The sequence below is a fragment of the Nicotiana tomentosiformis genome, chromosome 3 (genome assembly GCF_000390325.3).
Source record: "Nicotiana tomentosiformis chromosome 3, ASM39032v3, whole genome shotgun sequence".
Classification (NCBI taxonomy): Eukaryota; Viridiplantae; Streptophyta; class Magnoliopsida; order Solanales; family Solanaceae; genus Nicotiana; species Nicotiana tomentosiformis.
Window position 1 is genome coordinate 41,032,279 of NC_090814.1, and position 72,089 is coordinate 41,104,367.

The window sequence follows — 72,089 nt, forward strand, 5'->3', positions numbered from 1 at the left end:
AGTTTGTCTTTCCCCAGCATCAATACACAACCCACACTATGTCTACGGAGCCTCTATAGATAAAGAAGAGTACAATGATAATGTCGGCAACAAGGCCCCGACTATACCTCAAACAAAATACACAAAGTACAAAAGATTTATGACCCCGGAATGAAGTGGGGCTCACCAAGTCAGCTGGGAAGAAGGTGCACTGCTATCAATGATCAATATCTCCTGCTGTGGAACCACCTGCATCCATTTAAAGATGCAGCGCCCCCGGAAAAAGGGACATTAGTACCGTCGAATAGCACTAGTATGTATAACTAAACACCCTCTCAATAAAATGACAAATAATACAAATAAGATTATCATAATATCAATGAAAGACTTAATCAACATCAAACCTCAATTTAGGATCAAAACAATGTTCAAATTAATTTCCATATCTTACATTGGGAGATTTTTAGTATCGATATACCATTGTCCACAATACCATTATTCACAATACCATTATTCACAAAACCAGTACCACCATACTCTCAGCACGGAGTCCGATCACGACCCGATCGGCTAGTCCATCTCATTAGATGCATCAACCACAATTTCTCTCAATATCAATACCACCATCTTTAACACGGAGTCCGATCACGACCCGATCGGCTAGGCTATCCATTAGGGACATCAACCACAATTACCATTTCAATTACAATTTCCAGCACAATCACCACCATGTGTGCGGCATGGTGTCCGATCACGACCCGATCGGCTAGGCCGTCTTATTTGAGACATCAACCTTTTTATATCAATCATCGCATTTCATAATACTTTCACATCTTTTCATTTCATTGGCAGTAGTGGCCATAATTATAAGATCATTCTTGGCACGTTGGCCATATTCAGTATTTCATGCTCACATTATCAATTTCAAATATCATCCTCATCATCAACAACAAACACAATTCAAATCAAAGTGTGTAGTACACATGTGAGCAATTTAGAGTCTAATACATATAGAGATATTTCACAAAATTTGGCATAATAGCCTTCATTTAAACTTGACTTAAAGTCGAAACATTATTAATGCACAACCCATATTTTAACATATCCTCAATTGGTAGCATAACATGAATAGAGCATTTGTAATGCTTGTTGAACATATATCGTTCAACCCAATCTTACTCGGAATAGCCAATTTCATAATGAATCACTCGGGACTTACATAATTTACATGAATATCGTGGGATTCAATTCTAAGAGAAGAGTTTAGACAACATACCTCAATTGAGCTTCCTTACACTCTAAAACGTTCCGGAATTCTTAGCAATTTCAATCTATTTTAGAAATATAACAAATTGAATCAAAATTAGGAAGATGATCATGGGTCTAGCTCACTTGAGCATTTTATCAAACACTAGGTGTGCATAAGGTTTCAATGTCCTTTTAAAGAAGGATTTCATCATCCTACAACCCAATCTTTATCATTTTTAGCTCAACAATCTTCCTACACCCTTTGATAACACATGCATGTAAAATAAACAACTCTCATGCCCAGAAATTTATCTTGCTAGTTACCCATTTTTAGAAAATTTTGAAATTAGGGTTTAGGGTGTAGAATCTTACCTCTAGGTTACCTCTAGGATGAAGACCTAGTAAGCTTCCCTTCTTAATCTTCCAAAACTTGAGCAAGAATTGAAGAAAAATTATTGAAGAACACTTTCTCACTCTAGGGCACTCTCTCTCACTCTAAAATATCAGATTATGTCTCAAAAATGGCCCAAAGAGTGTATTTAACGAAATAGGGTCGGGTTTTAAAAATTCATTAATGGAGCTCCAGAACAAGGTATGCGATTGCATGCATAACCGATATGTGAACCGCATATCGGTCGCATATTTGGTTACAAAATAGCCAAAAGAACTGCCTGTGTATGCGGTCACTATGCGGTCTGCATAACTGTTATGCGGTCGCATAATGCACCGCATAATAGTTATGCGGTCGCATAGTTGACCGCATAGTTGCTTCCAACTGACCCAATTAACTGCCTCACTCTGCGGCCATTATCCTGTCCGCAGAGTGGTTCTGCGGTCGCATAATGGACCGCAAAAATGCACTTTTCCGCCAAATATTTTTCTTTACTTTTCGGTGCATTGTTCAACCCAAAAAGTCCGAGCCGCGGCTCGTCGCGAAGAATCTTTACAATCCTTAAACACGTAAGCCTAGTCCGGCACTATGAAATATTATTTTCTTTGCAAATTTTATCGGGCTTTACACTTAAGTACTTCGAATTTTTCCGGAGTGTTACACGGTGGTAGGCATACGGTTCCTTCCATGCACGCAAATTCTATACAGAACTTAAAATACCACCATGCCGATCAGATATTAGACAAATACCTGAACGTTGTTTGATAACGTGCTCTTTCAGGTGGTTCAAAAATAGTGTCCACGTCTCTTGGCTTTCATTGGCACAAATAACAAAAGCTAAGGGAAATATACTTCCATTAGCATCTACTGCAACCACGATCAATAGCTTAATATCATACTTTCCATAGACATGAGTGTCGTCTATGGATATTACCGGTCAGCAATGCAGAAAACCATCAATTGCTGGTTTAAATACCCAGAACACATATTTGAATATATGTTCTGGTATTCTCGGACTCCGCTCAAACTTCCATTCAATAACAGTCCCAGGGTTAAAGTATTGTAATGCAGCCATGTACCTAGGTAGAGATGTAAATGACTTATCCCAATTACCATAAATAATTTCAAACGCACGTTTGCGCCCGAGAAATGCTTTTCTTTTGGTAATGGTGCACCCATATTCCTGGTGGACGGATGTTATACACTCTTTGATCTTGTACCTTATGGATGCTTCAATATGTGGAATCAAGACAAGAAAAATCAAGTCAGCATTCAAGTTAAAATCATTCCCACTGAATGTGTCCATTTCACAATTGTGGGTGCCACTGTATTTACCCACAACCCACATATTTGTTTTCTTCTTCCTCGCACGCAGCATCCAATTACAACCCGTAAACCATCTACGGCAGACTACCTTGTATACATCTGGAGATGGCTCGCATACCATGATCTCACGATATTCTTTTATGCTATACATTAGCACCACCCTAGTTAGGCGCATTTTATCGGGAAAAAGCATGCCCTTTGACAGCACCGTTGCTCTAGATTCATCCCACATTGTTGTCCGAATTTTGTCAATATCCCTTGTGAGGGCATCCACATCTGGCATACTTGGCAAATGATCAAGGTAGGGAATCTCCCTTGAATGAAACGGCATGTGGGACTCGTACACTCTTGGTCTAACGGGGAGTGGAGCATGCTCCCTCATCAAATCAGGTCCAACATTCTCTTCCTCCTCATCATCACCCTCATCAGGGAAGGGTGTGTCATCTCCAGACTCATCGGCATTGTTGTCATAATCACTATTTTGTTCCTGACTTTGTGCATCTGCTAGATCCCGATTAAATATGTCGTCTTCGGGCAATTGAGTAAGGACAGGACCTTCAGGATGCTCGTTTTCACTGCACAACCAACAAAATAATGAGTTACTCAAATTGATAAATACTTTACATATAGCTATATCACTTCACTTACAAATCGTAATGTGTTGACATCCCATGATGGACATTATCCTATTGGTGATGACTCCCGGATGGACCACCATGATCCAACGCACCAGAACTAGGCATATTCTAACTGGGCGTTGGTACATAACTTGTAAAATTTATATTTGGCCGGTACCCCCTGTGGAATATATGAGTGTTAATACAAATTCAATACAACAAAAACTAAATATCGTAACACAAAGGAAAATTGAAGTTTACCACTCGTCTTGTGGATTATGTTAAATAGGAGAAAAATTATTTTCTCGCTCCTCATTCGCCCGTGGAGATAAGTTTAGATCAGGCCAAACTTTTTCAGCTGGAACCTGTTCGGCTAAAACTGCTCCAAAATAACCACCCGATGATTGAGGGATATCCCTGCTTTGCGCAACCTCATTATTGCGAACGTCTTCATCCTTGACGTACATTTCCAACATTTTTATCATAAGAAATTCCCGGTATTCATCCGGAGTCCTCAAAAAATCTCTCAGAGTTTCATCGTCCTCGATGTTAAACTCAGCATAACAAGCAACCCCTTGCGGAGTGACAGAATACAGATATCTTCCGGTTACTTTAAAGTTCACCGAACGTTTGCTCACACTCATTTTTTTACATAACAACGATATCAATGTATCGTACTTCATTGTTAGTGGCAACTTAACATGACACTGTGGAGATAAACTATAGGTTACTGAGTTATTCGCCACCACAACCTTCCCCCTCCCCCCAATATAATGAAACCCTTACTTTTCGCTCTTCAGACATTATGACAAAATGCAAAATAACTTAACGAAGAAATATTTCAGAAGACTTGAGAATATTTATGAATGAATTTTTAGAAAATTCTTAACCTTCTTAAATAGGGCAAAAACCAGTCTGGGGGTACAATTCTTTTACGTATAGCGCCTTAAATAAGGGCGCTATACCCATTTGAATTATTATTTTGTCAGTTAAGCCCAAAAAAATTATTGGTGGGCCCACAAAATATGTATAGCGCCTTAATAAATGGCGTTATACCTCCCGTCCACATATAACGCCCTTTTTAAAAGGCGTTATACCTTAACGGGCAAACGACCGTTAAGGTATAGCGTCCTTTAAAAGGGCGTTATATTTATTTTGGTTACCATCTTTTTTTTTCCACACATTTCGATCGTTTGAGTCCAAAAGAACCACATTTTGGTTCCGTTCTCCTCTGGTGAGCATCCACAACAAGAAATGAAGACTTTCACGCAATGCACTGGATTCCCATCTTCGAAGTCTACTCGGTTACGCCATTGAGGAAATAAATACTATTTAAATATTTACAAATACTAAACTATAGTGTTTATAAATAATGACCTTTAGTTTCTATAAATACTTTCTAGTCCACAAGTATTTGCAAATATTGAATTTCAAGTAAAATATTAAATACTTGTTTGAAGGTGCATTTCAAAAGAAATATAAATTCCTACTCACAAATATTTAAATTTCACATATTCTTTTTCACATAAAGTTCACGTTCAAAAAGGAATTCCGTTTAAATACTCTTTTTAACTTCAACTCAAATGTAATCCTCACAAAGTCACAAAATACTTATATAAACATAGTGGCATGGTCAACAGTCAACACCCATGCTAGTATACAAAAAGTCACAAATATAGGGGTCCAAGTTTCATACACCAATTATCACAAATGGAAAAGTAAAATAGAAATCTCTACTTTGTTAATAGAATGCATTTGCGTATGTTTGCTACTCATGTATTCGAGCCCATGATATGATCTTTGTTGAGGAAGCTATTTCTTGGCAAATCAAGTAAGCATGAGCTTTGCAGATAACTACAAGCATTGTTTTTACCTCTTCTGCTTGAAGATTTACTGGCCCCTTTAACTGGAGGAGATTGTTTTGCGCCTATGTCAACTTTTCGAATCAAGTGTTCAATGGTGATTTAGAATCCCTTTTTGTTTGGAATTTTCTTTCAATTTTTATTATTATTTTGATTTAGTTTTTAATTCTTTTTGGCTTAGGCTTGGTTTTCAACTACAAGAAGGTTTTAAAGTTTGCTTTGAGCTTGTATAAAAGACTCCTTAGTCCTTTCTGATTTGTTTTGGGTGAAATTGTATGGTGTCCCCAAAATGAGATATTTAAAAGGAAGAACAACCATTTTTGAGAGAGAAGAGAATAGAAATAGGTTTTCATATTTTTCTAAGAGGCTGGCAGCTAAGATTTTTTATGTAGTCATTCAACTTGAAACTATATATTTTAATTCGTTTATCGTTGGATAGAATTAAAGTTTTTTCTAAGTGTTTGATAACGTTCTGTTTTTGGATATGGATGGTAGAGATCGTGTTTCATGATTTTCAAATGCGAATCTTGTATGAACTGTAACTATTTTTTTGGATAAAAAATCTTCATTCTTCACATATTTTGTCGTTGTTCTTATTGCTAGTGCTGTTTCTTGTTTGCCACGGGTGTCGTGGCCATTTTGAAAGACTATTGTAACCTCTCCTTTTGATATAGTGGAGGTTTCGTGAACCGAATATCTCGTGTTTTTACTCTTTATTTCAAGAGGCTTTCTGCGTATAAATTTAGTGTCTTTATCTCACTTTTTGTTCTCTTAAATTACTTTTTTGACATAATAATGTTTACCCTAATTTATCGCTTAATTTAATATATTAACATAATTTGATGCATGTATCGAATTAGAATAAAAGTTTTTCATTTGCATCATTATTTTTAAAAATGACAAACTAAAGACCAAGGAGGGAAGACTCCGGGAACAAAAAATAATTCTCTTTCCAGTTCAATTTATTTGTCATTATTTTCTTATTAGTCCGTTTCAAAAAATTAAAATATTTATATATTTAAAAATAATTAATTTTAAACTCCTCAATTTACTCTTAATGAAATGCTTTTATAGTCTTAGAGACTACACTACGTAGGTACCTGTGCAGGTGAGGCGTCGATCGGGCCTAGAAACAGCGGCAGCGGTGCGAGGAGTTAACGACCGGATGTGCTGCAACCTATGGATCACCAGGCAGCTCTTTCGCTATATAGGGATCGGGGGAAGAGGGGGGAGGCATAGCACAATTATTCTTGGAGGAGGGTTGTTTGCCAGGGTGACTGATCCTGCCATAATGTACTTCTACCTATTATAGCATCGACAACCGAAGTCGAGCATACATACGCCGAACCTGAATAACCGGGAGGAAAGAAAGGGCAGTAGATGATAATGAGAAAGGGCGCCGCGTTTGGACGGGCAGAATGGATGAGCGAAAAGTGTCATGCCATGGAGTGGGGAATAGCTCCCGTCTCATGTAAGACAACTAAATACACCTCGAGGTGCTGTCGAGGAACTGAGGGACCTTCTCGAGCACATGATAGGTAATTGAGAGATAGAGCTAGCCTATTCATTATGAGAAATCAATGTTGCATGCCAAGTAGAGCTTACCTACAACACCTGACTTTCTCCGGCAAGCTTTCGCCAAAGACGCCCTAAGACAAGGTACAACTGTTGGGAAGGGGACATGATCAATAGAACCTAGTTGGATCCGGGCTGGGATAGTGCCGCCCATTCTTAACCAGTTCCGAAAGGGTTCGCTCATGCTGGAGGGAGCATCCCCACTTAGTGATCGGTCCGCTAGTTCATACAAATCCGAAGAAGTTACGGATAAGCCACATGCAGAGAACTTGCACGTGTGGTTCTGGCCGAGCTTTCCTTAGGTATCTAATAAGCCAAGACAAAAACTATAATATATTTAGTACTATAAGCTTCAATAGTCTTATAATCTCACCAAAGTTAATAATATATGCGTCTAGTTAAATCTAAGATGAACAGTGTACCACATTGCTAAAAGTACGAGGCATGCATACACAAATAATTGAAAAAAGGGCCAAAAATATCATTTTGCTATGTAAAAAAGATTATTTATACCTTCTGTTATATTTTCGGTCCATCACTACTCCTAATATCATAAAATTAGTACAAAATACTCCTCCATTGTTAGGACCCTCCACCATGGCAACACCATCATACGTGGCTTGAAATTTCGATAAGGCGAACACCACGTAGCATGCCACCTCACCACTTCAACCCATTTTAGCCCCTTACCTCATTTCTTCTTCCACCGTCACCACTTCCTTCACCAAACCATCATCCCCACTATCACTTCCTCCTTCACCACACACCTATTTTTTTATTTTCTTTTATGTTTTCCTCTCATCACCTCCGCGGACAATCATCTTAAACACAATTTATTCGCCCTCCATTTTACCACCATTAATACAATTATTTTCTTTTACCTTTATTCACCGCAAGTAAACTCTTTCTTTAACTAAAGCACCAAAAGTAAACTTTATTATCATTTTTTTAAATCTCCAATAAAGACCCAAAATCGACAAAGAAGTGGTTTTTTATAGTGTTCTAATCTCGTTATTTGAATTAATGAATTTGCACATTGGTAGGAATTATAATGTCATATTTATATTCTATATTTTTTTTCTAGCGCACCCAATTTCAAAAGCAATGGCAGCTACAATACCAAAATATTTAGCCCCCTTTTTTTGGAAATAAAAGAGAATTTCAAAAAAGAAAATGCTACTGTAATCCGTTTAAACTTATCCAATTTAACAATTTTATCTAACCCACAAAAATACAAGTCGGTGTTTGTGTATTTTAATTTTTATAGATGATAATTTGAAACTCTTGATTGCGAAGTATGTGGAATTGAAAGCATCTCCTTTAGTCGGCGAGAACAAAGAAGCCCTTATGCTTATGTTATAAGTGTTAACTGCCTGTCCATTAGTTGCTTAGATGATACAATTTTACCTTATTAAAGTTCTTAATTATGGGTGTAATGAATTAGTATTTTTGCAGCTTATAATTTATAATTTAGAATACAATAACAAAATCCGAAAAGAATTGGGTGATGGAGTAGTGACTGTGGAAAGAGAAGAAGAAATGAGGGAAGGGGCTAAAATGGGTTGCCTCACTGTCCTAATAGTAGAGAGATATTTTTGTTTTAATTTTATGAGGTCGGGCAGCGATATACAGTAAAAGGTATTTTGAACCTTTTCCCTAATTCATTTGCGCCATTTTGCATCAGAAAATATATAAACATTGGATATAATAGGTAGTGTTTTATGTTTCGCATTAAAGCCTCATCTTTGCTCTTTCTCCTGAGACCTGCAGAGCTTCTTCGTTCCGTTTCCGACCTCCGCTCAGCGTCGCCGCGTAGCTCCGCACTTCATATTACCCAACTTCCGAAGAAAACTTGCTCCAGATTCATTTCCAGGTTTGCCGTCGATTTTCAACTGCTTCAATCTTATGAGTTTGAGATTCCGTTAAAAGTTATTTATAGTGGAAAATGTTTTCGAGATAATGTTTCTCTTTAATTGTCAAAAATGATTTCCTGGTTTATGGGCAGAAGTCATTTAAGTTTATAAGTACTCTTAACTCTTACGCCCATATCACTTGCTTTAATCAACATTTAAGGTGTTTTTCATGTTTTATGGTGTTTGGTTTACCTTAAATTGTAGAAAATATTTTCTTCGCCAGAAGGAGGAAGATGACTTTTCTCCCTTATGAATGCAAGCATTTTCCTTTGAAAATATCTCAACTCTTATTCCATAGATGAACACTTAGACTTCATTGTCAACCGGTAATCTTTCTCAAATATATTCTCAAATATACGGTCGAAATAGATTTCGGCCTTCGTGCGTCCGATCGAGTTCGAACGATGATCGATCAAAGTGAGACTCCGAAGATGGAACAAACAAGCCTCGAACCCGAGGGGCCGATCCATGTCGAGTTCGACATCGTTATCGAGCTCGAATCCAAATTGAACTATGATGCAGAGTAAAGCTATCATGCTTATGATCCGGGAACCAACCAACATTGACCCCGAATCAATTCGAGAGCTCGAGTCAGAATCGAGCTCGAGCCAAGATCGAGAGCTCGAGTCAGAATCGGGCTCAAACCAAGATCGAGCTCACAGACAAAAGCCGTTGCAATCCCACTAGCGAGAATCTTGACAGAAATTGTGGAAAAGCTAATTTATCATGGGTCTCCCACTGAGTATTTTTTTATTATGCTTAGAGCAAGGTCCCTCTACTATAAAGGGCATGGTTATCATTTATGAAAAGGAAAGTTTTTTCAGACTTACATTGTAATAAAAACGCTATATTCTCCCATAGTAAAGAATTGTTCTTTCAGGCTTCTTAAATTGATTCTACTTGTTGAGTCCTAAGATTCATTTTCTTTACAACCTTATCTATTTCGCATTCTTTACAGTCCATATTTATATTTCTATTATCTTTACAATTTGTATTAAGTTGCGCCACATATCCTTGGAACTACGTATAAATTCAACTCTATCCATTTTTCGGGTAAACAGTTTGGCGCCCACCGTGGGGCCAAGGATAACGGTGGTTATTTGATACGAATCTGAAAAAACATGCCATTGTGTTTTGCGCTTGTCTCCAAACATATCTTGGATTTCGGATTAGCTACGACTAACCATCAATCAAATGGCTTCACCAATCGACAACGGGGCCAGTCTTCAAGACGAAAACAACAACTTGACACCCGGTATTGAAAGACCACTTGTAAACGCCGTTGGAGCTCGAATCGGAGCGCCAATATATATCAATTCGCATATAGCCATTGAGGCGAACCTACATGTTGAACCCGAGAATAGCATCCATGGTGGCACTCGGTCTGCGGCTCGAGATACCCACAACGTCGAGGAAAACGGCGTTAGCTTGCTTGTGATTTTTGAAATGTTGCAAGCCCAACAGGCAGCAATAGCTCAGTTGCAGAGCCAAACCCAGCTACAAAGCAGGCCGGAGCCCAATCCACCTCGAGTAATCACCCACAGAACGGAGCCAGCCATAGTGAAGTCAAATGAGCAAGAATCGGGGACTACTCCCGAAATTGCTAAATTGCTCGAGGAACTCACAAAGCGAGTCGAAGCCAACGATAAAAAAGTAGAAACTTATAACTCTAAGGTCGATCAGATCCCGGGAGTTCCACCAATGATAAAAGGTTGGATTCGAAAAAATTCGTGCAAAAACCTTTTCCCTCGAGCGCAGCCCCAAAACCAATCCCCAAAAAATTCCGTATGCCCGAAATTCTCAAATATAATGGAACGACCGATCCCAACGTGCACGTTACTTCTTACACATGCGCCATCAAGGGCAATGATTTAGAAGACGATGAAATCGAATCTGTGTTGTTAAAAAAGTTCGGAGAAACCCTCTCGAAAGGGGCAATGATTTGGTATCACAACCTACCACCAATTTCCATCGACTCGTTCGCCATGTTAGCAGATTCTTTTGTTAAAGCACATGCCGGCGCCATAAAAGTCGCAACAAGGAAATCAGACCTATTCAAGGTAAGGCAAAAGGATAACGAGATGCTGAGAGAGTTCGTATCTCGTTTTCAAATGGAACGAATGGACTTACCACCAGTCACAGACGATTGGGCTGTTCAGGCTTTCACTCAAGGTTTGAACGAACGAAGTTCGACGGCTTCACGGCGATTAAAGCATAACCTGATTGAATACCCAGCCATCACGTGGGCCGACGTGCACAATCGGTACCAATCAAAAATTAGGGTCGAAGATGATCAATTGGGGTCTGAACCTGCTGTTCGAAGGGATACTAATCGAGAACGAGGTCCGATCGGGGATCGATACCAACCGTACAACGGAAGCCACAGAGTCAGTGAATCGAGACATAACCTCAGGCAAAATAACAAAAGAAATGATCGAGGTCAAGGGTCCTGGGGGCCGATGAACAGAAGTAGGTTCGATAGGCTTGCCGGATCTAAGGAAGCACCTCGGTTATCGGAGTATAACTTTAGCATTGATGCATCCGCCATCGTATCGGCTATCGGACGCATCAAAGACACCAAATGGGCCATCGAACTCAGTGGGTACGACATCGAATATCAACCCCGTACGGCCATCAAGTCTCAAATTTTAGCAGATTTCGTGGCCGATTTCACGCCGACCCTCGTACCCGAAGTCAAAAAAGAACTCCTTTTGAAATCGGGTACGTCATCGAGGGTATGGACTCTTTTTACGGACGGGGCTTCGAACGTGAAGGGGTCCGGGCTAGGCATAGTTTTAAAGCCACCCATGGGTAACACTATTAGGCAATCTATTAAAACTACCAGGTTGACTAACAACGAGGCCGAGTATGAGGCCATGATTGCAGGTCTCGAGCTAGCTAAAAACTTGGGAGCAGAAGTTATTGAAGCCAAATGTGACTCTTTGTTGGTAGTAAGTCAAGTAAACAGAACCTTCGAAGTTCGAGAAGATAGAATGCAAAGATATTTGGACAAACTACATGTCACTTTGCACCATTTCAATCAATGGACTTTACAGCATGTTCCACGAGAGCAAAACAGTGAGACTGATGCACTTGCGAATTTGGGATCATCGGTCGAGCAAGGTGACTTGAGCTCGGGGACTGTTGTTCAACTCTCGAGATCCGTGATCGAAGAAGGTCACGTCGAGATAAATTCTACGAGCTTAACCTGAGATTGGAGAAATAAGTATATTGAATACTTAAAGAACGGAAAGCTCCCATCGGACCCTAAAGATTCAAGGGCCCTACGGACTAAAGCTGCTCGATTCACGTTGGCTTCAGATGGAACGCTATACCGAAGGACATTCGATGGACCATTGGCGGTATGTTTGGGTTCAGGAGATACCGATTACATCTTACGTGAGGTGCACGAGGGCACTTGTGGGAATCACTCCGGTGCCGATCTTTTAGTCCGAAAAATAATCAGGGCAGGGTATTATTAGATCGATATGGGCAAAGATGCGAAGGAATTTGTTCGAAAATGTGACAAATGTCAAAGGTTTGCACCAATGATCCATCAACCCGGAGAACAACTTCACTCAGTCCTATCCCCATGGCCATTCATGAAATGGGGAATGGATATCGTCGGCCCTCTGCCATCGACCCCAGGTAAAGTTAAATTCATTTTATTTATGACTGACTATTTCACTAAATGGGTTGAAGCACAGGCGTTCGAGAAAGTAAGAGAGAGAAGTTATAGACTTTATCTGGGATCATATCGTATGCCGATTCGGGATACCCGCCGAAATAGTATGTGACAATGGGAAACAATTTGTGGGCAGCAAAGTGACGAAATTCTTCGAAGACCACAAAATAAGAAGGATATTATCAACACCGTATCACCCCAGTGGGAACGGACATGCCGAATCAATGAACAAAACTATCATTCAAAACCTAAAAAAGAGGCTGAACGACGCTAAAGGAAAGTGGAGAAAATCCTACCCGAAGTCCTTTGGGCATATCGAACGACGTCAAAATCCAGTACGGGGGCAACCCCGTTCTCCTTAGTATATGGGTCCGAAGCATTGATACCAGTCGAAGTCGGCGAACCCAGTACCAGATTTCGATACACGACAGAAGAATCAAATAACAAGGCTATGAACACTAGCCTCGAATTATCGGACGAAAAACGAGAAGCTGCTCTCGTCCAATTGGCCGCCCAAAAGCAACGAATCGAAAGATATTATAATCGAAGAACCAAGCTCCGCCATTTCAAGCCCGGGGACTTGGTGCTGAGGAAAGTTACCCTCAATACCCGAAATCCGAACGAAGGAAAACTAGGACCGGACTAGGAAGGACCATATCAGGTTCTCGAGAACGTCGGAAAGGGTTCATACAAGCTCGGCATTATAAACGGCAAACAATTATCAAGCAATTGGAATGTGTCACATCTAAAACGATACTACTGCTAAGGTACGACCCTTCCATATTCATTTACATTTCAAAACTGACCCCTGCAGAAGTCCGATCAGGAGCTAAGATGGATCCATCGATACGAAGCCATAGATCTGAAAGCACGCGTTGCACTCTTTTTCCCTTAGACCGGTTTTATCCCAAATGGGTTTTTCGGCAAGGTTTTTAACAAGGCAACCAATGATCGTGCTGCACTTACAACAGTATCCGAGGCCTCTTTACAATCGACCTCGAATACTGGGGGGGCATTAGCCCTCAAATGTATCAAGTTCTGATACAAGAAAGTTATTTTGCAACAACGGGTTTCCAATAGGAAAAGTTGTAAGAGCCAAATGGTCTAAACGAACTATGCTCATGTAGTTGGCCCGAACCCAGGTGCGAAACATGAACACATGGATAGTGACTTGCAAAGAAAGTTATCTTTACCGACATCTTATATCCAAGAAAAATTCCTCTATTTGGAGATTTATTACGCAAACAGAATCAAGATAAATTCGACCATTACGCCTACGGGCTACATTACATCGAGTTCGAATCATTCACTCGACTACTAAGCCTACGAGCTACTTTTATTTCGAGTTCGAGCAAGCACTCACTCGACCATTACGCCTACGGGCTACATTACTTCGAGTTCGAATCATTCACTCGACGACTACGCCTACGGGCTACATTACTTCGAGTTCGAATCATTCACTCGACGACTAAGCCTACGGGCTACTTTTATTTCGAGTTCGAGCAAGCACTCACTCGACTATTACGCCTACGAGCTACATTACTTCGAGTTCGAATCACTCACTCGACCATTACGCCTACGGGCTATATTACATCGAGTTCGAATCATTCACTCGACTACTACGCCTACGGGCTACTTTTATTTCGAGTTCGAGCAAGCACTCACTTGACCATTACGCCTACGGGCTACATTACTTCGAGTTCGAATCACTCACTCGACCATTACGCCTACGGGCTGCATTACATCGAGTTCGAATCATTCACTCGACTACTACGCCTACAGGCTACCTTTATTTCTAGTTCGAGCAAGTACTCACTCGACCGTTACGCCTACGGGCTACATTACATCGAGCTCGAATCATTGACTCAACTAATAAGCTTAAGGGCTACATCACTTCAAGTTCTCGCTCGATTATAGAGGCTACGAAGTCCAAATTTGATTAAGTTGTTTAAATCCTTATGAAAACATTCATAAGGCTTGAATAAAGTCTTCACAAAATAGAAGCAAGTCGGCAAAATTGTCTATATACAAATTAGTCTACATGATTGATTACAACGTAAAAATTAAGGACTAAGCTTCCTGGTCATCCTGAGGAGCGGCCTCTTCTCTATCGGGCTCCCCCCCGTCCTCGGATCCGCTCTCACTCCCATCATCATCATCATTGTCATCATCATCGCCATCGGAAACCAGGGCTTCAATATCGGCTTCAAGTTCTTTGGCCCTTTTTATTTCTTCAGCGAGATCGAAACCACGAGCATGGATCTCCTCGAGGGTTTCCCTCCGAGATCGGCACTTAGCAAGTTCGGCGACCCAATGTGCTCGAGTATTGGCGGTCTCGGCTGCCTCTCTTGCTTGGACCTGGGCAGCTTCAGCATCGGCCCGATAGACGGCCACGAGTGCATCCGCATCGGCCTTTGCCTTTTCGGCATCAGATTCGGCCTTGGCAAGTACAGAGGCCAACCGAGCCTCGAGCTCCTTTATTCTTCTTGCTTGAACCAGGCCTTTTTCCTTCATTCTCTGAAGTTGGGTTTCGGCCGATGATAACTGGGCTCGAGTAGTTTCTTTCTCTGCAGCAAAGCGGTCCATACCTTCTTTCCACTGCAAAGACTCCGCTTTTATCACGTCGACCTCCTCACGAAGCTTCCCGATCATCTCGATTTTTTGCTGCAGCTGTGAGATCGAAAAGTTAGCCATCGTTCCGGTATCAAGCCCATAGGCTTTCAAAAGTATCATTACCTGCTCAGACAAATCGGTCTGATCTCGATAAGCCTTGGCCAACTCATCTCGGAGGTCTTTTATTTCCTCTTCTCTCTGCCCTAAGAGAAGTATTAGGGAGTTCCTCTCATCAGTAACCCGTTGAAGGTCGGTCTCGTATCGACGCAGCTCGTTTTGGGACCGAGAACATGCTTCTCGATGAACTGCCGCTGCCTACAAAGAAACAAGAAACGAAGTTAACAAAAAGTAAACATAAAGGTAGTACCGACAAAATAATTTTAAAGCTTACCTGATTCAAAGCCTACCACACCCCTTGAAAAAGATCCTATTCATCACCAGTACCGGCAACGTCCTCGATACCGGTAAACAGGTCACGAAAGGGATCCTTTCCATCGTGAGGCCTGTCTAAATCGAGGGCCCCCAGAGCTTGGGCTTCCCGAATCACCCCTGCGGAAAAAACGGGAAAGGTAGGCGAATCTTCGATTGCTGCTGCCCCAAATGAATCGCCCGGAGCATTCTCTTCGGTTCGAAGGGATTCGAGGGCCCCTTCAGTCATATCCCCCATCCGTTGGCTCCGATGAGATGCGTCTTCGATCTCCGATAATTCGGGGACTCCACCCGAATCTTTCTCCGGTATATCCTCAGTTCGAGGCGGAGCCTCATGAAGCATCATCGATCCAGCTGCCGATGGGGCATCGGTGGTTCTCTTCGTTCGGGCCGCCAGCGTGGACCCATCGTTTTCTTCTTCTTCATCATCTTCATCCCTTAGACGCAGAACTGATTCCACGGTCAAAGTAATGACATTCTTGTTCGGCTTACGAGCTGTCCTCTTCTTCGGTTTTGGATCTTCGGGAACGGAGGCTCTTTTTCTTTTATTTCCCTTCACCGGCTTTGGGACAGAGGCCAAGATTTCTTCCTCGTTGGACAAGGGTCTCAAAACCGCGTCTTTACCCAAACCTGCATATGGAAAATCTTAATATTTGGAAACCACCTCGTTCGAATTATCATAGAGTACGAGGAAGGGGCTTACCATGATTTTTGGCCTCCCACCGACCCTTTGACAAATCACGCCATGAGCGCTCGACGTATGTGGAGGTCGAAACAAGAGCTCGTACCCAGTTCTTGAGATCAGGAACTGCTCCGGGCATCCAGGGAACCGCTACATCACAAAAGGAGGAGTGTCGATGAGAGAAGAAATGAAAGAACAAAGTAGAAGTAACGGCAGGATCACACTTACGTTTCATATTCCACTCCTCGGGAAATGGCATCTTTTCAACCGGAATCAGGTCCGAAGTCCTCACTCGAACGAACCTGCCCATCCAACCCCGATCCCTGTCCTCGTCAATACTCGAGAACAGAGCCTTGGTAGCCCGACGCTGAAGTTTTATTAACCTTCCTCGAAAAAGTCGAGGACGGTACAATCGGATAAGATGGTCGAGGGTGAACGGCATCCCCTCGATTTTGCTCACAAAATATCGGATTAGGATAACGATCCGCCAAAAAGAAGGATGGACCTGGCCTAGGGTTATCTGGTATTGACGACAGAAGTCAATAATAACGTAATCGAGGAGACCTAAAGTGAAAGGGTAAGTATACACATTCAAAAACCCTTTCATGTAAGAAGTGATATCTTCGTCAGGAGTAGGAATTATTATTTCTTTTTCACCCCAACTGCAATCCTTCTTTAGCTGTTTGAGGTGCTTCTCGGTTATCGAACACATGTACCTCGATACCGGCTCACACCGGCCAGGGACCGATGAGCCTCCTTAAAATCAGAAGTAAGAACACACTCCCCGGGAACGCACTCCTCAGGCCGTGGTTCTGCCGGTGTCTCATCGACGGCACACTGAAGATGAAGCCTTCTCTTTTTGAGGAATGGTTTGTGATGTTTTCGCCATTTTCGAATTCAAAGGTGAGGAATAGAAGAAAGTGACAAAGATTTGGTAGAATTTAAGAGGGGCTTTTGGGAAATCACAGATTTGCGGGTAAATCAGAAAATACGAAAAAGGACTTTGGGAAATTTGGAAGATTGAAGACGTAAAAGTGGTAAATGGTAAGAGGAAGGGTTATTTATAGGCTTAAGCGATGACGGTTCAGTATCAACGGTGCCCGACCACCGTCTGACATGCATTAAATGCCTTGAAAGACTAAACCGACGGGACAACTATCACATGCGTCATGATCGAGCCCGATAGGGACGTCAGGTTATAATCCGATCGAGCCGTTAAAAAAATCATATCGTTTTTCACCACATTCTTCCTGAAAAACGAGGGGACTATCTGTATACGGTCGAAATAGATTTCGGCCTTCGTACGTTCGAACGATGATCGATCGAAGTGAGACTCCGAAGATGGAACAAACAAGCCTCGAACCCGAGGGGCCGATCCATGTCGAGTTCGACATCGTTATCGAGCTCGAATCCAAATCAAACTATGATGCATAGTAAAGCTATCATGCTTATGATCCAGAAACCAACCAACATTGACCCCGAATCAATTCGAGAGCTCGAGTCAGAATCGAGCTCGAGCCAAGATCGAGAGTTCGAGTCAGAATCGAGCTCAAACCAAGATCGAGGGCTCGAGGCAAGATCGAGCTCACAGACAAAAGCCGTTGCAATCCCACTAGCGAGAATCTTGGCAGAAATTGTGGAAAAACTGATTTATCATGGGTCTCCCACAGAGTATTTTTTTATTATGCTTAGAGCAAGGTCCCTCTACTATAAAGGGCATGGTTATCATTTATGAAAAAGGAAGTTTTTTCAGGCTTACATTGTAATAAAAACACTATATTCTCCCATAGTAAAGAATCGTTCTTTCAGGCTTCTTAAATTGATTCTACTTGTTGAGTCCTAAGATTCATTTTCTTTACAACCTTATCTATTTCGCATTCTTTGTAGTCCATATTTATATTTCTATTTATCCTTACAATTTGTATTAAGTTGCGCCACATATCCTTGGAACTACGTATAAATTCAACTCTATCCATTTTTCGGGTAAACAGTTTATAAGTACTCTTAACTCTTACACCCATATCACTTGCTTTAATCAACATTTAAGGTGTTTTTCATGTTTTATGGTGTTTGGTTTACCTTAAATTGTAGAAAATATTTTCTTCGCCAGAAGGAGGAAGATGACTTTCCTCCCTTATGAATGCAAGCATTTTCCTTTGAAAATATCGCAGCTCTTATTCCATAGATGAACACTTAGACTTCATTGTCAACTGGTAATAATTCTCAAATATATTGTCAAAACACTATCTTAATGCTTTATCTTGCACCTTGTATATGTTGACCCCAAACTTTCATACCAAATGCACCCTCTCTGTATTGGCCTTTTCTTTGTTTACCAATTGTTTTCATTTACTGGGCTCTATAGTAATATTGAATTTTGTGGATATTTCAGTGTTCTGTTCATTTGAAATTAAGTCTACAATAATTTCATAGCTCATATTTCTTCATGTACTTGCAGTATATTGAATGGCAATCGTACCGTGTGGAAGCACGTGGAGAGGTCAACCTCAGTTTCTAACAAAATTATCGGTTGCTAGTAAATTTTCAACATCTCCATTTTGGTGAGCCTGCTGTGGCGACTGAACTTCATCTGTATATGTATCTTCATTTTATGCTCCAAAGTTTAGTAATATAATCTTTTCGACATCTCAAACTCTGCATAGGTTGTGAAGTCATTCATTTGCAGTGTGTTTGGTAGTGTTCACATCATGGATTTAGACGCTTGCTGGATATTTTCTCTCATCCTTGGCATACCTATGTTAGTGTTAAAAACAGAAAAGATAAAAAGAAGAAAAATCAGACTTCCATGTAAGTTCTGAACACTTTGACTAGCCATTGAACCATGTTGGCCTCCAACAACATAATTAAATATGAAACTAGAACATCTTTTCTCCACAAAAAGATGCAATCTTTAATAACAGGTTGTGTTAAAAATGAAAGCTGGTCCTCCCCTCCCCCGGTGGGGGTTAAAAAGTTATTACTTAGTTGGTCTTTCATGCTCTTTTTGGAACATTATTGATGTCCATCGCTTACAGGGGTCATCTGGTTTGCAACTAATTAACTCAGGATAATACTATTATAATGCCATTGAATTTTGGTGATAGGATTGTGAATATTACAATAAATAGGACAGTGAGTGCAATTTCATATGCTTGTATCCTAACATTACGTTAAGACAAGGTTCAGCATTACAGTTGGGATTAAAATTTTCAAGTGTAATCTGTATGATATCAGGTAGTAATAATTTACAACTAATATTATTGCAGCCTAAATGAAAATATGAGGAGGCTGAATGTTCCGATAAGATTTACTTGCAGAGATAGGCTGGACGTAATTAGCAAGCAGTATGCAACCCCCTTTTGTGGGGATTGTTTTGTCCTATAAGGGGTAGGTGCAATATGTGAAAATGTAGTCTGGAGGTTTTAATATGCCAAATAAGATATTATAGTACCTGTTAAATAGTTCATGTATATATTGTTATATTTAGTGTCCCACATTGGAAAATATGTAGTATGTACTATGTAAGTATAAAGGCTCAGTGTAAGACACATCTTAAGTATAAGTATAGTTGAGACGCATCTTAAAATATTTTTCTGTGCTATTTCTCACATGCTTTCAGAGTATTGATGAGAGAAGATGACTGCAAAAATACCATCGTCTTCTGGAAATAAAATTGCAGTCACCATTTAATTTTTCGGTGACCTATGTGGTTGTCTGCGTCAATACCAGTTTCTATCTGTGTTTTGCGAAAATCAATACTACCACGAGGTTCGGGAAGCTCCGGCGAGCAAAGCCCAGTTAGCCCCTTCGGCTCCTGACCCTTCTCACGCCCTTATGTGCCGGCAACAATAGTCTCTCCGGCAGTGCGTCAAATCAACGCGCCAAGCGTATGACGAATTTTTCAGCGACTTCAACCTCTGATCCTTGGTTCTTGAGATACGCCTAGTGATTCCAACCTAAACCTACCCATTTTCAAGCAGTTTCGACAATCAGACTTACTGATCTGGTCATATTTTCACTTCAGCAACTTATCTCCGATTTCGGCAGCTTCTTTGGTCTTTCCGTTTGCTGTGGTATCACCTGAACAATATACAGTCTTGAGATTTATTTTTAAGTCATTTTGTCGTGCAACAGCAGTTCATACAACTCCCCAGCCACTTTTTAGCAGCCTTGTGAATATTTGCTTAGAACTCCCTTCATCCAATCATGTCTTTCGGATTTGGTGCTTTTAGTTCCAAATGTATGAGAGTTGGAATTCAAGTGTTATGATTACTTCTAAACCCTTAATGGGAAGTTCAAACTATCTAACTTGGACTTCCTTGATTTGGGTTGGTGCATTGATCAAGTTGTTCAAGATCACTTAACCAAAAAGGATAGTGAGGGAGATGAAAATACCTAAGCACAGTGGGAGAAGGTTGATGTTAAATTTGTAGCATGTTGATGCTCAATTGTGTAGTCTCCTGTGGCGCTCTATTGATTCAGTTGATGCCCTTGTTTCATCCATTCCAGAAATGTGATTTAGTTTTGGAAAAGACTCGCTCTTTATGCACTGATAACATCTTTTTTTATTTATAACCGTGGCGTCTGCCTAGCTTGCGCACACCTAAACACTAATCATATCTCCTTTTTATGATGTGATATCTTGGATCACAAACTTAAGAAGCAGGAGTTAGATATATCTACTTGGGATAAGTATAGGTAGTCATGGAAGAATTTGAGAAGTTGATGCCACTTCTGCTAGTATTGAAAAACAACAAGAGCAATGATAGAAGATTTTTCTAGTTCTTACACTCGCAGTGAATAAACTTGACATTTTCTTTCATGTGAGTATTGTAAGTCAGTTTATGGACTCTCCCTCTAGTCATTTGGATATAAATTCTTTGGTATATAAAATCATCTCCAGGCAAAGGACTACTGCAAAGGACTACCGCTCGAGGATTGAGGCCATGAGCAGATCGTTGGATGCACAGATGATGATTGGGCAGGATCACCTTAAGATAGACGCTCAAGTCTAGATATTGTGTTTTAGTAGGCGGTAATTTGATGTCTTTGAAGAGCAAGATATAGAATGTGATTGCTCTATCTAGTGCAGAAGTAGAATACCAAGCAATGGTTATGGCAACTTGTGAGCTAGTTTGGATCAAAAGTTACTTAAAGAATTGAAATTTGAAAAATTCAGTCAGATGGAACATGTGTGATAATCAAACTGCCCTTAATGTTGCATCAAATTCGATGTTCCGTGAGATGACTAAATACATTAAGTATAGGTGGCAAGTGGGCCGGGCCGGGCACTAAACGGGCCTAACGGGCCGCGGTTCCGGGCTGGTTCCGGTCCTTAAATAAACGGGCTAAATGGGCTTTTTGTAGGAACCGGCCCGGGACCGTGCCAACGAACTCATGGTCCCGGGCTAAATGGGCCCAACGGCTAAGCAGTAATTTTTTTTTAAAAATTAAATAGAAATTAGAGACAAAAAGATGTTAAAAAAATATCTAAGGCAATGCCTTGTAAATTTATTATAGAATTGTGACCTAATTTTTTAATTCAAATTTAAAGACAAAAATATTGTAAAAAGATATTCAAAACAATGCCTTGTAATTTTATTGTAGCAATAAAAAATATGGCAATATCTTTCTTAGTCTTCCTCCCCCCTATGGAATGAGCACAACAAGGTGCTAATACCACCATTGAGAAGAAAAAGGAACTAATCAGATGTGCCAAAATACAAGTTACATAATACATACTATTTTTTGTTCATACAAGTTACATGCTATCTCTTACAAACTTCATAAATCCTTCAAGGTTCGGAGGAAGTTCCGTTGGTGGTGGCGGAAAAGTAACTTGGTCATCGCCGCTTCCATTGTCGGGCGAAGCAACATCCTCAGCAAGTTCAACTAGCATTTCTTCGTAAGCTTCGTCTACCTCTGGTTATGATTCAGCAAGTCCAAAATTTCTTCTTTCCAAACGGATCCAATCTCTGAATAGTACTGATTTTTCCAAACTCTCCCTCATAGACGCTCTATAATCATCGATTTGAAGTCTTGCTTGACTGAAAGCGCTCTCCGATGCCACAGTTGAAGCTTGAATAGTTAAAATGTCTCGGGCCATCCTTTAAAGAACCGGAAAGTGTTTTTCTTTGTCCTTCCACCATTGCAAAATATTAAAGGTGCCGTCGGGATTCACTTCCTCAAGTTGCTGCGACAAATAAACTTCAAGCTCATTTAGTTGTGAAAAATCATTATTACTAGAACCAAAAGAACCCCTAAACCCCGCCCAAACACTAAGTCCTCTTACTCCCGCAGTTCTTTTAGAAGATTGAGAATCAAAAGAAGAAGTTGGAACTTTTGGTCTAACATGATTTAATGCAACTTGATAAGCATTATAAATAGTTTCCGCATTTGTTCTAATTGAGGCTATTGCTTCCGGAAGTTTAGGCAACTCATCATTTTCAACTGCTAAACCATTATAAACAGTTTCATACCAAAATTGAGGACCTCCTAATTTCATACAAGGATTTAACAAAGCAGCAACACCATAAATAGGGGGAATAGGGAAAAAATATTTTTTAAAACTTTTTTCTCATAGAATCAATAGCAAGTTGATAAATTTCCCCACCCTGTGAAAAATGAGCAAACAAATTTGCAAGTTCTGCAATATAAACTAAACAGTTAGAAATAGTAGGATAATATTGCCCAGAAAATTCTTTTGTAGCAATATGAAATTTTTCTAAAATATCAACAAGCATTTTAACATTAGCCCAATCCCATTCGTAAGGTAATCGTCATCATCACTTACATGTGCATTAAACGTTGAGTTTATAGGGTTTCCATATTCATTTGCAACAACCAAACTTTCATACATGTAATCCCATCTAGTTGGACAGGGTTTAAGAACATTTCTTTCTCTTAGGCCACAATCATCGCATTTTTTAAAATATTCTCTAAGTCTACTTCTACGGTTTGAATGAAAAAGCCAGTTAAGAGCCATTTTAACTTTTTCAATTTGAATATTTAAAATTCTCATACCATCACCCACAATTAAATGGTAAATATGACAAATACATCTAACATGAAAAATGTTACTAAATGCAGGATTTAGCGTAGTGGTAAGCAAGTCTATAACATTTGTGTTATTAGTAGCATTATCCATTGAAACCGACATTATTTTATCACTAATGCAAAAATATCTACAAATATCCGTAACTGTGCTAGCAATAAACTGCCCTGTGTGACATGAAACAATTATTCTATAAGCAATTATGCGCTTTTGCATTATCCAATCCTCATCAATCCAATGACATGTAACAGTAAGGTAATCACAGTCGTTGTTACTCCTACCAATATCAGTTGTAATAGCAACACGACAATTTATATGAGTAAATAAATAGCGCAAATATTGTTCATATTCATGCTTATATTTATAAATGTCGCTCTTTACGGTTGTGCGAGGAAAACCTTTATAAGTAGGATTAAAAAAATTTCTAATATAATGCACAAACACAGGGTCATAAGGAAAACTATAGGGTAAGCACATAACAGTTACCATTTTTGCCAATTCTTCCCGATCTTTTTTTGGATCATAATATAAAATACCACCGGTAACAGTGTTAATTCCCGAATTGACGAACAACTTGTTGAAGATTGATTATCGTTGAAGACTTGAAGACTTTAATTCACCAACTTCACAATTTTTTCACAAATTATAACAACCTCAATATTTTTTTGACTATTTTTTGGAATAAAGTAATAGTAGCAACCTCACAATTTTTTCACTATTTGTTTTGATAAAGTAAACAATTGTAGCAAGTATAGAATAAAATTAGAGAGAGATTTTGATAGATTGATATTGATTTTGTAAGAAAATGAAAGAATGAGGTGGTATTTATAGTAGAAAATAGGGAAAAAGTGTAATAATAAAAAGTTTGGGGTTAAAACTAAGTTGGGGGGTTAAATGGCTATTTTTTAAAACCCCAACAGTTCTTTTTTTCAAAAGTCAAACGACTCTTTTTTTAACAAAAAAATATCCGTTGGGCCCGTTTGGCCCGCCAAGGTACCGGTCCAATTCCGGTCTCTTGGCGGGCCAAACGGGCCCGGTCCTAACAGTTCCTAGCTAAGAACCGGCCCACGAGACCGGCACGAGCCCACCTCTAGCGGGCCTAACGGTCCCAGCCAGTTTTAGCCCGCGGGCCGGGGCCGGTCCCGGCCCGGCCCACTTGCCACCCTTAAGAATATGTGCGGTATGGTGTCCGATCACGACCCGATCGGCTAGGTTGTCTTATTTGAGACATCAACCTTCTTATATCAATCATCACATTTCATAATACTTTTACATCTTTTCATTTCATTGGCACTAGTGCCCATAATTATAAATCATTCTTGGCACGTTGGCCATGTTCAGTATTTCATGCTCACCTTATCAATTTTAAACATCATTATCATCATCAACAACAAATACAATTCAAATCAAGGTGTGTAGTACACATGTGAGCAATTTAGAGTCTAAGGCACATAGAGATATTTCACAAAATTTGGCATAATAGCTTTCATTTAAACTTGACTTAAAGTCGAAACATTATTAATGCACATCCCATATTTTAACACATCCTCAATTGGTAACATAACATGAATAAAGCATTTGGGATGCTTGTTGAACATATATCTTTCAACCCAATCTTACTCGGAATAGCCAGTTTCATAATGAATCACTCGGGACTTACATAATTTACATGAATATCGCGGGATTCAATTCTAAGAGAAGAGTTTAGCCAACATACCTCAATTGAGCTTCCTTAAACTCTAAAATGTTCCGAAATTCTTAGCAACTTCAATCTATTTTAGAAATATAAGAAATTGAATCAAAATTAGGAAGATATTCGATCGGGTTGACTATCACTTCGTCGAGAAAAGATATTCTTAAAAGATATTGTTACAAAGTTTGTGAATCAAATAATCAACTTGCAAATATTTTCACCAAGTCTCTCAAATGGTTATCATATTAGTTACATCTCTAACAAGCTCCGTACATATGATCAATAGTTCAGACGCATATTAATAATATTTTCCTGTGCTATTTCTCACATGCTGAGTTCCCACATCTGTGTTGGGATGGGAAATTGGTCTTTTTGTATGGTCTTGGGCAATTCTCATCTCATGAGCTAGCCTTAGGGTTGAGTTAGACACAATGTCTATTTCTTTATCATGGTATCAGAGCGAGTCCCCAATTCATTGTTTACCCAATGTTGGGCTCCCATCTTGCATTGTTCATGCTCCAAATGTCCAGGCCTGATCATGGAGGGGATGTTGAGTTCCAACATCAGTGTGAGGATGGGAAATTGGTCTCTCTTTATGATTTTGGGCAATCCTTACCTCATGAGCTAGCTTTTGAGGTTGAGTTAGGTCCTGGTCCATTTCTTTGTCATCTACAATTTGGGTACAAAAAACAAAGGAAACGGGTATCCAATTCAATCCAAAGAATAATACACAAAATAAACAGTACTATGTTGATTTCTTGCACATTCATTGGACAGAGATGCACATAGAGTTGCTCTCAGATTATGACATGAAGCATCATGTGTTGAAGAAGTGATTTCTTTATATGCATATAAGTATGTACTTTGGTATGTGGTCTTTAAATTGTTTGTGTATAACTTGCTAGTATAGGTTTGTGACATGAGGGGATAGTTGAACATTTGAAGTGCTACTTCTTGTTTAATGTTGGGTTGTTTATTCATTTCTTAATATCTTATGCTTTTTCTCTTAAAGAAGTCTCCAATACTGACATGTTTTCTGCTCCGAGGGATAGCTCTTGTATTACCTACGCAGCATACCCATGGCATGCACACACTTACAAACCCTTTTATTGTTGATGCAGTTCCTCAAGCAAGACAAGGGCATTGGTGTCACCAAATTCCACACTTTTTTGTCAAGAATCCCTGCGTGGACTTTACAGCCCAGTGTCGCACAAGAATCGATGCCACCGGAGAGGGGCTCGTTTCATTGTTAGGGCAGATAGAGTAAGATAATATGTGATTCTATTCTGTAATGGACTTTACTGTCATAATAGGCCCAAAATTTACTTATGTTTGTCATTTTAAATGCATATGGATAGTGAAACATTTACATGTTTTGCAGGATTACTATGATGTCCTAGGTGTGTCTAGAAATGCAAGCAAATCAGAGATAAAAAGTGGTGGGTAAAGCCTTCTGTTCTTATTTATATTTTATGCTTTTGATTTCCCAGTCTAGATTCATTCTAGGTGAAATGCACAAAGACCCATCTTTGCCATTCTCTTTATTTGTTGAGAGTGTAAGCTCATGAATAACAACAACAAAAACAACATACCCAGTTTGATCCCACAAGTGGGGTCTGGGGAGGGTGGGGTGTACGTAGACCTTACCTCTATCTTGTGCAAGGTAGAGAGACTGTTTTGGATAGACCCTTTGCTCAAGAGAAGTATTTTCAAAATATGTTTGAAAAATTAAAGATTTAAAAAAGTTAAGATGAAAATACTGAAAAATATTAAAAAAATTAAGATAACGAAGGTAAAAGAAACAATAGTAGTAATAAAATTGAAGAATAAGATAACAATAGAATAATAATAATAATAATAATAATAATAATAATAATAATAATAATAATGATGATGATGACAATGATAAGGAGAATAGGGAGCAAATAAGGTGCTCTAAACTAGAACCATGCTTTCCTCCGGAAAAGAGAGAAATCACTATACTGCCTACTAACTTTTTACCCTAATCTTCGACCTCCATGCTCTCCTATCTAGGGTCATGTCCTCGGTGGGCTGAAGATTTATCATGTCATGTCTAATCACTTTTCCCTAATTTTTCCTCGGTCTACCTTTACCTCTCCTTAGACCTATTACTGCCAACTTCACGCACCTCTTCACTGGCGCATTTGTGCTCTTCCTCTTTGTCGAGTTGTGTCCCACATTGGTGGGTAATTGGTGTCTTCGTCTCCTTATATGGTCTTGGGCAATCCTCACCTCATAAGCTAGCTTTTGGGTTTGAGTTAGGTCCAAGGTCCATTCTTTCAACCTTGACGAACGCAAAACACATACTTAAATATGCTCGCTAGTCGAATATAGTATAATATAATATCGTATTCACAGGGATTGGAGTTAAACAGTATTTTCGTAGTTTATAGCTTGATTGCTATCCAAGATGATCAACAATTGAGATTTATGTGATTAAAACTAAAATTAACTAAGAGTCTAAACTATTGGCTAATGACAATTGCAACAAGAGTAAGCAAAGAAGATATCAATGGATACTTGTCTGGGATTTAACTCTAGTTAATTCACATCTAAGGTTCAAGTGAGTCTCTCGAATTCACTCTATTATTAGTTCGAATGTTCAGTAGAAACTCTTCTCTCGATTAAGTCTCAACCTCACAATATGAACTAAGTTAAGCTCGGTGAAGATATGCAAGAATTCGTAGTGGATTGGTTTGTAAGAGAACCTCTTTCGATTATTCCCCTAACTAGGTCTAAACAATAATTCAACTAGCCTCTTTCGATTACTAAGAAGAACCAATGAATTCAACCAACAAGATAATGCAAAAACATCACAAGTTACGCCTCTTTCGATTACATAAACATGTGAATATATATGCAACAATTAAAATACCCAAAACAATTCAATACATAAAAACTCGAGTTAATATCCACAAACCATTCTCAAAACACCAAATCCATCAATCCCTAAAGAGAACTACTCCATAGATATAGAGTAATTCATCACAAATAAAGTTAAGTTAAAGGAAAACATAAAACAGTTCAAGCCCTTGTCTTGATTGAGGATTGAAGGATGAAATCCTTGTGCTCTTGCTTCTCCCATTTCTCCTTAGCCTCCTTAGGTTTAAAGTATGTCAAAAGTTCTCAAAATACCGTTTTTCCATGTATATATATCAAGTAGGTTTGGGCCCAAACGAACACACCTTCTCCTACGCGTAATAGGACTTTTCTCGGACAGGACGTGCGCGGCCGCGCACCTGGGGACCTGCTCGCGCATTTGGCCGTGCATTTTGCGTGGTCCACTGCCTCACATGCGCGCCCAGTGCGCGCTCGCGCACCTGGGTGACGCCCGACTCGATTCTTCGTTTCTCTCTTTGAATGCGCTAGTGTCCGTTGATCCCCGAACTCGATCCCAACTTAATCCTTGGGCTTTTACTCAAACTTCAACGCTCCAAAATGGCGTGAATTCATCCCATAACATCCACATAGCTCGGGATCACTCCTATAAGGCATAAAATACACAATTAGTGCATAACACTAGCGATTAACTCTCAAACACAATTAAAGTGTAGTAAATTAGAGTGCGATAAGCAACTAAAACACGCAATTATAGCCTACCATCAAACCTCGCTTCCTGCATTTTGTCCTCCATGGAGGCAACTCCCACCTTGTCCTGTATATCTTCGTTCCTAATCTTATCATGCCTAATATACCCATACATCCAACTAAGCATCCTCATTTCTGCTACTTTCATCGTCTGAACGTGTGAGTTCTTAATTGGCCAACACTCTGCTCATGAGTAGTGGTGCATAATTTACTGAATTTGAAGCTGATGATGAACATTAGATACTTGTTATATAAATGTGTAATGTGATTATCTTGTTTCCTTTAAAGGTACTTTTATCTTCTTGAATGGATTTCAAAACCTTCCCTCTCGAAGCTATCTCTGTTTTTTTTGGGTAAAATATTTGTTAAAATTTTAAATTTTCACCATGAAATAATTACAAAAGACTTTGACCTTATTGAGCTTTAAGTGATGGTTACTTTGGATGACATGTAAGTGGAGAATTTGGAGTATTAACCGAATAGGAACTTGAGTAGTCTCCTTTTTTCTTTGCTTGATAGGTAGGGGAACTTGAGTAGTCTCTGATGCAAAAACTATGAGAACGATGGGGAGTTTTAACACAAAACACAAAGAGTTCAGAGGATATTGGAGTTGGATGGATCTTTTGCAGTTATGGTAAAACATGTCTATAAAAAAAAATCTATTTTCCACTTAATTTTCCATACTACTTTTAATGTGCGAAATTTACAAAGACGGTAAACAAAGATGAAGGATTAGTTGAGAAACAGGATGAAGGCACTGGTTTTGATCCCCGGAATAACTGATGGGTGAATCAGAAGTGGTTCACAATTGTACAGGGATATTGATTGACGACGGAGTGTAAGAAGGACGGACAAGCCTTGTTGAACTTTCTCTCTGGACATAGTTAAACATTAATGATTCTTTCCTTTGTGGAAAAATTTTCAGAGAGCTGTTCTCTGTTTGACGAATTTGTAACATGAGAAAACTCAAATCCATCTTTATGATTTCCCACAACTGCTTCAATGAGCGCAATTGAACAGGGGTGTTGGCGTCAAGCAGAAGGACAAGCAGAAGAACCTGCTTTGCTGAACTTTCTCTATGAACATTAGACAAAATACTAATGATTCTGTTGGTGTTCTTTTTTTTTTTTTTTTAAAAAATTTAAAAAATTACATTTTTCAGAAAGCTGTCAGTATGGTGAATGTGTGACACAAAAGAAAAAAAACAAATGCAAGTTTATTTTCCATAACTGCTCCCAGTTTTGGCACATTCTGGGGGAAGGTTTGCTTTTTGACCTTTTCTGAAAGAGTGAGTAAATTTTAATGTACAGAAAAAGAAAAAGAAAAACATAAATTTTTTAGCATTAGTGATGGTAGCCCTATCCTCTATACTTAATAAATGTTTCTTAATTTGTTCGTCAATATTAATATTTTTCTTTCCCCATTGGTTTGGCTTGGCTCGGTAGTAGTTCTACCACCTCTGAACAGGCCATTTCCTATTTACTTTGCTTCACCATGAGCAACTTCAATTCCTTTTATTGTTTCCTTTGCATGAAGATAGACAAGAGCAATTATGTTAATATCCTTGGATGTGGCCTATGTACTACTGAAGATTGGCTATCACTTAAAACCTCACTAATTATAAATCACAATTCATTCTGTGTTAAAAAAATTGGAAGTGTTGAAAATTTGTGTTGTGTTGCTGATTATTTAATTTTTCTTGTTTAGCTTATCGAAAACTTGCAAGGAGTTGCCATCCTGATGTGAACAAGTAAGTATTTCTCGAACTCTAAGATACTTTGCCGTTTATTTTGGTCTTGTTGCTGGAAGATGCTATTGAATACTATGTATCTAGTTTAGTTGTTCTCTAGCTTCTTATTGAGAAAGAAAGAAAAAGCTTAGTTGTCTTTAGTTCAGTAATACTTTGAGCGATTATGTTACTTCTCAAGACCGGATGATTAAGTACTTCAGATTTTAGTTTTACCTGTTGTTACTTGTGTAGAATCTATACTGTTTGTATTATTTTCAAGTTAAAAAAAGGGTAGAAAAAAGATGAGAAAATGGAAGTTAATGTTTGGATACTAGAGGGAGCTGTATCAGGAATTACTGGGGTATAAGATGAACTGTTACATGGGTTTATAGAACGCATATCACCTGATCTTATATCAATTTATATTTTATTTGATATGTGACTAATGTAAAGGATCCTAGCAAATGAAAACTTCCAACCTTTACTTGCTGAATTTTATCAGAAACATTCAGGATAGATGGGGACACAGGAAAATTCAAAAGTCATAATCAGATGAATATTTTCTATGAAACTGTGAATGGGAGGATTTTGATAGCTGTTTAAGTGTCAATAATTGAATCTTATAAGCTTAAGTTATATCTTGTTATATAAGTGTTCATTAGTTTTATTAGTATATGAGATTCTCATGAACACCCTTGCTTTCCTCTTTTGCAGAGAACCTGGAGCTGAACAGAAATTCAAAGAGATTAGTAATGCCTATGAGGTAGATTTTTTTCTTTTTTCCTTTTTTTAATACTGTCCTTTCTCCCTACTTGATGAAATTGAAAGCACCATTTAGTTTTCATATAACAAGACATACTCGAAGTACTTATGCTGGTTGAATGTTCTGCAATAGGTTTTGTCGGATTATGAGAAACGTTCCATCTATGATAGGTATGGGGAGGCTGGACTTGAAGGTTCTGGCATGGGCATGGGGGTAAGTTTCAGACAAGCTGTTGCGTATGCTATGCATAGATTTCTGACTACTTGTTGCTCATTGATAGGATTTTAGCAATCCCTTTGATTTGTTTGAATCATTATTCGATGGCCTGGGTGGCATGGGGGGCATGGGTGTGGGAGGAAGAGGTTCACGGAACAGCGCAACTGAAGGCGAAGATCAGGTCTATAATTTGGTTTTGAATTTCAAAGAAGCTGTACTTGGGGTTGAGAAAGAGATTGAAATTGGTAGGCTTGAAAGCTGTGGTACCTGTGATGGATCAGGTGCAAAACCAGGGACTAAACCATCAACTTGTAATACTTGTGGTGGGCAAGGGCAGGTTGTCTCCTCAGCAAGGACTCCACTGGGTGTCTTCCAGCAGGTGATGACATGTTCTGCTTGCGGTGGGACTGGAGAGATATCTACTCCTTGCAACACATGTAGTGGGGATGGACGTGTGAGGAAATCGAAACGTATAAGCTTAAAAATCCCCCCTGGTGTAGATTCAGGTAGCCGGCTAAGGGTTCGGTCTGAAGGTAATGCAGGAAGGAGAGGTGGACACCCAGGCGATCTTTTTGTTACACTAGAAGTTCTCCCAGATCCTGTATTAAAGCGAGATGACACCAATATTCTCTACACTTGCAAAGTTTCTTATATTGATGCAATTTTGGGGACAACAATGAAGGTGCCCACGGTAGACGGAATGGTTGATCTAAAGATTCCATCTGGTACCCAGCCAGGCACAACACTGGTAATGGCGAAAAAAGGTGTGCCTCTTCTAAACAAACCTAACATGAGGGGCGACCAGCTAGTGAGAGTGCAAGTTGAGATTCCGAAACGGGTGAGTGGTGAGGAGAGGAAGCTCATTGAAGAACTAGCCAACTTTAAAAAGGCTAAGGCTACCAGCAGTAGGAAATAGCTGAAGGAGCTGCATCTTCCTCACTTTTGAATAATCTTATATACGGGGGTGTTTGGGTTTTGGGATATTCCTTTGTTTGCTCCAAAAAATAACAGACCACAATTTTAAGATTGATCCCTCATCAATCTATATGTAGCATAGTCGTGTATTAGGGAACACTTGAGGGTTGATTTATTAACATGTACTATAGCTAGGGGTGACAAACGGGCAGGTCGGGCGGATAAAAAATGGGTAATGCAAAAACGGATAAATTATCTGGCCTAACTCATATTTAATAGGGATAAAAAACGGGTTAATCGGCGGATAATTTGGATATCCATATTATCCATGACTTCTAGAATATGATCACTTTTGGGAGAATTAAGTCTCCCAAACTTGAGGAACTTCCAATTAGAAGCTTTATAAATGTAAAAGTTAAACACACTAGTTATTCATTGTCTAAGTGAAAAATATGGTTCTTATTCATATTTAACCCGTTTTTGAAAGTTCATTGTCCAACACATTTTTAATGAATAATATAGGTGGATAACTATTTTCTTTTAACCATTTTGCCAATACTATAGCTACACTCAAAATGCTGGAAAAGAGAGACTAGAGAGATGATAATGCGATATTATTTTCTAAATTTTGTCCATTAATTCTTTATCCTTGTTCGATAGCTCTGCTAGCGATGGCCAGCAGAATCAGCAGCACTGGCTATATAGACACTTTCTATTGTCGAGTTTCATCCACATTATGTATTCACAAAGTTGGAAGCGTCGAGAGTTCTAAACATAACATACTTCTTCGTATAACAGGATGCTGTGATAAACCTAGTATGATTTCTCGACCATACTACTATTGGATCTTGTCTTACGATACTAATTACCCCGCAACTCGCTGCAAGAAGTGCAAAAGAATAGACAACAGTTCTTATAGCATGAACATTAAAAACAATGCTAACAACTTCAACCTATAAGGATACATGCACTTTCAAGAAAAGCAAGATGAAATACCACATTATTACGGTATTACATTACACATGAAAATTGATTGCCAGAAAACGAAGAGAAAGAAGAAAAATGAGTTGGAAATAAACAAGGGGCACTTGCTGGCATAGCAGGACCACTGAAAGTCTAGTTGCACGGACATTGCCTGTCAAGCGATTTCAGCAAATGAGTCAGGAAAAAGTAGGAGGCATGTCACACTAAAAACAATGTGATCGGCACGTCACCTAATCCGAGCGAACCAAATCATATGGTGCATTCCGATCATATGCATGAAAACCAATTAACTACGGAAGCCATTTGAAATCATATACATTTTCGAATCAGATCATGAAATGATTTTCATATTCAAAACCATAAAGAAAACATTTCAAAAGAATGATAAAATCAAATTAAATAATTATCCTTTCATGTATAACGTGCAACCATATTATTACAATTCAACACTACTATCTATGGAGCCTCTATACAAAAGAATAGAAAAACTATTTGGGATAATTTTCAACTCAAAGAAAGTAAGACGCAACATGAAAACTACCACATAATAGAAGTAGTGCCTCGCCATATACCTCGACAGTTGAGTACACCGTCACAATACTAAATAAGTATTATAAACTTTCTCTAACTCAAGTACCTAGGAATAGGGGTGGCAAAAGTGGCCCAAACCCATTTGACCCGCCCAACCCGCCTAGGTCTTAATAGGTTGGGCATGTGCTACTTTAATGATGGGCTAAGTTTGGGCATAGCCCAACTAAACCCATTTATTTTTGGTAGTCCAAATCAACCCATAATTTCAGTCCAAACTGACCCATGAATAGCAATTGCCCTTTAAAGCTTCTAAAGGTATGTTTGGTATGAAGGAAAATATTTTCTATGCTACGCTCCTTAACCCCCCACCCAAATCTCCATGTTTCCTGTATCCTCCCCCCTCCCCTCCCCCAAATACTCAACGTTTTCAGGACTTAATTTTCTCCAAGAATTCAATTAATTTTTTTTAAAATTCACACAAACCAAAGGAACTAATGTGTTGCTTTACTTTTTCATTCAAGAACGTTGAAATTTGAACTTCATAACTGGAAAAAAAAAATACTCTTTTTCTTGTTGAAACAAAACAAAAATATTTTTTCTACAACATGAAAAGAAAGTACTCTTTGTTGAAATAAAAGAAAATACTTTTTCTACATCGTAAAAAGAAAATACTCATTTTGTTGAAATAATAAAAAAAATACTCTATCTACAGTACCGAAATAAAGTATTTTAAATAATATTTCTATTTAGGGTGGGGTGGGGGTTCTGGGTAAGGTGGGGTTGGGGTGGTGGGAGGAGGTTGGGGTTGACTGTGAAGTTCTAACTTTATTAAATTTTATTATTCTTATCTTTATTAGTATTATAAGATAAAGAACTATCAAATAAAGTTCTAAATCGAAAATGGAGCAAAGAAATCTTTAGGCATGGATTGACATTTATTCCAAAACATAAGACAAGAAGCAACAGGAAAAAAGAAAAAAAATGTTGTCATCATAAACCATTCCAGAATGATAATTACGAAAAATGAAAATAAAAGTTATTGTTATATATGTGAGAATATTTTATATATGCTTGTTTAAAAGTTGAGAATATTGTAAAAATTTGGGTCAATTTGGACGGGTTGGGTTATAACCCATTGTTTAACCCATCTTGACCCAACCCATCTTAACCCAATTGAATTTTGAACAGGGTTGGGAAATGATCCATTTAATGAATCAGCCCATCTTGACAAGCCCAAACAGGGCATTTTCCACCCCTACCTGAGATAATGCTTTACAAAAATAAATGCAACAAATATTTGATATAAAGAGGTAAACAATTATATCAATCATACCCTTAATCATTTTAAATAAAAAGTTTAGTGAAATCTAACCGCCGATAAAACCTTTTAAAATAATTATATCAATCCATAATCTTAAAAATCATACGAAATAATTTCAATTGTATCAAGTCATTAAAATTATTTTTGGCTCGTTAGGCCAAACTTAAAATTATCTTCTTTTACCTTTCATCGGGAGTACTATATCGACACCGACATAATAAATAATCACTAGGTGATCAATCTAGCAAAAAGTATTTGACCCTACCTGTCCGGATGGCTTTCCGTAGTGATGTCCGAGTCAATTTAACCTACCTTAAGTAACAATTATTTACCCTCACAATGGGAAAATTTATCCCACAAAACTCGGCATAGCCGTGGAATGTGTTGCTACACCGACACGTGTAGTTATTTGATAATAAACTTAACATTCAAACCAATCTCAGTGGTCTCCAATAGTAACTCCAATAAATATTTGATATTCCAAAAATAGATTCACAGCCTAGTATCCTTAAAATATCTATTTTTATCAAATCATGATATTCATGTTCAAACCAAATATTTGAACAAAAATCAAATGAATAACTTTTTTTTTTATGTTAAAGCCTTTAGCAATTTAACATTAATATTGAAAAGATAAAACGAGTGCGATTTTTTTTTATATCAAGTTTCAAAAAGATATACTTATCACGAAAACATATCTTTAACATCCAAATATTTTATACTCTTATCAATACATAAGTTTTAATAAAACTTTTAAGATTTGCGTTAATTGTCATTTTACCGACAAGTTTTTAAACCAAGATTATTTGAAAATAGCGTGACACTTTATATGCAACAATATTCTAGTACACGGAGACATTCATATCCACTTGTCCCCAAAAACACGAATGCACATTTATAAATAACTCATGTCTTAACCCAGATCATGCGTTTTAGAGAAAATTCTTCAACAAGTGGATATCTAATTTAGATATCCCAAACACATCAAAACATTGACCAGATATATTTATCAATATCCATCAAAGGTTCATAAGCTGACTACAAGCCTTCAACAAGCTCAACTCACCCATACAATACACGTTTACCTAGAGATCTCTCAGAACAAAGAATTTAAGGTTAGTACTCAAAATGACCTATCAAGTCATCACATTCTCCACCTTTAAAAGAAACAGTTATCCTCGAACGGACATAGAAAAATACCTGGACTGGTGAAAAGGTGGGGTTATCTACTCCGTATATCAGACCCGGACTTCCACGTAGCCTCCTCAATCGGCTGACCTCTCCACTAGGGGTGGGCATAAAATCCGAAAAATCGAATTCCGAACCAAACCGAATTAATTTGGTATTTCGGTTTCGGTTTTTTCGGTATTGCAGTTTATTTCGGTACAAAAATTTTGGTATTTCGGTAATTCGGTTCGGTATACGATATTGGGTTTTTGATATTTCGGTATTTCGGTAATACCGAAATAGTTTAGTTCAAGCCCAACTTTGTTTTTAATTTTTAGCCCAATAACCTTAAGCCCACACCACAAATTCAAAAGAGGAATCGACATGGGTGAGCACTTTTTAAAAATTATTTAAGAAAATAATAATATTCTTTATTTATTACATAAATGAAAGATTTTTTTTACACTAATGGCATATTATAAAGATTAAGCAAATAATTAATGACTAGACAAGATGCATAAATCATGGGACATTCTCTACCATCTTAAAGAACTTTTGACATACTTCCTTGATCCGCCAATATCCAACATTGAAATGCATCCTATGGTGTTTCATGCGTTCCATTATTCTGTAGGATTTTGATGGTTTATGTTAGATATATTATACGTATATATTTATCACTATATGGAACATACCTGTTTATATATGTACATTATGTCATTTATATATGTTGTATATAATAGTACTATATTATACAAAGTGAAACTCATACAACTATATAACATAGTCCAAACATATAGTAATATTTATACGATAAATATACCACAAACTGAATTATAACATATAATACACTCCAGAATTTTTATATCAATATTTTGGCGGAATTCTGAATATATAATATTTATACCGATATTATTCTGTAAATATTTATTTCTAAGTATGTATGTATCTTATACCATTTATATAATTAAATATGCAATATAATATCATTATTCCATAAATATAAAATGAAATTATTTCATTATTATACCTTTTATAATATTAAATATTGCTAATTAAATATGTAATATACCAAAAACTACGTTTGGTGGAAGTCATTCATGCGAGAAATTAGGAATAGATTGTGGAGAATTGGTTGATCCATGGCAGAAGAAATAAACAAGATATTTCAGTTGTTTGCTTCCTATTAGTTAATGGAGTGAGGGAGATAGTGAAAATTTGGTTTAAACCGAACCGTACCGAACCAAAATAAGAAATACCGAACCGTACCAAAATATTTTGGTACGGTATTTGGTATACACAATTGATAAATCGAATACCGAAATACCGAACCGAAATTCTTAAATACCGAACCGAAATACCGAATGCCCACCCCTACTCTCCACTGCACCTTCTCAGAAGGAAAACTCTTGGACCTTCTCCTGCAAATCTGGGCTGGACTGATCAGATCCATGATGGATTTGCGATTCGCAGAACAGTTATGCGGTCTCACATTGTACCACAAAATCTCCCTCCAAAAATTATCATGCTAATTATACGACGGACATGCGGTCCGCGAAACGGTTACGCGGTTGCATATTGGACCGTGAAATGACCCTCAAAATTAAGTTGCCCCTGACTCATTCCGCGATAATTCTGCGGTCAACGGAACGTATCCGCGGTCACATAATGGACCGCAAAATCACCATTTTTCTACAAAATTTTCTACCAACTCCACGATGCCTTGCAAGTCCAAAAGTCCATAAATCTCAAATTCATGGCGACCTTTTACGGGGGCCTCACATCGGGTTACTCGGGACCCCAACCAAACATGCGTACAAGTCCAAAAATATCATACGAACCTACAAGAATCGACAAAACACAGATCTGAGGTTGTTTATCAAAAAACATTGACCGTGGTCAACTCAAACCTCATTTTAAGTCAAAAATCACTTTTTCTTCAAAAATTTACGTAAAAACTTTTCGAAAAATGACACAGATCACACATGCATGTCATAAATCATCAAATGGGCTACCAGGTTTCAGAACATAGAATTTAGAGCTAGTACTCAAAGTGACCTATCGGGTCGTCATATACTCCACCTTTAAAAGAAGCGTTCATCCTCGAACAGACATAGAAAAGTACCTGAACTGGTAAAAAGGTAGGGGTATCTACTCCGCATATCAAAATCGGACTCCCACGTAGCCTCCTCAATCGGCTGACCTCTCCACTGCACCTTCTCAGAGGGAAGACTCTTAGACCTTCTCCTATAAATTTGGGTTGGCCTGATCATATCCGCGATGGATCTGCGATTCGTAGACCAGCTATACGATCGCACATTGCACCGCGAAATCCCCCTCAAACAATTGTCATGATGATTATGTGACGGACATGCGGTCCGCAAAACGGCTGTGCGATCGTACAGTGGACCGCGAAATGACCCTCAAAATTAAGTTGAAGCTTTGAGAGGTCTGGGATCATAGAATTTAAGGCTAGTGCTCGAAAATACCTATCGCGTCGTCACATTCTCCACCATTAAAAGAAATGTCATACTCGAATAGGCATAGAAAAATACCTGGACTGGTAAAACGATGGGGGTATCTACTCTGCATATCGGACTCGGACTCCCATGTAGCCTCCTCTATCGGCTGACCTCTCCATTGCACCTTCGCCGAAAGAAAACTCTTGGACATTCTCCTGCAAATATGGGCTGGCCTGATCAGATTCACGACAGATCTGCGGTTCGCAGAACAGTTATGCGGCCGCACATTGCACCGCGAAATATCCCTCCAAAAGTTCTCATGTTGATTATGCGACGGATATGCGGTCCGTGAAATGATTATGCGGTCGCACATTGGACCATGAAATGAACCTCAAAATTAAGTTGCTCCTCACTCATTCCGCGATTATTCTACGATCACTGGAACAAATCTGTTGTCGCATAATGGACCGCAGAATCGCCATTTCTCTGCAAAATTTTCTACCAACTCCACGATGCATTGCAAGTCCAAAAGTCCATAAACCTCAATTTTTTTGCGAACTTTTATGGGGCCTCACATCGGGTCAACCTAGACCCCAACCAAATATGCGTACAAGTCCAAAAATATCACACGAACCTATCGGAATCGTTAAAACACTGATCTGAAGTCGTTTACCAAAAATATTGACCGTGGTCAACTTAAATCTCATTTTAAGTCAAAATAACTTTTTCTTCAAATTTTTACATAAAAGCTTTCCGAAAAATGACACGGATAACGCACGCAAGTCATAAATCATCAAATGAAACTATGAGAGGTCTCAGAATATAGAATTTAAGGCTAGTACTCAAAACGACCTATTACGTCATCACATTCTTCACCTTTAAACGAAATGTTCATCCTCGAACGGACATAGAAAAGTACCTGGATTGATAAAAAGTTGGGGGACTCGGACTCCCACGTAGCCTCCTCAATCGGCTGACCTCTCCAATGCACCTTCTCAGAAGGAAAACACTTGGACCTTCTCCTGCAAATCTGGGCTGCCCTGATTAGATCCACGGCGGATCTGCGGTTCGCAGAACAGTTATGCAATAGCACATTGCACCACGAAATCTCCCTCCAAAATTCTCATGCTGATTATGCGAGGGACATGCGGTCCGCGAAACAGTTATGCGGTCGCACATGGACCGCAAAATGACGCTCAAATTTATGTAGCTCCTGACTCATTCCACGATGATACTGCGGTCAGCGTAATGGATCCGCAATCGCATAATGTACCGCATAATCTCTATTTTTCTGGTAATATTTCTACAAACTCCACGATGTATTCCAAGCCCAAAAGTCCATAAACCTCAAATTCTTGGCGAACCTTTACGGGGCCTCACATTGGGTCACCCGGGACCCCAGCCAAACATGCGTACAAGTCCGAACCTACCGAAATTGTCAAAATACCAATATGAGGTCATTTAAAAAAAATATTGACTGTGGTCAACCCAGACCTCATTTTAAGTCAAAATTACTTTTTCTTCAAAATTTTACGTAAAAGCTTTCTGTAATACGACGTGGACCACACATGCAAGTTATAAATCGTCAAATGAAGCTATAAAAGGTCTCCGAATATAGATTTAAGGCTAGTATTCAAAACGACCTATCATGTTGTCACATTCTCCACTATTAAAAGAAACGATCATCCTCGAATGAACATAAAAAAGAACCTTGACTGGTAAAAGGTGGGGGTATCTATTTCGCATACCAGAATCGGACTCCCGCGTAGCCTCTTCAATTGGCTGACCTCTCCACTGCACCTTATCAGAAGGAATACTCTTGGACCTTCTCCTACAAATCTAGGCTGGCCTGATCAGATCTGCGACAGATCTGCGGTTCGAAGAAAAGTTATGCGATTGCACATTGACCGCAAAATATCTCCCTCCAAAAATTCCCATGCTGATTATGCGATGGACTTGCGATCCGCGAAACGATTATGCGGTCGCACATTAGACCGTGAAATGACCCTTAAAATTATGTTGCTCCTGACTCATTCCACGATGATTTTGCGGTCAGTGGAATGGATCCGCGATCGCATAATGGACCGTAGAATCGTCATTTTTCTGCAAACGTTTCTACCAACTCCACGATACATTGCAAGTCCAAAAGTCCATAAACCTCAAATTCTTGGCGAACCTTTACGGGGCCTCACATCGGGTCACCCCGGACACCAACCAAACATGCGTATATGTCCAAAAGAGTCATACGAACCTACCAAAATTGTTAAAATACTGATCTAAGGCCGTTTACCATAAAAATTGACCATGGTTAACTCAAACCTCATTTTAAGTCACAAATCACTTTTTCTTCAAAATTTTACATAAAAGCTTTCGAAAAAATGACACAGACCACGCACGCAAGTTATAAATCACCAAATGGATCTATGAGAGGTCTCAGAACATAGCATTTAAGGCTAGTACTCAAAATGATCTATCGTGTTGTCACATTCTCCACCTTTAAAATTAATGTTCATCCTCGAACGGACATAGAAAAGTACCTGAATTAGTAAAAAGGTGGTGGTATCTACTCCTCATATCGAACTCGGATTCCCACGTATACTCCTCAATCGGCTGACCTCTCCATTGCACATTCTCAGAAGGAAAACATTTGGACCTTCTCGTGCAAATCTGGGCTGGCCTGAACAGATCTGCGACGGATCTGCGGTTTGTAGAATAGTTATGCGGTCGCTCATTGCACCGCAAAATCTCCCTCCAAAAATTATCATGTTGATTATGTGACGGACTTGCGGTCCGTGAAATGGCTATGCGGTCGTATATTGGACCGTGAAATGACTCTCAAAATTAAGTTGCTTCTAACTCATTCCGTGATGATTCTGCGGTCAGCGGAAGGGATCCGCCGTCTTATAATGGACCGCAAAATCGTCATTTTCTATAAATTTTCTACCAACTCCACGATGCATTGCAAGTCCAAAAGTCCATAAACCTCAAATTCTTGGCAAACTTTTACGAAGCCTCAAATCGGGTCACCAGGGACCCTACCAAACATGCGTACAAGTCCAAAAATATCATACAAACCTACCAGAATCGTCAAAATACCGATCTGAGGTTGTTTACCGAACAAATTGACCATGATCAACTCAAACCTTATTTTAAGTCAAAAATCACTTTTTATTCAAAATTTTACGTAAAATCTTTCCAAAAAAGGACGCGGACCATGCACGCAAGTCATAAATTATCAAATGGAGCTATGAGAGGTCTCGAAACATAGAATTTAAGGCTAGTACTCAAAACGGCCTATTAGATCGTCACATTCTCCACCTCTAAAAGAAACGTTCATCCTCGAACGAACATAGAAAAGTACCTGGACTGGTAAAAAGGTGGGGGTATCTACTCTGCATATTTGACTCGGACTCCCATCTATCCTTCTCAATCGTCTGACCTCAACACTTCACCTTCGCAGAAGGAAAACTCTTAGACCTTCTCCTGCAAATCTGGGCTGGCCTGATCAAATTCGCGATAGATCTGCGGTTCGCAGAACAGTTATGTGGTCGCACATTGCACCGTGAAATTTCCCTCCAAATATTCTCATGCTGATTATGCGACGGACTTGTGGTCCGCAAAACGGTTATGAGGTCGCACATTGGACTACAAAATGACCCACAAATTTAAGTTGCTCGTAACCTATTCTACGATGATTCTCCGGTTAGTGGAAAGGATTCGTGGTCGCATAACGGACCGCAAAATCGCCATTTTTCTGAATTTTCTACCTACCCACGATGCATTGCAAGTCCAAAAGTCCATAAATCTCAAATTCTTGGGCGAGATTTTACAGGGCCTTACATCGGGTCACCCGGGACCCCAACCAAACATGCATAAAAGTCCAAAAATATCATACGAACCTACCAGAATCATCAAAACACCGATCTGAGATCGTTTACCAAAATATTGACCGTGGTCAACTCAAACCTCATTTTAAGTTAAAAATCATTTTTTCTTAAAATTTTACATAAAAGCTTTTCGAAAAACGACACGCACCACATACGCAAGTCATAAATCATTAAATGGAGCTATGAGAGGTCTCGAAACATAGAATTTATGTCTAGTACTTAAAATGACCTATCGGGTCGTCACATTCTCCACCTATAAAAGAAACGTTCATCCTCGAACGAACATAGAAAAGTACCTGGACTGGTAAAAAGATGGGGGTATCTACTCCGCATATCAGACTCGGACTCGGATGAAGCCTCCTCAATCGACCGACCTCTCCACTGCACCTTCTTAGAAGGAAAACTCTTGGACCTTTTCCTTCAAATTTGGACTGCCCTGATTAGATCTGGCACAGATCTGCGGTTCGTAGAACAGTTTTGCGGTCGCACATTGCAACGCGAAATCTCCCTCCAAAAATTCTCATGCTAATTATGCGACAGATATGCGGTCCGCGAAATGGTTATGCGGTCGCACATTGGACCGCAAAATAACCTCAAAATTAAGTTGCTCCTAACTCATTTTGCAATGATTCTATGGTCAGGGAAACGAATCCGCGGTCGTATAATGGACCGCAAAATCGCCATTTTTCTATAAACACTTCTGCCAACTCCACGATGCATTACAAGTCCAAAAGTCCATAAAACCTCAAATTCTTGGCGAATATTTAGTGGGCCTCACATCGGATCACCCAAGACCCCAATGAAACATGCTTAAAAATCTAAAAACAACATACGAACCTACCAAAATTGTCAAAATACCGATCTGAGGTCTTTTACCAAAAAAGATTGAAGGTGGTCAACTCAAACCTCATTTTAAGTCAAAAATCATTTTTTTCTTCAAAATTTTACGTAAAAGCTTTCCGAAGAATGACATGGTCCACGCACGCATGTCAGTAATCATAAAATGTAGAAATGAGAGGTTTTAGAGCATAATATTTAAGGCTAGCACTCAAAATGACCTATCAGGTGGTCACATTCTCCACCTTTAAAAGAAACGTTCATCCTCGAACGAACATAGGAAAGTATCTGGATAGGTAAAAATGTGGGGGTATCTACTCCGCATATCAGACTCGGACTCCCATGTAGCCTCCTCAATCGACTGACCTCTCCACTGCACCTTCTCAGAAGGAAAACTCTTGGACCTTCTCCTGCAAATCTGGGTTGGCTTGAGCAGATCCGCAACGGATCTGCGGCTCGTAAAACAATTATGCGGTCGCACATTGCACTGCAAAATTTCCCTATAAAAATTCTCATGATGGTTATGCGACAGACATGCGGTCTGCGAAATAGTTTTGCGGTCACACATTGGACCGCAAAATGACCCTCTAAATTAAGTTGCTCCGAACTTATTCCGCGATGATTCTGCGATCAGCGGAACAGATCTGCGGTCGTATAATGGACTACATAATCACCATTTTTCTACAAACGTTTCTACCAACTCCACGATGCATTGCAAGTCCAAAAGTCCATAAACCTCAAATTCTTAGCGAACCTTTACAGGGCCTCACATCGGGTCACCCGGGACCCCAACAAAACATGCATAAAAGTAAAAAAATATCATACGAACCTACCAAAATCGTCAAAACACCGATTTGAGATCGTTAACCAAAACATTGACCGTGGTCAACTCAAACCTCATTTTAAGTTAAAATCACTTATTCTTCAAAATTTTACGTAAAAGCTTTCTGAAAAATGGCATGGACCACGCACACAAGTCATAAATCATCAAATGGAGCTATGAGAGGTCTTAGAATATAGAATTTAAGGCTAGTACTCAAAATGACCTATCGGGTCGTCACATTTTCCACCTATAAAAAAAGCGTTCATCCTCGAACGAACATAGAAAAGTATATGGACTGGTAAAAAGATGGGGGGTATCTACTCCGCATATCGGACTCGGACTCGTACGAGACCTCCTCAATCGGCTGACCTTTCCACTACACCTTCTTAGAAAGAAAGCTCTTAGACCTTCTCCTTCAAATTTGGGCTGCCCTGATTAGATCTGCGGTTCGCAAAACAGTTATGCGGTCGCACATTGCACTGCAAAATCTCTCTTTAAAAATTCTCACGCTGGTTATGCGACAGACACGGGTCTGCAAAATGGTTATGCGATCGTACATTGGACCGCGAAATAATCCTCAAAATGAAGTTTCTCCTAACTCATTCCGCTATGATTCTGCGGTCAACGAAATGGATCCGCGGTCGCATAATGGACCGCATAATCACCATTTTTCTGCAACATTTTCTGCCAACTCTATGATGCATTGCAAGTCTAAAAGTCCATAAAACCTCAAATTCTTGGTGAACTTTTATGGGGCCTCACATCGGGTCACTCGGGACCCTATCAAACATGCTTACAAGTCCAAAAATATCATACGGACCTACCAAAATTGTCAAAACACCGATATGAGATCTTTTACCAAAATATAGACCATGGTCAACTCAAACCTCATTTCAAGTTAAAAATAACTTATTCTTCAAAATTTTATGTAAAAGCTTTCCTAAAAATGATACGGACCACGCACACAAGTCATAAATCATCAAATGGAGCTATGAGAGGTCTCAAAATATAGAATTTAAGGCTAGTACTCAAAACGACCTATCGTGTTGTCATATTATCCACTATTTAAAGAAAAGTTCTTCCTTGAACGAACATAGAAAAGTACCTCGACTGGTAAAAGGTGTGGGTATCTACTCCGCATATCGGAATTAGACTCCTACATAGCCTCTTTAATCGGCTGACCTCTCCACTATACCTTCTCAGAAGGAAAACTCTTGGACATTCTCCTGAAAATTTGGGTTGGTCTGATCAGATCCGCAATGGATCTGCGGTTCGTAAAATAGTTATGCGGTTCACATTGCACCGCGAAATCTCCCTCAAAAGAATCTCATGCTGGTTATGCGACAGACATGCAGTCTGTGAAACGGTTATGCGGTCGTTCATTGGACCGCGAAATGACCCTCAAAATTAAGTTGCTCCTAACTCATTCCGCGATGATTCTGCGGTCAGCGGAACGGATCCCCGGTCACATAATGGACCGTAGAATCGCCATTTTTCTGCAAAAGTTTCTACCAACTCGACGATGCATTGTAAGTCCAAAAGTCCATAAACCTCAAATTCTTGGCGAACTTTTATAAGGCCTCACATCGGGTCACCAGGGACCCTAACCAAACATGAGTAAAAGTCTAAAAATATCATGCCAACCTACCGGAATCGTCAAAACACCGGTTTGAGATCGTTTACCAAAACATTGATCGTGGTCAACTCAAACCTCATTTTAAGTTATAAATTATTTTTTCTTCAACATTTTACGTAAAAGCTTTCCGAAAAACGACACGGACCACGCACGCAAGTCATAAATCATCAAATGGAGCTATGAGAGGTCTCATAACATAGAATTTAAGGTTAGTATTAAAAATGACCTATCGGGCTGTCACATTCTCCACTATTAAAAGAAACGTTCATCCTCGAAAACATAGAAAAGTACCTGGTCTTGTAAAAGGTGGGTGTATCTACTCTGCATATCAGAATCGGACTTCCACGTAGCCTCTTTATCCGGCTGACCTCTCAACTGCACCTTCTCAGAAAAATCTTGGACCTTCTCCTGCAAATCTAGGCTGGCCTGATCAGATCCACAATGGATCTGCGGTCCGCAGAACAGTTATGCGATTGCACATTGCACAACGAAATCTCCCTCTAAAAATTCTCATGCTGATTATGCGACAGACATGCGGTCCACGAAATGGTTATGCGGTCGCACATTGGACCGCGAAATGACCCTCAAAATTAAGTTGCTCCTGACTCATTCCACGATGATTTTGCAGTCAGCAAAACGGATCCGCGATCGCATAATGGACTGTAGAATCGTCATTTTTCTGCAAAACTTTCTACCAACTCCACGATGCATTGCATGTTCAAAAGTCCATAAACCTCAAATTCTTGGCGAACCTTTACGGGGCCTCACATCGGGTCACCCTGGACCCCATCCAAACATGCTTATAAGTCCAAAAATGCCATACGAACCTACCAAAATTGTCAAAATACCGATCTGAGGTTGTTTATCATAAAAATTGACCATGGTCAACTCAAACCTCATTTTAAGTAAAAAATCACTTTTTATTCAAAATGTTACGTAAAAGCTTTCCAAAAAAGGACGCGGACCATACACGCAAGTCATAAAATCATCAAATGGAGCTATGAGAGATCTCGAAACATAGAATTTAAGGCTAATACTCAAAACGACCTATCAGATCGTCACATTCTCCACCTCTAAAAGAAACGTTCATCCTCGAACGAACATAGAAAAGTACCTGGACTGGTAAAAAGGTGGGGGTATCTACTCCACATATCAGACTTGGATTCCGATGTAGACTCCTTAATCGGCTGACCTCTCCATTGCACCTTCTCATAAGAAAAACTCTTGGACCTTTTCCTGTAAATCTGGGCTGTCCTGGTCAGATTTACGATGGATCTGTGGTTCGCAGAACAGTTATGCAGTCGCGCATTGCACCGCGAAATCTCCCTACAAAAATTCTCATGTTAATTATGTGATGGGCATGCAGTCCGTGAAATGGCTACGGTCGTACATTGGACCGCGAAGTGACTCTCAAAATAAAGTTGCTCCTTACTCATTCCGCGATGATTCTGCAGTCAGCAGAAGGGATCCGTCGTCGTATAGTGGACCGCATAATCGCCATTTTTCTGCAAGTTTTTCTACCAACTCCATAGTGCATTGCAAGTCCTAAAGACCATAATCCTCAAATTCATGGCAAACATTTACGGGGCCTTGCATTGGGTCACCCGGGACCCCAACCAAACATGCGTACAAGTCCAAAAATATCATACGAACATACCGAAATCGTCAAAATACCGATCTGAGATTTTTTACCAAAAACATTGACCGTGATCAACTCAAACCTCATTTTAAATCAAAAATCACTTTTTCTTCAAAATTGTACGTAAATTTTTCCAAAAAAGGACGCGGACCACGCACACAAGTCATAAATTATCAAATGGAGCTTTGAGATGTCTCGAAATAAGGCTAATACTCAAAACGACCTATCGGACAGTCACATTCTCTACCTCTAAAAGAAACATTCATCCTTGAACGTATATAGAAAAGTACCTGGACTGGTAAAAAGGTGGGGGTATCTACTCTACATATCTGACTCGGAATCCTATGTAGCCTCCTCAATTGGCTGACCTCTCCACTACACCTTCTCAGAAGGAAAACTCTTGGACCTTCTACTGCAAATTTGGATTGGCCTGATCAGATTCGCGACTGATCTGCGGTTCGCAGAACAATTATGCGGTCGCACATTGCACCGCGAAATTTCCCTCCAAACATTCTCATGCTAATTATGTGACGAACTTGCGATCCGCGAAATGGTTATGCGGTCGCACATTGGACTGCGAAATGACCCTCAAATTTACGTTTCTCCGGACTCATTCTGCGAAGATTCTGCGGTCAGTGGATCGGATACGCGGTCACATAATGGACCACAGAATCGCCATTTTTTTTACAAAATTATCCACCAAATCCACGATGCATTGCAAGTCCAAAAGTCCATAAATTTCAAATTCTTGGCGAAATTTTACAATGCCTTACATCGGGTCACCCAGGACCCCAACAAAACATGCGTAAAAGTCCTAAAACATCATACGAACCTATCGGAATCGTCAAAAGACCGATCTAAGGTCGTTTACCAAAATAATTACCCGTGGTCAACTCAAACCTCATTTTAAGTTAAAAATCACTTTTTCTTAAAATTTTACATAAAAGCTTTCCGAAAAATGACACAATCCACACACGTAAGTCATAAATCAACAAATGGAGCTATGAGAGGTCTCAGAACATAGAATTTAAGGCTAGTACTCAAAACGATCTATCGGGTTGTCACATTCTCTGCCTATAAAAGAAACTATCATCTTCGAACGAACATAGAAAAGTACCTGGAGTGGTAAAAGATGGGGATATTTACTCTGCATATCAGACTCAGACTCATACGAAGCCTCCTGGATTGGTTGACCTCTCCACTGCACCTTCTCAGAAGGAAAACTCTTGGACCTTCTCCTTCAAATTTGGGCTGCCCTGATTAGATCTGCCACAGATCTGCGGTTCGCAGAACAGTTATGCGATCGCAGATTGCAACGCGAAATATCCCTCCAAATATTCTCACGCTGACTATGCGATGGATATGCGGTCCGCGAAACGGTTATGCGGTCGCACATTGGACCGCAAAATGACCTCAAATTTAATTGCTCCTAAGTCATTCTGCAATGATACTGCGGTCAGTGAAATGGATCTGCGGTCGCATAATGGACCATAGAATCACCATTTTACTGCAAAATTTTCTACCAACGCCACGATGCATTGCAAGTCCAAAAGTCCATAAAACCTCAAATTCTTGGCGAACTTTTATGGGGCCTCACATCGGGTCACCCGGGACCCCAACCAAACATACAAGTCCAAAAATATCATACGAATTTACTAAAATCGTCAAAACATCGATCTGAGGTCTTTTAACAAAAACATTGACCGTGGTCAACTCGACCCTCATTTTAAGTCAAAAATCTATTTTTCTTCAAAATTTTACATAAAGCTTTCCGAATAACGACATGGACCACGCACACAAGTCATTAAACATCAAATGGAGCTATGAGAGGTTTATGAACAAAATATTTAAGGCTAGCACTCTAAATGACCTATCGGGTTTTCACATTCTCCACCTTTAAAAGAAATGTTCATCCTCGAACGAACATAGAAAAGTACTTGGACTGGTAAAAAGTTGAGGGTATCTACTACGCATATCGGACTCAGACTCCCACGTAGCCTCCTCAATCGGCTGACCTCTCCACTGTACTTCTCAGAAGGAAAACTCTTGGACCTTCTCCTGCAAATCTGGGTTGGCCTAATCAGATCCGCAATGGATCTAGGGTTCGCAAAACAGTTATGCGGTCGCACATTGCACCGCAAAATCTCCCTCTAAAAAGTCTCATGTTGGTTATGCGACGGACATGCAGTCTGCGAAACCGTTATGTGGTCTCACATTGGACCGCGAAATGACACTCAAAATTAAGTTGGTTCTAACTTATTCTGTGATGATTATACGGTAAGCAGAACGGATCCGCGGTCGCATAATGGATCGCAAAATCACCATTTTTTTGCAAACTTTTCTACCAACTCCTTGATGCATTGCAAGTCCAAAAGTCTATAAACCTCAAATTCTTGGCGAACATTTATAGGGCCTCACATCGGGTCACCCGGGACCCCAACCAAACATGCGTAAAAGTCAAAAAATATTATACGAACCTACCAGAATTGTCAAAACACCGATATGAGATCGTTTACCAAAACATTGATCGTGGTCAACTCAAACCTCGTTTTAAGTTAAAAATCACTTTTTCTTCAAAATGTTACGTAAAATCTTTCCGAAAAATGACACCGACCACGCACGCAAGTCATAAATCATCAAATGGAGTTATGAGAGGTCTCAGAACATAGAATTTAAGGCTAGTACTCAAAATGACCTATTGGGTCGTCACATTCTCCATCTTTAAACAAAACATTCATCCTTGAACGGACATAGAAAAGTACCTGGACTGGTAAAAAGATAGGGGTATCTACTTCGCATATTGGACTCGGACTCCCACGTAGCCTCCTAATTTGGCTGACCTCTCCACCACACATTTTCTGAAGGAAAACTCTTGGATCTCAAATTTTGAACCCGCCGGTCTAGAATAGTCACCATCAAGTCCTCATTGGTCAAATTCTCATCAAGCTGCACCGTGTAGAAGTCTAAAACATGTGACATTTTTTCATGGTACTTCCGAAGCATGGAAACGTTAAATACCGGATGTACCCTTGCTAGGCGAGGAGGCAATGCAAATAAGAAACCTCCCAAACTCTCTCCAAGATCTCAAACAGTCCAATAAAACCTCGGACTCAACTTTCCTTTCTTACCAAACTGCATCACGCCCTTAATAGGCGACACTCAGAGATGATCCTTCTCACCCGCCTGTAGGCCACATCTCGAATCTTCCGATCGACATAACTCTTTTTCCTAGACTGAGCTGTACGAAGCCGCTCCTGAATCACCTTAACCTTTTTCAAAGCATCAAAGACAAAATTAGTGCCTAACAATCTAGTCTCACCGGGATCAAACTAACCAATCAGCGACGACATCGCCTCCCATATAGGGCCTCGTACGGAACTATCCGGATGCTCGACTGATAGCTATCGTTGTAGGCGAACTCCGCCATAGGTAATAATTGGTCCCACTGGCCCCCAAAATCCATAGAGAATGCCTGCAACATGTGTTCTGATATCTAAATAGTGCACTCGAACTGTCTGCCCGTCTGAGGATGAAATGCAGTACTCATCTCGACCAGCATGCCCAACTCATGCTGCACGACTCTCAAAACATGTAATATGAACTATGCGCCTCAGTCAGAAATGATGGAAATGGGCACGCCGTGCATGCGGATAATATCCAGATGTCAATATGAGCCAATCGCTCTGAAGAATAGGAAGTCATCATCGGAATGAAGTGCGTGGAATTAGTCAACCGGTCCATAGTAACCCAGACTGCATAATATTTACTCAAGGTTCGTGGTAAGCCTACCACAAAATCCATAGTGATGCACTCCCACTTCCATTTCCGGTATCTCCAATATCTGAGTCAACCCACCCAATTTTTTATGCTCGTACTTCACTTGTTAACAATTCAAACACCGAGAGACATAAGTAACAATATCTTTCTTCATTCTCCGCCACCAATAGTGATGTGTCAAGTCACGGTACATCTTCGTGACACCTAGGTGAATGGAATAGCGTGAACTGTGAGCCTCCTTAGCACCACCCTACTACACCGTGTCCTTCAACACCAACAAATGAGGATCATCAAACTGGTGAGCCTTGATGCACTCCAACAATGATGACTGTGCCACAACACAAGCAAGAATACGGCTAGGCTCCGAAATATTCAATCTCGTAAACCGATTGGCCAAATCCTGAACATCCATGGCTAGTGGCCTCTCTACTGCCGGTAAATATGCCAAACTGTCCATTCTCTCAACCTTCCTACTCAATGCATCGACCACTATATTGGCCTTCCCCAAATGATATAATATGGTGATATCATAGTCTTTCAACAAGTCTAACCATCTTTGTTGCCACAAATTATGTTCCTTCTGCTTGAACAGGTGCTGGAGATCTGACGGTCGGTATAGACCTCACATGGAACACCGTAAAGATATTACCTACAAATCTTCAGTGCGTGAACAGTGGATGCCAACTCTAAATCATGCATAGGGTGATTCTTCTCATGAACCTTCAACTGACGAGATGCATAGGCAATCACCCTACCATCATGCATCAATATTGCGCCAAGCCTAATACGCGATGCATCATATTACACAGTGTAAGACCCCAAACGTGTAGGCAATACTAATATTGGGGCTGTAGTCAATGCAGTCTTGAGCCTCTGAAAGCTCACCTCACACTTGTCGGACCATCTGAAAAGAGCACCCTTATGGGTCAACTTGGTCAATGGGGTTAAGATAGATGAAAACCCCTCCACGAACCGACGATAATAACTTGCAAAACCCACGAAGCTCCGAATCTCTGTAATTGATGTAGGTCTAGGCCAATTCTGAACTACCTCAATCTTTTTAGGATCTACCTTAATGCCCTCGGAAGATACAACATGACCCAAAAAGACAATTGAGTCCAACCAGAACTCACATTTTGAAAACTTGGCCTATAACTGACGATCCTTTAGAGTTTGAAGTATAATTCGGAGATGCTGCTCATGCTCCTCTCGACTGCGGGAGTAAACCAAAATATCATCAATGAAGAATAATGAAAGAATCCAGATAAGGCTCGAACACCTAGTTAATCAAATCCATAAAGGCTACTGGGGCATTAGTCAAGCCAAATGACGTCACCGAGAACTCGTAGTGACCATACCGAGTCCGTAAAGCTATCATAGGGACATACGATTCCCTAATCTTCACCTGATGGTAGACCGATCTCAAATTAATCTTCAAAAACACTTTGGCACCCTAAAGCTGGTCAAATAAATCATCAATCCTCAGCAACAAATACTTGTTCTTGATAGTGACCTTGTTCAGTTACTGATAATCTATGCACATCCTCATCGATCCATCCTTCTTCTTCACAAACAACACCGGCGCACCTTAAGGCAAGACACTTGGTCTAATGAATTCCTTTTCATGCAAACCATGCAACTACTCCTTCAAATCTTTCAACTCAACTGAGGCCATATGGTATGGTGCAATAGAAATGGGCTGAGTGCCCAGAACCAAGTCAATGCAAAAGTCAATATCTCTGTCGGGTGGCAGGCTCGACAAGTCTATAGGAAACACCTTTGGGAACTCTTCACCACCGGAACTGAATCCATGGAAGGCACCTCGACACTAGAATCATGGATGTTAGCCAGATACGCCAAACACCCCTTCTACGCCATACATTGAGCCTTCACATAAAAATCTACCATATTAAGTAATAGAAGGTCAACCCTAGTCTCATAACTCCTGATGGTGACCAGACACGAACGATAGACCTAGTCCACCATAATAGAATCCCCAACGGGCGTAGACACACAAATGAGAGCACTCAATGAATCACGAGACTTATCCAAATATGAAGAAAAATAGGATGACACATACGAATAAGTGGAACCCGTATCAAATAAAATTGATGCATCTCTATGGACAACCGGAACAATACCTGTGATGACCGCATTGGATGACTCTGACTCAAGTCTAGCTGGAAATGCATAAAAACGGAGCTTAGACCCACCACTCTGACCTCCACCTCTCGGATGGCCTCTCACTGGTTGGCCCACACCTCCAGCTGCCTGACCTCTACCTCTGCTTGCCTGACCCTCGCCTCTAGCTAGATGAGCTAGTTGTGGAGTAACCAGTGCTACAATTATGGCACGAGTACTCGGCTATAGCTTACTGCTCTGCAGTCTGGGACAGTACCTCCTAACGTGACCCATACCTCCACACTCAAAGCACTCTCTCTACTGACGTGGCTGCTGAATTTGGGACTAACCCTGGCGGTTCGGATAAACACTGTGATAGATTTGAATTAGTGGTACCCTGATGGGAGCTGAAGGTGCACTGTAGGCAAGTTGCTCAGGATGAGACCCATAAGAACCACGACTACCTGAAGCACCATGTGATACGTGAAGCACTAACTGAACCGGCTTGATAGGATGGCCTTTACCAAATAAACCCCTGCCTCCAGACAAGGCACCATTGAAACCACCTAAATTACTAGGCCTCTTCTTAGATGTCGCCTCTCTACCCTGACCACGAATCCTCTCGATTCGCCTAACGATCTTCTCAACTTGAGTGAAAGAAATATCATTCTCAGTCTCCCTGGCCATCTACAGTCTGATGCCGTAAGTAAGGCCATCTAAAAATCTCCTCTCCCTCCCTCTCTCAGTAGGGATCATGATAACTACATGGCAAGACAAATCCACGAATCTGGTCTCATACTGGGTAACAGTCATACTACCCTACTGGAGGCGCTCAAACTGACTGTGGAAGTCCTCTCTCTAAGTGAAGGGGATGAACTTCTCCAAGAATAGCCATGAGAATTAATCCTAAGTGAGAGTAGGTGAACCTACTAGTCTGCCCCGAACACACTCCTTCCACCACCTGTTGGCGGAGCCATGCATCTGAAACATTATGAAGTCGACTCCATTGGTCTCCACTATACACATGTTGCTCAATAACTCATGAAAACGGTCCAAGAAATCCTGGGGGTCCTCCGAAGGTGTACCACTAAAGTGAATAGGAAATAAACTGGTGAATTTGTCCAACCTCTTCGGCCCTCGGATAACATTGCAGGTCCGTCCCCAGACTGTGTAGCAATAACAGGCTAAACTGCTCCAACTGGCAGAATTGTCGGTGTCTGATATCCGTGAGTTATCTACTCTGGAGTGTGAGTAGTGAGAGTCTGGGCTCCTCCCCTAGCATGAGACACAACTGGTGCTATAGGAAACACACCAGCCCAGGCCATGCTCTCCATAAGACCAACTAAACGGACTAGGGCATCCTGAAGCAGTGGGTAGCAATGAACCCCTAGGACCTGAGCTGGTCCAAGTAGCGCAGTTTGAATAGACACTACTACAAAAATTATTTTTAGTGGACACTATTTAGCGGCAATAAATTAATTGTCGGTAATTCATTTCCTACGCCAAATTATTTCCGGCAAATGAGCATTAGCCAGAACAAAACTCATCTTTACTGGCAATTGAATATAATGGCCTGTAATAGGCAATAGTAGTAGATATTCAATTTATTCTTCCCTCCAAAGCTTTTCATTTTTTCGCCTAAACATTTGGTCATTGTTTACCCGAAAAATCGGATAACGTTAAATTTAGATATGGTTTTAAGGGTATGAAAATTCCTTTGATACAAAATGACAATACAGGTATTTTTGCTATAAAATGGGAATGATAGACGGGAAGACTGAAATGAGTTAGAAAAACAAGCACAATAAAATCTTAATGTATCTTGGAGGCCCCTTGTCTATTGTAGTCTATCTCCCTTTTTATAGTAGAGGGTCACTGCTTTATCTATAACAACATAATAAAATAATACATATAGTGGAGGACCCATGATGGTTTGTCTCTTCCTTGATTCTCGCCAAGATTCTCTCCCTCAGTGCGGTTGTAACGGCTCTTGTCTGCGAGCTTGGCACTGGCTCAAGCTCGGTGTTAGATCGAACCCCCAGTCTTGGTTCGATCTCGGTTCTGCCTTGGGGCATCGATATTTGGGGCCTGTGTCAATCGGTGTTGCCCCATAGTCTGATTCGAACATGGGCCCGATAATGATATCGAGTTTTTCCGTTGATTGGTCTTATAGCTCGAAGCTCGACGTCCCTACTTCGGAATTCGTCCGAGCTTGTCATGTGGATACCCTTCGATTGAAACATCATTGTCTCGACCGGTCTTTATGATTGAGAATCGGTTTTGACCGTACACAGATAGTCCCTTCGTTTCTCAGAAAGGATGTGGCGAGGAACAATATGATTTCCCTGAGGCTCGATCAAATTTATGATGACGTTTCTATCGAACCCGATCTTGATGTATGTGATAGCTGTCCCATCGACTCGATTTTACCAAAGCATTTAATGTGTGTCAGACGGTGGTCGGCCACCGCTGATACCGAACCGTCATGCCTTAGTCTATAAATAGTCTTTCCATACAACCTTTACCACTTTTGCGCCTTCTCTTCTTCCAAACTTTCTTATTTATCCTCTCTATTTCGCTGCTACGGGGCCGCCCATACCAGAATTTTAGTGCTGTATGTTTCTTCACCTTCCTTTGCACTCTTTCCTTTCATATCAATGGTGAAAACTTCCAAAACCGTACCTCAGAAGGAGAAAGCTTCTTCCTCACGGCCGTCTGATGATAAGGCACCGGTGGAGCCGTCAGTTCATGACTATATTCCTGGCCCGTGCACTTTGAAGACCTATTTTAAGATGGAGAATCCTTCCTCCGTTCCGGGTCGATGTGAACACGTATCGATGTATACGTGCTCTATAACGGAGGATCACCTCGAGGCCGTCATAAAAGACTGCAACTGGGGTTCTGAGGTCGTGTTGCAAATTCCATCTTTCGATGAGAGTGTTACCACTTACGTGGAGGGGTTTTTAAGTGTTTATACTTACCCCTTCACACTGGGACCCGTCGACCCGGTGATTATTGATTTCTGCAAAAGGTATCAAGTCACCCTTGGCCAAATTCATCCCTCTCTATGGCGTATAGTGATCTTATTGCGCTTCTTCTCTATCAAAGCCTGGGGTTGGACTTTTCTCTGAACCACCTCATACGACTGTATCGGCCTCAGATCTTTTGAGGACTAATCAGACTTCATTGTCGGGCATCGAAGGATTTGATGTTGAGCATTGATGAAGACAAGGATCGGGGTTGGATGGGTCGTTATATTCGAGTGAGGACCCGTGATCTCATTCCGGAGGAGAAGATGCCGTTCCTTGAAGAATGGAATTTTGACCGTAAGTGATTTTTGTTCACTTTTCATGTCCTTTTCCGATTTTTTCTGATGTCCTTCCCTGATGTTCAGCTGCCCCTTGGATGCCACAAGCGGTGCCTGACCTCGAGGACTGGGTTCGGAAGTTAGCCTCGACCTCCTCTTACGCCGAGCGCGCTTGGCGTGATTTGGCAAAAGGCAGATGGGAGGCCAAGAACCATGGTGAGGTTTGCTTCTTGTTTCCTTCGAAGTATTCTTTGCATTCTATTCGTTACCGATTTCTTTTTGTGCATGCGTAACCAGGGATGCCGCTTTGAGGCCTTCGAGCGGTGAAGAAGGAAACAAGTCCCAAGTCCCTAAACAGGGGGAAGATAAGAAGCGAAGAGCTTCCTCTCGGTCAGAGGACCCCAAGCCCAAAACTCAAAGGGTGAGGAGAAAAGTAATTGCCCTTTCGATTGACTCGGTCCAACAACTGAGAGAAGAAGAAGAAGAAAATAGCTCCTCCGCTTTGGTAGTCCGAAAATAGCTCCCGAGCCGATGGCGGCTATGACTGCCGGGGTTGTTTTCGAAGACCTGAGTCTCGACCAGAGTACTCCGAGTGATTTGCTCGGGGCTATGACAATGGGTCATTCGCCTTCTCTTCCATCTTTTTCTGAGGAGGTGTTGAAGGAAGCTCGAGAGTTAAAGACTCCCGATATCGGCGCGGGCTCTGATGCAGGGGATCCTTTTAGGGATTGTTTTACTGGAGTCGACGATGGTTCTGATATCGGTGACGCTTCTCTTTTATTAGAGGAGGCTCAGTGTTTCATTACTCGGGTAATGATTCTTCCATACTTGACTCGTGTTTCTTACTATACAGGCCATTAGTAGGTTTTGAGTCGATCTTAGCTAGTGTGAGGCCGAGCTCCGGAAGGTCTCAGGTGAGAGAGATGCCCTGCGGCTTCTTTGCAGCCAAAAGGATGAGGCTATAAAGGACCTCCAAGCAGATTTGGCTAAGGTCCGTGAAGAAGGGGTCGAGCTCGATAAGCAGGTGAGCCTCGTTCTATTAAAGTATGGGTCTGAATCAACCATGGAAGTTAACCCTTCGTTGTCTCAGTTGCAGCAAAAGATCGAAAAGATCGGGTTACTTCGAGAAGAAGTCGATCAAATCCGAGCTGAATGCAATCGGTGGAAGGAGACCCTCGACCGCCTGGCAGCAGAAAAAGAAACCATCTTAACAAAATTATTATCGGCCGACGTTCAACTTTGAAGTGTCAAGCAAAAGGGGTCGATTCAATCTAAGAAGATCAAGGAGCTTGAAACACGACTTGCTGAGGCTAAGGCGGAGGTTGAGTCGTCAAAAGTCTTGGCAGATAAGTCCATTGTTGTATATCGGGCTGATGCTGAGGCTGCTCATATGGAGGCCCGGGAAGCAGCGAAGACCGCCGATACTCGAGTTCATTGGGTTGCCGAACTTGCTAAGTGTAGGTCTCGGAGGGAGACCCTCGAGGAGATACACGCTCGAGGTTTCGACCTTACCGAAGAGGTAAAAAAGGCAAAAGAGCTCAAAGCGGAAGCTGAAGCCATGGCTTCTGATGATGATGATGATGGTAGCAAAAGCGTATCCGAGGAAGGGGAAGAGCTCGACCAGGAAGCTTAGTTTCTAATTCTTCATGTTTGTAAATTAATCACGTAGGCAATTTTTGTATATATATGTATAACGAGGTCGACTTTTTTTTGTTTTGTGAAAACTTTTAATCAAATGTTGACCTTGTAGTCTCTCTGATCGATCAAATTTGTAGCCCCTGGGTTTGCTTGTTGAGTCGATGATTCAAACTTTGAAGGAACATAATCCGTAGGTGTAATGTAATGATCGAGTTAATGTAAACTCAGAGTAAAAGTAGCTTATTAGCCGTCGAGGGAATATTTTGAACTTGAAATATTGCAGCCCGTAGGCATAATGGTCGAGTGAGTGCTTGCTCGAACTCGGAATAACAGGAGCCCATAGGCTTAATAGTCGAGTGAATATTTCGAACTTGAGATAATGTGGCCCGTAGGCTTAATAGTTGAGTGAATGTTTCGAACTCGAGATAATGTGGCCCGTAGGCGCAATGGTGAAGTGAATGTTTCGAACTCGAGATAAAGGTTGCCCGTAGGCTTAATAGTCGAATGAATGTTCCAAACTTGAAATATCGTAGCCCGTAGGCGTAATATGGTCGAGTGAGTGCTTGCTCGAACTCGGAATAACAGTAGCCCATAGGCTTAATAGTCGAGTGAATGTTTCGAACTCGAGATAATGTGGCCCGTAGGCTTAATAATCGAATGCTTATTTCGAACTCGGAATGAAAGTAGCCCGTAGGCTTAATGGTCGAGTGAGTGCTTGCTCGAACTCGGAATAACAGTAGCCCATAGGCTTAATATTCGAGTGATTATTTCGAACTTGGAATGTAAGTAGCCCGTAGGCTTAACGATCGAGTGAGTGCTTCCTCGAACTCGGAATAACAATAGCCCGTAGGCTTAATATTCGAGTGATTATTTCGAACTCGGAATGTAAGTAGCCCGTAGGCTTAGTGGTCGAGTGAGTGCTTGCTCGAACTCGGAATAACAGTAGCCCGTAGGCTTAATATTCGAGTGATTATTTCGAACTCGGAATGTAAGTAGCCCGTAGGCTTAACGGTTGAGTGAGTGCTTGATCGAACTCGGAATAATAGTAGCCCGTAGGCTTAATATTTGAGTGATAATTTCGAACTCGGAATGTAAGTAGCCCGTAGGCTTAATGGTCGAGTGAGTGCTTGCTCGAACTCGGAATAACAGTAGCCCGTAGGCTTAATATTCGAGTGATTATTTTGAACTCGGAATGTAAGTAGCCCATAGGCTTAATAGTTGAGTGAATCTTAATTCTGGTTGCACAATAAATCTTAAGTCATTGCACATGTGTTTATGTTTGGGCCAATCCATATGAGCATGGTTCATTTTGACCATTTGGCTCTTACAATTTTTCCTGTTGGAACCCTATTGTTGTGAGATGACTTTCTTGCATCTGAACTCGATGTATTTGAGGGCCCTGATGCCCCCCCGGTATTCGAGGTCGGTTGGAAAGAGGCCTCGAATATTGTTAAAAGTTCAGCACGATCGATGGTTGCCTCATTAAAAACCTAGCCGAAAAACCTATTTGGGAGAAAGTCGGTCTAAGGGAAAAAGAGTGCAACGCGTGCTTTTAAGAGAAAGATCTTCTTCAGCTCTTGTTCGACTTCTGCATGGGTCAGTTAGATGAATATGGAAAGGTCGTACCTTAGCAGTAGTACCGTTTTAGATGTGATACATTCCAACTTCTTGATAGTTGTTTGACATTTATGATGCCGAGCATGTATGATCCTTTTCCAACATTCTCGAGCACCTGGTATGGTCCTTCCCAATTTGGTCCTAATTTTCTTTCGTTTGGATTCCGAGTATTGATGGTGACTTTTCTTAACACTAAGTCCCCGGGCTTGAAATGGTGAAGTTTAGTTCTTCGATTATAATACCTTTCGATTCGTTGCTTTTGGGCGGCCAATCGGATGAGGGCAGCTTCTCGTCCTTCGTCCGATAATTCAAGGCTGGTGTTCATAGCCTCGTTATTTGATTCTTCCGTCATGAATCGAAATCTGGGACTAGGTTCACCGACTTCGACTGGTATCAATGCTTCGGAACCATATACTAAGGAGAATGGGGTCGCCCCCGTACTAGATTTTGACGTTGTTCGGTATGCCCAAAGGACTTCGGGCAGGATTTCTCTCCATTTTCCCTTCGCGTCGTTCAATCTCTTATTCAGGTTTTGAAGAATAGTCTTGTTCGTAGATTCGGCCTGACCGTTCCCACTGAGGTGGTATGGTGTTGATAATATCCTTCTTATTTTGTGATCTTCGAAGAATTTTGTGATTTTGCTGCCAACGAATTGCTTTCCATTGTCGCATACTATTTCGGCGGGTATCCCGAATCGGCATATGATATGATCCCAAATAAAGTCTATAACTTCTTTCTCTTTTATTTTTTTGAACGCCTGCGCTTCAACCCATTTAGAAAAATAGTCAGTCATAAATAAAATAAATTTGGCTTTACCTGGGGTCGATGGCAGAGGGCCGACGATGTCCATTTCCTATTTCATGAATGGCCATGGGGATAGAACCGAGTGAAGTTGCTCTCCGGGTTGATGGATCATTGGTGCAAACCTTTGACATTTATCACATTTACGAACAAATTCTTTCGCATCTTTGCCCATATCGATCCAATAATACCCCGCTCTGATCACTTTTCGAACTAATGTGTCGGTACCGGAGTGATTGTCACAAGTGCCCTCGTGTACTTCCCGGAGGATGTAATTGGTATCTCCCGGACCCATGCATACCGACATTGGTCCATCGAATGTTCTTCAATATAGTGTTCCATCCGCAGCCAACATAAATCGAGCAACTTTAGTCCGTATGGCCCTGGAATCTTTAGGGTCTGAAGGGAGCTTTCCGTTTCTTAAGTATTCAATATACTTGTTTCTCCAATCCCAGGTTAAGCTAGTAGAATTTATTTCGGCACGCCCATCTTCGATTACCGATCTTGAAAGTTGAACGATAGTACCCGAGCTCAAATCATCTATCTCGACCGATGATCCCAAATTTGCAAGAGCATCGGCCTTATTATTCCGTTCTCGTGGAACATGCCGTAGGGTCCATTGTTTGAAATGGTGTAAAGTGATAAGCAGTTTGTCCAAATACCTTTGCATCCTACCTTCTCGGACTTCGAAGGTTTTGTTTACTTGACTCACCACCAGCAAAGAGTCACAATGCGCCTCAATGACTTCTGCTCCCAAGTTTCTAGCTAGTTCGAGACCTGCAATCATGGCTTCATACTCGGCCTCGTTGTTAGTTAATCTGATAGTTTTAATAGCTTGCCTAATAATGTTACCCGTGGGGGTTTCAAAACTATGCCTAACCCGGACCCCTTTATATTCGAAGCACCATCCGTAAAAAAGATCCATACCCCGGATGATATACCTGATTTCAAAAGGAGTTCCTTTTCGACTTCGGGTATGAGGGTTGGCGTGAAGTCGGCCACAAAGTCTGCAAAAATTTGAGACTTGATGGCCGTACGGGGTTGATATTCGATATCGTACCCACTGAGTTCGATGGCCCTTTGGCCAATCGGCCTGATAGTTCGGGCCTATGTAAAATATTACGGAGTGGGCAGGTGGTTAATACGCTTATGGGGTGACATTGAAAGTACGGCCTTAACTTTCTAGATGCGCTTACCAGCACAAGTGTCAATTTTTCTAAGTGCAGATACCTAGTTTCCGCTTCTCCTAAGGTCCGACTTACGTAATAAAAGGAAAATTGCGTATCTTGCTCTTCTCGAACTAGGACACTGCATACGACGACTTCTGATACCGCCAAGTACAAGTATAGTTTTTCGTCAGTTTTTGGAGTGTGAAGCAGTGGTGGGCTCGATAGATATCGTCTCAATTCCTGTAACACTTGTTGGCATTTCGGTGTCCAGGCGAAGTCGTTCTTCTTTTTGAGTAGGGAGAAAATTTGTGACTTAGATCTGATGATCTTGAAATGAACCGGCCTAAGGCTGCAATTCTTTCCGTTAACCTTTGTACAACTTTCACGCTATCTACGATGGTGATGTCTTCGATGGCCTTGATTTTGTTGGGGTTGATCTCAATTCCCCGAATTGACACCATAAAGCCGAGGAACTTGCTCGAACCAACCCCAAAAGCACATTTTTTGGGGTTGAGCTTAATCTTGTATTTCCTTAGAATCTCGAACGTTTCCTGCAAATGGGCCAATTGGTCCTCTGCGCGCAAGGACTTAACTAGCATGTCATCAATATAGACTTCCATTGTTTTACCTATTTGTTCTTCGAATATTCTGTTTACTAGGCGTTGATAAGTAGCTCCTGCATTTTTTAGCCCGAAGGGCATTACGTTATAACAATATGTTCCATATCGGGTCACAAATGAAGTCTTTTCCCGGTCGTCCGAGTTTATCTGAATCTGATTATAACCGGAATAGGCGTCGAGAAAGGTGAGGATCTCGTGGCCGGCCGTGGCATCAACCATGCGATCGATGTTGGGCAGTGGAAAGGAATCTTTGGGGCATGCTTTGTTCAAATCCTTATAGTCCACACACATTCTAAGTTTGTTCCCTTTTTTAGGTACTACAACCACATTGGCTAACCATTCGGGGTATTTTACCTCCCGAATGGACCCTATCTTGAGAAGTTTGGTTACCTAGTCCTTTATGAATGTGTGCTTTTCCTCGGACTGGGGCCTTCTTTTTTTCTTCACCGGTCTAAACCTAGGGTTCAAGTTTAGCTGGTGCGCCGTTATGTCCGGCGGGATTCCTGCTATATCTAGATGGGACCAGGCCAAACAGTCGATGTTATTGATAAGAAATTGAATGAGTTTCTTCCTGAGTTCGGAGCTCAAACCCGTTCCCAGGTATACCTTTCGTTCGGGCCAGTGTTCGATCAGTATGATTTGCTCCAGTTCCTCAATTGTTGATTTGGTGGCATCGAAATCATCGGGGGTTACGAAGGATCGAGGGATCCATCGATCATCATCACCTTCTTCAATGTTCTTCTTACCTGGCCGAGTCGAAGCCGATGTCTGTGATTGCTATTTGGCGCTCTGCTCTCCGATTGTGTCTCCTTCTGAACCTGATCCTGATCCTTTTATCGGCGAAGATGAGGATATTGATTTTGCATCTTCGATGGAGAACATTTCCTTTGCGGCCGGTTATTCTCCGTACACTGTTTTGACACCTCCCGATGTTGGGATTTTGAGGAACTGGTGTAGGGTCGAAGGAACGACTCTCATGTTGTGGATCCACGACCTTCTGAAAAGGGCGTTATATCTCATATCACCTTCGATCACATGAAACTTTGTTTCCTGGATGGTTCCGGCCACGTTTATCGGTAGGGTAATCTCGCCTTTGGTGGTTTCATATGCCATATTGATTCCGTTTAGAACCAGAGTTTCGGGTACGACCTGATCTTGCAGGCCGAGCTATTCTACGACCCTCGATCTGATGATATTGGCCGAGCTACCTGGATCAATTAACACACGCATAATCTTAGTTTTATTCATGAGTACGGATAGTACCAGTGCATTGTTATGGGGTTGGATGATTCCCTATGTATCTTCATCACTGAAGGACAAAGTCCCTATGGGTGTATAATCTTAAGTTCGAGATCGCTTTTCCCTCACAATCGATATTTTAGTGCATTTAAGCATCGGTCCCTGTCCCCGATTTGACACCATGAAGCCGCGGAACTTGCCCGAACCGACCCCGAAAGCACATTTTTCGGGGTTGAGCTTCATGTTGTATTTCCTCAGAATCTCGAACGTTTCCAACAAATGGGCCAAATGGTCCTCTGCGCGAAGGGACTTAACTAGCATGTCATCAATATAGACTTCCATTATTTTACCTATTTGTTCTTCGAACATTTTGTTTACTAGGCATTGATAAGTAGCTCCTGCATTTTTTAGCCCGAAGGGCATTACGTTATAACAATATGTTCCATATCGGGTCACAAATGAAGACTTTTCTCGGTCGTCCGGGTTCATCTGAATTTGATTATACGCAGAATAGGTGTCGAGAAAGGTGAGGATCTCGTGGCCGGCCGTGGCATCGATCATGCGATCGATGTTGGGCAGTGGAAAGGAATCTATGGGGCATGCTTTGTTCAAATCCTTATAGTCCACACACATTCTAAGTTTGTTCCCTTTTTTAGGTACTACAACCACATTGGCTAACCATTCGGGGTATTTTACCTCCCGAATGGACCCTATCTTGAGACGTTTGGTTACCTCGTCCTTTATGAATGCGTGCTTTTCCTCGGACTGGGGCCTTCTTTTTGCTTCACCGGTCTGAACCTAGGGTTCAAGCTTAGCTGGTGCGCCGTTATGTCCGGCGAGATCCCTGTTATAACTAGATGGGACCAGGCAAAACAGTCGATGTTATTGATAAGAAATTGAATGAGTTTCTTCCTGAGTTCGGGGCTCAAACCCGTTCCCAGGTATACCATTCGTTCGAGCCAGTGTTCGATCAGTATGATTTGCTCCAATTCCTAAATTGTTGATTTGGTGGCATCGAAATCATCGGGGGTTACGAAGGATCGAGGGATCCATCGATCATCATCATCTTCTTCAATGTTCTGCTTACCTGGCTGGGTCAAAGCCGATGTCTGTGATTCCTATTTGGCGCTCTGCTCTCCGATTGTGTCTCCTTCTGAACCTGATCCTGATCCTTTTATCGGCGAAGATGAGGATATTGATTTTGCTTCTTCGACGGAGAACATTTCCTTTGTGGCCGGTTGTTCTCCGTACACTATTTTGACACCTCCCGATGTTGCGAATTTGAGGACCTGGTGTAGGGTCGAGGGCACAGCTCTCATGCTGTGGATCCACGGCCTTCCGAAAAGGGCGTTATATCTCATATCACCTTCGATCACGTGAAACTTTGTTTCCTGGATAGTTCCGGCCACGTTTATCGGTAGGGTAATCTCGCCTTTGGTGGTTTCACATGCCATATTGATTCCGTTTAGAACCAGAGTTGCGGGTACGACCTGATCTTGCAGGCCGAGCTATTCTACGACCCTCGATCTGATGATATTGGCCGAGCTACCCGGATCAATTAACACACGCATAATCTTAGTTTTATTCATGAGTACGGATAGTACCAGTGCATTGTTATGGGGTTGGATGATTCCCTATGTATCTTCATCACTGAAGGACAAAGTCCCTATGGGTGTATAATCTTGAGTTCGAGATCGCTTTTTCCTCACAATCGATGTTTTAGTGCATTTAAGCATCGGTCCCTGTCCCCGATTTGACACCATGAAGCCGCGGAACTTGCCCGAACCGACCCCAAAAGCACATTTTTCGGGGTTGAGCTTCATGTTGTATTTCCTCAGAATCTCGAACGTTTCCAGCAAATGGGCCAAATGGTCCTCTGCGCGAAGGGACTTAACTAGCATGTCATCAATATAGACTTCCATTATTTTACCTATTTGTTCTTCGAACATTTTGTTTACTAGGCGTTGATAAGTAGCTCCTGTATTTTTTAGCCCGAAGGGCATTACGTTATAACAATATGTTCCATATCGGGTCACAAATGAAGACTTTTCTCGGTCGTCCGGGTTCATCTGAATTTGATTATACGCAGAATAGGTGTCGAGAAAGGTGAGGATCTCGTGGCCGGCCGTGGCATCGATCATGCGATCGATGTTGGGCAGTGGAAAGGAATCTATGGGGCATGCTTTGTTCAAATCCTTATAGTCCACACACATTCTAAGTTTGTTCCCTTTTTAGGTACTACAACCACATTGGCTAACCATTCGGGGTATTTTACCTCCCGAATGGACCCTATCTTGAGACGTTTGGTTACCTCGTCCTTTATGAATGCATGCTTTTCCTCGGACAGGGGCCTTCTTTTTTGCTTCACCGGTCTGAACCTAGGGTTCAAGCTTAGCTGGTGCGCCGTTATGTCCGGCTAGATCCCTGTTATAACTAGATGGGACCAAGCAAAACAGTCGATGTTATTGATAAGAAATTGAATGAGTTTCTTCCTGAGTTCGGGGCTCAAACCCGTTCCCAAGTATACCTTTCGTTCGAGCCAGTGTTCGATCAGTATGATTTGCTCCAATTCCTCAATTGTTGATTTGGTGGCATCGAAATCATCGGGGTTACGAAGGATCGAGGGATCCATCGATCATCATCATCTTCTTCAATGTTCTGCTTACCTGGCTGGGTCAAAGCCGATGTCTGTGATTGCTATTTGGCGCTCTGCTCTCCGATTGTGTCTCCTTCTAAACCTGATCCTGATCCTTTTATCGGCGAAGATGAGGATATTGATTTTGCTTCTTCGACGGAGAACATTTCCTTTGCGGCCGGTTGTTCTCCGTACACTATTTTGACACCTCCCGATGTTGGGAATTTGAGGACCTGGTGTAGGGTCGAGGGCACAGCTCTCATGTTGTGGATCCACGGCCTTCCGAAAAGGGCGTTATATCTCATATCACCTTCGATCACGTGAAACTTTGTTTCCTGGATGGTTCCGGCCACGTTTATCGGTAGGGTAATCTCGCCTTTGGTGGTTTCACATGCCATATTGATTCCGTTTAGAACCAGAGTTGCCGGTACGACCTGATCTTGCAGGCCGAGCTATTCTACGACCCTCGATCTGATGATATTGGCCGAGCTACCTGGATCAATTAACACACGCATAATCTTAGTTTTATTCATGAGTATGGATAGTACCAGTGCATTGTTATGGGTTTGGATGATTCCCTATGTATCTTCATCACTGAAGGACAAAGTCCCTATGGGTGTATAATCTTGAGTTCGAGATCGCTTTTCCCTCACAATCGATGTTTTAGTGTGTTTAAGCATCGGTCCCTGTCCCCAATTTGACACCATGAAGCAGAGGAACTTGCCCGAACCGACCCCGAAAGCATATTTTTCGAGGTTGAGCTTCATGCTGTTTTTCCTCTGAATCTCGAACGTTTCCTGCAAATGGGCCAAATGGTCCTCTGCGCGCAGGGACTTAACTAGCATGTCATCAATATAGACTTCCATTGTTTTACCTATTTGTTCTTCGAACATTCTGTTTACTAGGCGTTGATAAGTAGCTCCTGCATATTTTAGCCCGAAGGGCATTACGTTATAACAATATGTTCCATATCGGGTCACAAATGAAGTCTTTTCCCGATCATCTGGGTTCATCTGAATTTGATTATACCTGGAATAGGCATCGAGAAAGGTGAGGATCTCGTGGCCGGCCGTGGCATCGATCATGCGATCGATGTTGGGCAGTGGAAAGGAATCTTTGGGGCATGCTTTGTTCAAATCCTTATAGTTCACACACATTCTAAGTTTGTTCCCCTTTTTAGGTACTACAACCAGATTGGCTAACCATTCGGGGTATTTTACCAACCGAATGGACCCTATCTTGAGAAGTTTGGTTACCTCGTCCTTTATGAATGTGTGCTTTTCCTCGGACTGGGGCCTTCTTTTATGCTTCACCGGTCTGAACCTAGGGTTCAAGTTTAGCTGGTGCGCCGTTATGTCCGGCGGGATCCCTGTTATATCTAGATGGGACCAGGCAAACCAGTCGATGTTATTGATAAGAAATTGAATGAGTTTCTTCCTGAGTTCGGAGCTCAAACCCGTTCCCAGGTATACCTTTCGTTCGGGCCAGTGTTCGATCAGTATTATTTGCTCAAGTTCCTCAATTGTTGATTTGGTGGCATCGAAATCATCGGGGGTTACGAAGGATCGAGGGATCCATCGATCATCATCACCTTCTTCAATGTTCTGCTTACCTGGCTGGGTCGAACCCGATGTCTGTGATTGCTATTTGGCGCTCTGCTCTCTGAGTGTGTCTCCTTCTGAACCTGATCCTGATCCTTTTATCGGCGAAGATGAGGATATTGATTTTGCTTCTTCGATGGAGAACATTTCCTTTGCGGCCGGTTGTTCTCCGTACACTATTTTGACACCTCCCGATGTTGGGAATTTGAGGACCTGGTGTAGGGTCGAGTGAACGGCTCTCATGCTGTGGATCCACGACCTTCTGAAAAGGGCGTTATATCTTATATCACCTTCGATCACGTGAAACTTTGTTTCCTGGATGGTTCCGGCCACGTTTATTGGTAGGGTAATCTCGCCTTTGGTGGTTTCATATGCCATATTGAATCCATTTAGAACCAAAGTTGCAGGTACGACCTGATATTACAGGCCGAGCTGTTCTACGACCCTCGATCTGATGATATTGGCCGAGCTACCTGGATCAATTAACACACGCTTAATCTTAGTTTTATTCATGAGTACAGATATTACCAGTGCATCGTTATGGGGTTGGATGATTCCCTCTGTATCTTCATCACTGAAGGACAAAGTCCCTATGGGTGTATAATCTTGAGTTCGAGATCGCTTTTCCCTCACAATCGATGTTTTAGTGCGTTTAAGCATCGGTCCCTGTCCCCGATTTGACACCATGAAGCCGCGGAACTTGCCCGAACCGACCCCAAAAGCACATTTTTCGGGGTTGAGCTTCATGTCGTATTTCCTCAGAATCTCGAACGTTTCCTGCAAATGGGCCAAATGGTCCTCTGCGTGCAGGGACTTAACTAGCATGTCATCAATATAGACTTCCATTGTTTTACCTATTTGTTCTTCGAACATTTTGTTTACTAGGCGTTGATAAGTAGCTCCTGCATTTTTTAGCCCGAAGGGCATTACGTTATAACAATATGTTCCATATCGGGTCACAAATGAAGTCTTTTCCCGATCATCCGGGTTCATCTAAATTTGATTATACCCGGAATAGGCATCGAGAAAGGTGAGGATCTCGTGGCCGGCCGTGGCATCGATCATGCTATCGATGTTGGGCAGTGGAAAGGAATCTTTGGGGCATGCTTTGTTCAAATCCTTATAGTCCACATACATTCTAAGTTTGTTCCCCTTTTTAGGTACTACAACCACATTGGCTAACCATTCGGGGTATTTTACCTCCCGAATGGACCCTATCTTGAGAAGTTTGGTTACCTCGTCCTTTATGAATATGTGCTTTTCCTCGGACTGGGGCCTTCTTTTATGCTTCACCGGTCTGAACCTAGGGTTCAAGTTTAGCTGGTGCGCCGTTATGTCCGGCGGGATCCCTGTTATATCTAGATGGGACCAGGCAAAACAGTCGATGTTATTGATAAGAAATTGAATGAGTTTCTTCCTGAGTTCAGGGCTCAAACCCGTTCCCAGGTATACCTTTCGTTCGGGCCAGTGTTTGATCAGTATGATTTGCTCCAGTTCCTCAATTGTTGATTTGGTGGCATCGAAATCATGGGGGTTACGAAGGATCGAGGGATCCATCGATCATTATCATCTTCTTCAATGTTCTGCTTACCTGGCTGGGTCGAAGCCGATGTCTGTGATTGCTATTTGGTGCTCTGCTCTCCGATTGTGTTTCCTTCTGAACCTGATCCTGATCCTTTTATCGGCGAAGATGAGGATATTGATTTTGCTTCTTCGATGGAGAACATTTCCTTTGCGGCCGGTTGTTCTCCGTACACTATTTTGACACCTCCCGATGTTAGGAATTTGAGGACCTGGTGTAGGGTCGAGGGAACGGCTCTCATGCTGTGGATCCACGACCTTCTAAAAAGGGCGTTATATCTTATATCACCTTCGATCACGTGAAACTTTGTTTCCTGGATGGTTCCGGCCACGTTTATTGGTAGGGTAATCTCGCCTTTGGTGGTGTCACATGCCATATTGAATCCGTTTAGAACCAGAGTTGCGGGTACGACCTGATCTTGCAGGCCGAGCTGTTCTACGACCCTCGATCTGATGATATTGGCCGAGCTACCTGGATCAATTAACACACGCTTAATCTTAGTTTTATTCATGAGTATGGATATTACCAGTGCATCGTTATGGGGTTGGATGATTCCCTCTGTATCTTCATCACTGAAGGACAAAGTCACTATGGGTGTATAATCTTGAGTTCGAGATCGCTTTTCCCTCACAATCGATGTTTTAGTGCGTTTAAGCATCGGTCCCTGAGGGGCATCGACGTCGCCGATGATCATGTGAATGACGTGTTGATGTTCTTCTGGCTCGTTTTGCTTGCTGAATTCCTTGTTCCTAAAATGGTTCTTCGCCCTATCACTCAGAAATTCCCGAAGGTGTCCTTTGTTAAATAAGCGGGCCACTTCCTCTCTTAGTTGCCTGCAATCTTCCGTTCTGTGTCCATGGGTGCCATGATATTCGCACATTTGATTGGGATTCCTTTGGGCAGGATCGGTCTGCATGGGTCGAGGCCATCTGGTGTCTTTGATGTGTCCGATGGCCGATACGATGGCGGATACATCAATGTTGAAGTTATACTCCGATAATCGAGGGACTTCTATAGGATCGACATATTTATCAAAGCCGCTCTTGCTCATAAGTCCCTGAGAATTTTGTCCCCGATCAGTCCTTCGGTTGTTCCGAACCGTATCACGTGCTGAACCGTTGTTCATCCGATCTGTGTCGTACGGTTGGTATCGGTCTTTGTTCGACCTTTGTTCTCTGTTGATTTCCCTCTGATTTTTAGTGGTTGTGTGGTTCTGACTTACGGGCCCATACGGAGCTCCCAATTGATCATCTTCGACCCTGATTTTTGATTGGTACCGGTTGTGTACATCTGCCCAAGTTATTGCTGGGTACTCGATCAAATTTTGTTTCAGACGACGTGATGCTGTCGAACTTAGCCCGTTTAGTCCTTGGGTGAAAGCTTGTACGGCCCAATCATCTGTGACCGGTGGCAAGTCCATACATTCCATTTGAAATCGGGATACGAATTCCCTCAGCATTTCGTTACCCCATTGTTTTACTTTGAATAGATCTGATTTCCTTGTTGCAACCTTTATGGCACCATTACGAACGAATCTGCTAACATGGCAAAAGAATCAATGGAATTTGGTGGTAAGTTGTGATACCAGATCATTGCTCCATTTGCGAGGGTCACTCCGAACTTTTTCAACAACACGGATTCGATCTCATCATCCTCCAAATCGTTGCCTTTGATGTCACATGTGTAGGAGGTGACACGTTTGTTAGGATCGGTCGTACCATTATATTTGGGAATTTCGGGCATACGAAATTTTTTGGGGATTGGTTTTGGGGCCACGCACGAGGGAAAAGGCTTTTGTATGAATTTTTTTGAATCGAGCCCTTTTATCATTGGCGGAGCCCCCGGGATTTGATCGACCCCAGCGTTATATGTTTACACTTTTTTGTCGTTGGCTTCGACTCGTTTTGTGAGTTCCTCGAGCAATTTAGCAATTTCAGGAGCGGTCCTCGATTCCTGCTCGTTTGATTTCACTACGGCGTGCTCCGTTCTGGGGGTGACTTCTCGAAGAAGCGGATTGGAGTTCGGCCCGCTTTGCATATGAGTTCGGCTCTGCAACTGAGCTATCGCTGCTTGTTGGGCTTGTAACATTTCGAAAATCATACGCAAGCTGACCCCGATTTCCCTCGTGCTGTAGGTGTCTCGGGCTATGGGTCGAGCACCGCCCTGAACGCTTCTTTCCGGTTCAGAACGCTGATTCGCTTCTAGAGCTATTTGTGAATTGATATCCAATGGTACTTCGGCTCGAATTTCGGGTTCTTCGATTCGAGCCTCGTTGCCGTCGTCAGGTAGCCTTCCGGCCCCGGGCGCCAAGTTGTTGGTTTCATCTTGAAGGTCGGCTTCGAGGTCGATAGGTAGAGCCATTGCTGATTTGAAGTTGTAAGCTGGAGTGTACTGTA

At 41.1% G+C, this 72,089-nt stretch overlaps 1 protein-coding gene across 1 annotated transcript; it reads left to right on the top strand.

The window, feature by feature from the left end:
• Positions 1 to 8,206: 8,206 nt before the first annotated feature.
• Positions 8,207 to 32,474, top strand: LOC104110851 (chaperone protein dnaJ A7A, chloroplastic-like). The gene is made up of 9 exons (XM_070196867.1): positions 8,207 to 8,636; positions 8,769 to 8,871; positions 18,779 to 18,881; positions 26,189 to 26,330; positions 26,449 to 26,506; positions 30,384 to 30,426; positions 31,120 to 31,168; positions 31,301 to 31,381; positions 31,449 to 32,474. The coding sequence occupies exons 3-9, from the start codon at positions 18,787 to 18,789 to the stop codon at positions 32,298 to 32,300; spliced, it is 1,320 nt and encodes a 439-aa protein (XP_070052968.1). The 5' UTR covers positions 8,207 to 8,636; positions 8,769 to 8,871; positions 18,779 to 18,786; the 3' UTR covers positions 32,301 to 32,474.
• Positions 32,475 to 72,089: the final 39,615 nt, after the last annotated feature.

Excerpts from the sequence above, each read along its gene's own strand:
- LOC104110851 (XM_070196867.1), top strand. The coding sequence starts at position 18,787 with ATGGCAATCGTACCGTGTGGAAGCACGTGGAGAGGTCAACCTCAGTTT. Across the intron at positions 18,882-26,188 it reads TTTTCAACATCTCCATTTTG|TTCCTCAAGCAAGACAAGGG; the intron begins GTGAGCCTGCTG and ends TTGTTGATGCAG. Across the intron at positions 26,507-30,383 it reads CAAATCAGAGATAAAAAGTG|CTTATCGAAAACTTGCAAGG; the intron begins GTGGGTAAAGCC and ends TTTCTTGTTTAG.